Raw genomic sequence first — 72,089 nt, 5'->3', positions numbered from 1 at the left:
ACAATGTAAAGTAGTGAGTGTACAGCTTGTATAACAGTGTAAATGTGCTGTCCCCTCAAAATAACACAACACACAGCCATTAATGTCTAAACCTCTGGCAACAAAAGTGAGTACACCCCTAAGTGAAAATGTTCAAATTGGGCCCAAAGTGTCAATATTTTGTGTGGCCACCATCATTTTCCAGCACTGCCTTAACCCTCTTGGGCATGGAGTTCACCAGAGCTTCACAGGTTGCCATTGGAGTCCTCTTCCACTCCTCCATGACGACATCACAGAGCTGGTGGATGTTAGAGACCTTGCACTCCTCCACCTTCCATTTGAGGATGCCCCACAGATGCTCAATGGGGTTTAGGTCTGGAGACATGCTTGGCCAGTCCATCACCTTTACCCTCAGCTTCTTTAGCAAGGCAGTGGTCATCTTGGAGGTGTGTTTGGGGTCGTTATCATGTTGGAATACTGCCCTGCGGCCCAGTCTCCAAAGGGAGGGGATCATGCTCTGCTTCAGTATGTCACAGTGCATGTTGGCATTCATGGTTCCCTCAATGAACTGTAGCTCCCCAGTGCCGGCAGCACTCATGCAGCCCCAGACCATGACACTCCCACCACCATGCTTGACTGTAGGCAAGACACACTTGTCTTTGTACTCCTCACCTGGTTGCCGCCACACACGCTTGACACCATCTGAACCAAATAAGTTTATCTTGGTCTCATCAGACCACAGGACATGGTTCCAGTAATCCTTGTCCTTAGTCTGCTTGTCTTCAGCAAACTGTTTGCGGACTTTCTTGTGCATCATCTTTAGAAGAGGCTTCCTTCTGGGACGACAGCCATGCAGACCAATTTGATGCAGTGTGCGGCGTATGGTCTGAGCACTGACAGGCTGACCCCACACCCCTTCAACCTCTGCAGCAATGCTGGCAGCACTCATACGTCTATTTCCCAAAGACAACCTCTGGATATGACGCTGAGCACGTGCACTCATCTTCTTTGGTCGACCATGGCGAGGCCTGTTCTGAGTGGAACCTGTCCTGTTAAACCGCTGTATGGTCTTGGCCACCGTGCTGCAACTCAGTTTCAGGGTCTTGGCAATCTTCTTATAGCCCAGGCCATCTTTATGTAGAGCAACAATTCTTTTTATCAGATCCTCAGAGAGTTCTTTGCCACAAGGTGCCATGTTGAACTTCCAGTGACCAGTATGAGGGAGTGTGAGAGCGATGACACCAAATTTAACACACCTGCTCCCCATTCATACCTGAGACCTTGTAACCCTAACGAGTCACATGACACCGGGCAGGGAAAATGGCTAATTGGGCCCAATTTGGACATTTTCACTTAGGGGTGTACTCACTTTTGTTGCCAGCGGTTTAGACATTAATGGCTGTATGTTGAGTTATTTTGAGGGGACAGCAAATGTACACTGTTATACAAGCTGTACACTCACTACTTTACATTGTAGCAAAGTGTCATTTCTTCAGTGTTGTCACATGAAAAGATATACTCAAATATTTACAAAAATGTGAGGGGTGTACTCACTTTTGTGAGATACTGTATGAATACAACACATTACTGAGAATGTAATTTGCTGGGGTGTTCTTATCAATTACCATTATTTGGGCCATACAATTCATTGAACCATAATCTCCTCTGTCACATTTCCTAAAAGCCCTAGACTGGTCAATAAGGACACCATAAAGCCTTGGTTATAATGATGTCAATTCAAACAAGGCAGAGCAGAGGGCCTCACTTCATCATGGAACATGACATTACTAATCTGAACAAAGATATGCTTACTTTATCTCACCTAGACCCAACCCAGCACACAGTGTGTCAGAAATAATCTTTACTCTAAGCATTGTCAGCACTAATACACACACGCAAGCACATCGTGTTTTTTTTACTGATTGCTTCTACTCTGTGTCTTTCTTACTCAAACACCCACATGTGCAACCACACACAGCCTCGAGCGCCGCCCTCTTCCAATATAGCTGTTGGACTTTCAAATCCAAACAATGTCAGGTCTTAACCCCACAGGAATGTTTTTTTGAGAGAGTTTTGAGTTTTTTTGAGTTTTCTTGGTCCTAGTTACCTGATGTCTGCAGCCTTCCTCACTACTGTTACCATGGGTGGGAACGTTGCTCCAGGGAAGCGACATGCCCATGCCTCACCTGAGGAGGCGGGATGGGGGATTCTGCTCTCTCAACTGGTGAGAGAGAACACATGGATTCACACTAATGGTATATTAATGTTGACCGATGCATTTCAAAGTCAAACTTCGTACAAATGCTCTGTAACGTCACATTGCATTCATCACCTTTCATTTTACTGTAACCTCAGATTTAATAGAAAAACAGGATTATACAAATGCTCTCGTCATCACCATCATCAAACAGCAGACTTTAAACAGTTGGAATATGAAGCTGACATGCAGACAGGCGGACAGATGGACGGACAGACAGACCATGTCAGCCCTATCCTGATTTTCTGGTCTGTCCAACCCCAACCCTTACTCCTACAGACGTTTTGCATTTCTATTGTTATATTTACAGGGAACTAACAGTGAGGTATGACAATATACAGGGAACTAACAGTGAGGAATGCAATGGTGGAAAAACTACCCAATTGTCATACTTGAGTAAAAGTAAAGATACCTTAATAGAAAATTACTCAAGTAAAAGTGAAAGTCACCAGTAAAATACTACTTGAGTAAAAGTATTTGGTTTTAAATATACTTAAGTTTCAAAAGTAAATGTAATTGCTAAAATATACTTAAGTATTGAAAGTAAGTATAAATCATTTCAAATTCCATATATTAAACGAACCAGACGGCACCATTTTCTTTTCATTTTTTTTTCATTTACGGATAGCCAGATGCACACTCCAACACTCAGACATAATTTACAAACTAAGCATTAGTGTTTAGTGAGTCCGCCAGATCAGAGGCTATAGGGATGACCAGGGATGTTCTCTTGATAAGTGTGTGAATTGGACCATTTTCCTGTCCTGCTAGCCATGCAAAATGTAACAAGTACTTTTGGGTGTCAGGGAAAATTTATGAAGTAAAAAGTACATTATTTTCTTTAGGAATGTAGTGAAGTAAAAGTTGTCAAAAATATAAATAGTAAAGTAAAGCCCAGAAATCTACTTAAGTAGTACATACCACTGGAGGTATGACAACATACAGGGAACTAACAGTGAGGTATGACAACATACAGGGAACTAACAGTGAGGTATGACAACATACAGGGAACTAACAGTGAGGTATGATAACATACAGGGAACTAACAGTGAGGTACGAGAACATACAGGGAACAAACATTGAGGTACGATAACATACAGGGAACTAACAGTGAGGTATGACAACAAACAGGGAACTAACAGTGAGGTATGACAACATACAGGGAACTAACAGTGAGGTATGACAACATACAGGGAACTAACAGTGAGGTATGACAACATACAGGGAACTAACAGTGAGGTATGACAACATACAGGGAACTAACAGTGAGGTATGATAACATACAGGGAACTAACAGTGAGGTACGAGAACATTCAGGGAACAAACATTGAGGTACGATAACAAACAGGGAACTAACAGTGAGGTATGACAACATACAGGGAACTAACAGTGAGGTATGACAACATACAGGGAACTAACAGTGAGGTATGACAACATACAGGGAACTAACAGTGAGGTATGACAACATACAGAAAACTAACAGTGAGGTATGACAACATACAGGGAACTAACAGTGAGGTATGGCAACATACATGGAACTAACAGTGAGGTATGGCAACATACAGGGAACTAACAGTGAGGTATGACAACATACAGGGAACTAACAGTGAGGTATGACAACATACAGGGAACTAACAGTGAGGTATGACAACATACAGGGAACTAACAGTGAGGTATGACAACATACAGGGAACTAACAGTGAGGTATGATAACATACAGGGAACTAACAGTGAGGTATGACAACATACAGGGAACTAACAGTGAGGTATGACAACATACAGGGAACTAACAGTGAGGTATGACAACATACAGGGAACTAACAGTGAGGTATGATAACATACAGGGAACTAACAGTGAGGTACGAGAACATACAGGGAACAAACATTGAGGTATGACAACATACAGGGAACTAACAGTGAGGTATGACAACAAACAGGGAACTAACAGTGAGGTATAACAACATACAGGGAACTAACAGTGAGGTATGACAACATACAGGGAACTAACAGTGAGGTATGACAACATACAGGGAGGTATGACAACATACAGGGAACTAACAGTGAGGTATGACAACATACAGGGAACTAACAGTGAGGTATGGCAACATACATGGAACTTACAGTGAGGTATGACAACATACAGGGAACTAACAGTGAGGTATGACAACATACAGGGAACTAACAGTGAGGTATGACAACATACAGGGAACTAACAGTGAGGTATGATAACATATAGGGAACTAACAGTGAAGTATGACAACATACAGGGAACTAACAGTGAGGTATGACAACATACAGGGAACTAACAGTGAGGTATGACAACATACAGGGAACTAACAGTGAGGTATGACAACATACAGGGAACTAACAGTGAGGTATGACAACATACAGGGAACTAACAGTGAGGTATGACAACATACAGGGAACTAACAGTGAGGTATGATAACATACAGGGAACTAACAGTGAGGTACGAGAACATACAGGGAACAAACATTGAGGTATGATAACATACAGGGAACTAACAGTGAGGTATGACAACAAACAGGGAACTAACAGTGAGGTATAACAACATACAGGGAACTAACAGTGAGGTATGACAACATACAGGGAACTAACAGTGAGGTATGACAACATACAGGGAACTAACAGTGAGGTATGACAACATACAGGGAACTAACAGTGAGGTATGACAACATACAGGGAACTAACAGTGAGGTATGACAACATACAGGGAACTAACAGTGAGGTATGACAACATACAGCGAACTAACAGTGAGGTATGATAACATATAGGGAACTAACAGTGAAGTATGACAACATACAGGGAACTAACAGTGAGGTATGACAACATACAGGGAACTAACAGTGAGGTATGACAACATACAGGGAACTAACAGTGAGGTATGACAACATAAAGGGAACTAACGGTGAGGTGTGATAACATACAGGGAACTAACAGTGAGGTATGACAACATACAGGGAACTAACAGTGAGGTATGACAACATACAGGGAACTAAGAGTGAGGTATGACAACATACAGGGAACTAACAGTGAAGTATGACAACATACAGGGAACTAACAGTGAGGTATGACAACATACAGGGAACTAACAGTGAGGTATGACAACATAGAGGGAACTAAGAGTGAGGTATGACAACATACAGGGAACTAACAGTGAAGTATGACAACATACAGGGAACTTACAGTGAGGTATGACAACATACAGGGAACTAACAGTGAGGTATGACAACATACAGGGAACTAACAGTGAGGTATGACAACATAAAGGGAACTAACGGTGAGGTATGACAAAATACAGGGAACTAACAGTGAGGTATGAAAACATACAGGGAACTAACAGTGAGGTATGAAAACATACAGGGAACTAACAGTGAGGTATGAAAACATACAGGGAACTAACAGTGAGGTATGACAGGAGGACAGCAGGAGGAGGAGGAAGAGATGGAGTGTTTGTAAATGATGAGGAACTGAATTATGCTAACGAGGCCAGACTGGAGAGAATGGCTAGGCAAATTCATGACCAAGACAAACTAGTCCATCCATACACACTCTCACGTTTCCTGTAGAAGCAGGTCGGCTGGCCGGCTACGTTGCCATGTGGCTGATTTTCACACAATCTGAAGAACAGAGAGCAAAGTCCAACAGGCACCTGATAGGGACGCCTGTTTAATAATCCTCAAGGATCCCCATCCACAGCAGGTTATCAAAGATTCTTTAACCCCTATAGAGGAAACGTTGGTGGTTTGGGTGAGAGCGATAACTCCCATTGGATTATCTGATCCTGACATCTCAACTGACTGCTAGCAGGCTGTAAATATCTGGACTATATGAGATGATCATCAGGTGTGGTTGAAGGGCATAGGAGTGTTACAAACTCTACATCCCAAATGGTACCCGATTCCCTTCATAGTGCACTACTTTAGACCAGGGGCCATAGGGGGTGCACACACACACACACACACACACACACACACACACACACACACACACACACACACACAACCCTGAATGTACTTTTGGACAAGATAACAAATGTTTGAAAGAAAACACTCTCCCAGGGCCGGTTTCATGGACAAGGGATTTTGAGATGACTGTTAATCCGACCTACTTCTGGTTTTACTTAATCTTTGTAAAACCGATCCACAGTTTCAACCAAAATGTCAAACCTGGTCATTGTTAGTTGGCCTTGTTTGTGCTTTTGGTGTTGTACATTGAGCCAGGTTGTTTCTGCATCATTGTAGGGAAGACTCTACAATGTTACTCCATGCAGGACGTCCTCTAGAATACATCAGGGGCCTTGGCATGACACACACTGTGAACTGCATTCTGTAAATCAGGGTGGGGGTCATTTCGTAGTAATTTTGTCATTTGAAAAGTCTCATTTAATAATTGAAAAAAGACCATCTATTTTCAATGACAAACTGAATAAACTGAAAAAGAGAAACTATTTATTCAAAAAACTATTTATTGAATTGACCCCAACACTGTTGTAAATGTGCTGTAATGTGCTCCTAAATTAGCTAGCTGGCATGGTCGCATTCCCCTGTCCTTCAGAACGCGTGGCCTGGTGTGACCCTCTGTACATACTATGGCCTTAAAGTGAGCAGAGCCTCATCCCACCTCCACAGTAACACTGACGCAGTGCCTCATCCCACCTCCACAGTAACACTGACGCAGTGCCTAATCCCACCTCATTTTTACATTTACATTTTAGTCATTTAGCAGACGCTCTTATCCAGAGCGACTTACAGGAGCAATTAGGGTTAAGTGCCTTGCTTAAGGGCACATCGACAGATTTTTCACCTAGTCGGCTCGGGGATTAGAACCAGCGACCTTTCGGTTACTGGCACAACGCTCTTACCCACTAAGCTACCTGCCGCCCGCCCACCTCCACAGTAACACTGACGCAGTGCCCCATCCCATCCCACCTCCACAATAACACTGACGCAGTGCCTCATCCCACCTCCACAGTAACACTGACGCAGTGCCCCATCCCACCTCCACAGTAACACTGACGCAGTGCCTAATCCCACCTCCACAGTAACACTGACGCAGTGCCTCATCCCACCTCCACAGTAACACTGACGCAGTGCCTAATCCCACCTCCACAGTAACACTGACGCAGTGCCCCATCCCACCTCCACAGTAACAATAAGCTGGGATAGTAACATTAACACTATGCCATCTAATTGCAGTCGCTGTACTCATAATATATAGGAAAACTATCGCCTTATGGTGAGGATAGCCGTGCTGCAAGCCCAGCTTCAGATGCAATCGTTAGGCAAGGGCAATTTAAGTGTAGGAAAGTGTGAGAATGTGTTTTGAAGGAGTCAGGCGCAGGAGGGAAAATCACTGAATACAGAGTTTATTCCGTAGGACACAGTTACGCTGGATAGCGTCAACAAAATACAGGCACATGGGGAACAATATCCCCGGAAATACAAGGTACGGGTAGCTCAATCGAGCTACACTCAACTCACAAATAACAATCACCCACAAGGACAAGGGGGGCAGAGGGAACACTTATACACAGACTAATGAGGGGAATATGAACCAGGTGTGTGTAATAGACAAGACAAGACAAATGGAATGATGAGATATGGAGCGGCAGTGGCTAGTAGGCCGGTGACGACGAACGCCGAAGCCTGCCCGAACAAGGAGGGGAGGCAGCTTCGGAGGAAGTCGTGACAGAAAGGATGAAACAGCGTCTGTGCCACCAGTAAGTACAGATAGTAGTATAAATCCCCTCACACAGTCCCCGCAGCCGGACAATTTTCTCAAGGCTTCTGGAAATAAATGCTATCGGCATGCTCAGCCGGTGTCGCTCATTGCTCTCATCTTATCTACCAACATAGACAGGGCTCTAACTCCTCTAGCTCCACAATGAGACAGGCTGCAGGCCTGCCAGATTAGTGGAGTCTGCCACTAGCACAGTCAGTGTAGTCAGCTCAGCTATCCCCATTGAGACTGTGTCTGTGCCTCGATCTAGGTTTAAGCAAAACTGAACATGGCGGTGTTCACCTTAACAATCTCACTGGAATAAAGACCTCCTCCATTCCTGTCATTATTGAAAGAGATTGTGATATCTCACATGTTCATTGGACCTTATGATCACTCAGCTGCACAGCTGATGCCTGCTGGAATGTTCCTTTACACGGTACCCTGTCCTGTTTATCTGTTTAGCCTCAGCCCAAACTTTCGTCGCCATTACCAGTTGTTTTAGCTCTCTCTCGAATAACACCTGTGATTGCTTTATGCCTCTCTCCCATGTCAATATGCCTTGCCTATTGCTGTTCCGGTTAGTTCTTATTATACAATTTCACTGTAGACCCCCCAGTACCGCTCAACCAGCCTCAGAGAGCTCCTTTGTTCCACCCCCCATACACGCGGAGAACGGCTCAATCGGTGCCTCCAGTAATGTTATCTCTTTCATCGTTACCCAACGCTTAGGTTTACCTCCACTGTACTCATATCCTTCCATATCCTTGTCTGTACATAATGCCCTGAATCTATTCTACAACACCCGGAAATCTGCCCCTTTTATTCTCTGTACCCAACGCACTAGAAGACCAGTTCTTAAAGCCTTTAGCCATATCCTCATTCTACTCCTCCTCTGTTCCTCTGGTGATGTAGAGGTTAACCCAGCCCCTGTAGCACCCAGTATCACTCCTACTCCCCAGGCGCTATCATTTGTTGACTTCTGTAACCGTAAAAGCCTTGGTTTTTTGCATGTTAACATCAGAAGCCTCCTCCCTAAGTTTGAGTTATTCACTGCGTTAGCACACTCTGCCAACCCTGATGTTCTAGCAGTGTCTGAATCCTGGCTTAGGAAGAACACCAAAAACTCTGAAATTTCCATCCCCAACTACAACAGTCTAGATAGAACTGCCAAAGGGGGCGGAGTTGCAATCTACTGTAGAGATAGCCTGCAGAGCTCTATCATACTATCCAGGTCTGTGCCCAAACAGTTTGAGCTTCTACTTCTAAAAATCCACCTCTCCAGAAATAAGTCTATCACTGTTGCCGCTTGCTACAGACCCCCCTCAGCCCCCAGCTGTGCCCTGGACACCATATGTGAATTGATTGCCCCCCATCTATCCTCAGAGTTCGTACTGCTTGGTGACCTAAACTGGGATATGCTTAACACCACGGCCATCCTACAATCTAAACTAGATGCCCTCAATCTCACACAAATTATCACGGAACCTACCAGGTACAACCATAAATCCGTAAACATGGGCACCCTCATAGATATCATCCTGACTAATTTACCCTCTAAATACACCTCCGCTGTCTTCAACCAGGAGCTCAGCGATCACTGCCTCATTGCCTGCGTCCGTAATGGGTCCGCGGTCAAACGACCACCCCTCATCACTGTCAAATGCTCCCTAAAACACTTCAGGCTGGCCATGCTTTCCACCTGGCTACCCCTACCCCGGCCACCATCTCCCAGATAGCTGATGTTTTGAAAGAGATGCAAAATCTGGACCCCAACAAATCAGATGGGCTAGACAATCTGGACCCTTTCTTTCTAAAATTAGCTGCTGAAATTGTAGCAACCCCTATTACTAGCCTGTTCAACCTCTCTTTCGTATCATCTGAGATCCCCAGAGATTGGAAAGCTGCCCTGCCTTTCGAAAGTATTTGAAAGCCAAGTTAACAAACAGCTCACCGTCCATGACTGCCTCGCCTGGTTCACCAACTACTTCTCAGATAGAGTTCAATGTGTCAAATCGGAGGGCCTGTTGTCTGGACCTCTGGCAGTCTCTATGGGGTGCCACAGGGTTCAATTCTCAGGCCGACTCTATTCTCTGTGTATATCAATGATGTCGCTCTTGCTGCTGGTGACTCTCAGATCCACCTCTATGCAGATGACACCATTTTATATACATCTGGCCCTTCATTGGACACTGTGTTAACAATCCTCCAAACGAGCTTCAATGCCATACAACACTCCTTCCGTAGCCTCCAACTGCTCTTAAACGCTAGTAAAACTAAATGCATGCTCTTCAATCGAACGCTGCTTGCACCCGCCTACCCGACTAGAATCACTACTCTCGGCGGGTCTGACTTAGAATATGTGGACAACTACAAATACCTAGGTGTCTGGTTAGACCGTAAACTCTCCTTCCAGACTCACATTAAGCATCTCCAAGTTAAATCTAGAATCGGCTTCCTATTTCGCAACAAAGCCTCCTTCACTCATGCTGCCAAACATGCCCTCGTAAAACGGACTATCCTACCGATCCTTGACTTCGGCGATGTCATTTACAAAATAGCCTCCAACACTCTACTCAGCAAATTGGATGTAGTCTATCACAGTGCCATCCGTTTTGTCACCAAAGCCCCATATACTACCCACCATTGTCTACTGTACGCTCTCATTGGCTGGCCCTCACAACATATTTGTCGCCAAACCCACTGGCTCCAGGTCATCTATACATCACTGTTAGGCAAATCCCCACCTTATCTTAGCTCACTGGTCACCATAGCAACACCCACCTGTAGTATGCGCTCCAGCAGGTTTATCTCACTGGTCATCCCAAAGCCAACACCTCCTTTGGCCGCCATTCCTCCCAGTTAATGCTAATGACTGGAACGAACTGCAAAAATCTCTGAAGCTGGAGACTCTTATCTCCCTCACTAACTTTAAGCAACAGTTGTCAGAGCAGCTTACCGATCACTGCACCTGTACACAGCCCATCTGTAATTAGCCCACCCAACTATCCCCATATTGTTATTTATTTTGCTAATTTGCACCCCAGTATCTCTATTTGCACATCATCTTCTGCACATCTATCATTCCAGTGTTAATACTAAATTGTAATTATTTTGCACTATGGCCTATTTATTGCCTTACCTCCATAACTTGATTTGCACACACTGTATATATATTTTCTATTGTATTTTTGACTTTATGTTTTGTTTTTCCCATATGTAACTCTGTGTTGTTGTTTTTATCGCACTGCTTTGCTTTATCTTGGCCAGGTCGCAGTTGTAAATGAGAACTTGTTCTCAACTGGCTTACCTGGTTAAGAGTGGCGCAGTGGTCTAAGGCACTGCATCGCAGTGCTAGCTGTGCCACTAGAGATCCTGGTTCGAATCCAGGCTCTGTCGTAGCCGGCCGCGACCGGGAGACCCATGGGGCGGCGCACAATTGGCCCAGCGTCGTCCAGGGTAGGGGAGGGAATGGCCGGCAGGGGATGTAGCTCAGTTGGTAGAGCATGGCGTTTGCATCGCCAGGGTTGTGGGTTCGATAAAATAATGTGTGCGCTAACTGTAAGTCGCTCTGGATAAGAGCGTCTGCTAAATGAATAAAATGTAAATGTTAAATAAAGGTGAAATTAAAAATAGGGCTACTTAATGTTAGATCCCTCACTTCCAAGGCAGTTATGGTCAATTAACTCATCACAGATCATAATCTTGATGTGATTGGCCTGACTGAAACATGGCTTAAGCCTGATTAATTTACTGTGTTAAATGAGGCCTCTCCTCCTGGTTACACTAGTGACCATATTCCCTGCGCATCCCTCATAGGCGGAGGTGTTGCTAACATTTACGATAGCAAATTAAAATTCACCCAAAGAAAAATGACTGCGTTTTCATCTTTTGAACTTCTAGTCATGAAATCTATGCAGCCTACTCAATCACGTTTTATAGCTACTGTTTACAGGCCTCCTGGGCCGTATACAGAGTTCCTCACTGAGTTCTCTGAATCTGAGTTCCCTTGTAATCATGGCAGACAATATTCACATTTTTGGTGACTTTAATATTCACATGGAAAAGTCCACAGACCCACTCCAAAAGGCTTTCGGAGCCATCATCGACTCAGTGGGTTTTGTCCAACATGTTTCCGGACCTACTCATTGCCACAGTCATACCCTGGATCTAGTTTTGTCCCGTGGAATAAATAGTGTGGATCTAAATGTTTTTCCTCATTATCCGGACTATCGGACCACCATCTTATTACGTTTGCAATCGCAACAGATAATCTGCTCAGATCCCAACCAAGGATCATCAAAGCTGTGGTATAAACCCAAAGATTCCTAGATGCCCTTCCAGACTCCCTCCTCCTACACAAGGACGTCAGACTACAAAAATCAGTTAATGACTTAACTGAGGATCTAAATTTAACCTTGTGTTAAATGCAGTCGCACCCCTAAATACAAAAAACATTTGTCACAAGAAACTAGCTCCCTGGTATACAGAAAATACCTGAGCCCTGAAGCAAGCTTCAAGAAAATTGGAACGGAAATGGTGCTTCACCAAACTGAAAGTCTTCCTACTAGCTTGGAAAGAAAGTACAGTGCAATATCGAAGAGCCCTCAATGCTGCTCGATCATCCTATTTGTCCAACCTAATTGAGGAGAATAAGAACAATCCAAAAAGTATCCTCATCTTCTCCCTGATAATTATCAGGCAAACCCTCTATTAATGAGCTATTCATGTCAGTAAACAACAGATAAATTAACAAGTGTTGTGAAAGATGAGACAAATGCAATGACTAATTGGACAGAAACGTTTTGAATGGGTTTTGTGCTGTAAGATGTATGTAAACAACAAATAGTTTCCATATGACACCTTCTCATCCTGTTACATCATGGTATAGTATTATGGTTATTTTCTGAAGGAACATTTCATGTTAAACGTTCATTGACTTGAGCTCTGGAAAAGTTAGAGCAACAGGAAATTACTATGGTCACTTGTATGAAACACTTCCAGTGTGGAAGTGACAGAGAGGGAGAGCGAGAGAGCGAGAGAGAGACAGAGAGAAGAAAATAGAGAGAGAGAGAGAGAGAGAGAGAGAGAGAGAGAGAGAGAGAGAGAGAGAGAGAGAGAGAGCAGGATCTTGTTATTTACTGTAACTAGGAGGATTCTAAATGCAGATCTCTGACAAGAGACCTGGCAATACAGAGGCAGTGCAGTTGGAGCAGTATACAGTAACATTATATAAATACAAGCAAGGACTAACATATGACATCCGTTTCCTGGAAAGAAAACAAAAACTATTAATTTACAGGGGAAGCTGGGCACAGACGTCAATTCAACGTCTATTCCACATTGGTTCAACATAATTTGATTAAAATGACGTGGAAACAACGTTGATTCAACCAGTGGGATGCATTCTGAAAAGTGACAGACTCTTTTTTTCTATTATGTCACCTCAATGACTAGAGAACAGAAACACAAGGTAGTTTATGTCATAGTGTTCCATGCCATTCACAGTCACTTTGTAATGATCTCTTTATGCCTTTGTGGTGCCACAGCACTTAAAATGACTGCTGTCGTCAGCGTGTGTGCCATGCGTGTCATACTGTATGTATGTCACTTGTGTGTGTGTGTGTGTGTGTGTGTATGTGTTTGTATTATATGCTGTTTGAATAGGCTACCACTGTGTAAGTTGTGTGTGTGTGTATTATATGCTGTTTGAATAGGCTACCACTGTGTAAGTTGTGTGTGTGTGTATTATATGCTGTTTGAATAGGCTACCACTGTGTAAGTTGTGTGTGTGTGTATTATATGCTGTTTGAATAGGCTACCACTGTGTAAGTTGTGTGTGTGTGTATTATATGCTGTTTGAATAGGCTACCACTGTGTAAGTTGTGTGTGTGTGTGTATTATATGCTGTTTGAATAGGCTACCACTGTGTAAGTTGTGTCTGAATAGTGCACATACTGTGGCTATTTGTTGACCTTAATTGAGACCCTTTTGAGCAGCCAGTCAACTCCAGGATTCCGCCATTGCCAATTTATGCACTAACTGTAAGTCGCTCTGGAAAAGAGCGGATGCTAAATGACTAAATGTATTTGTAAACATGTTGTCCAAAAGTACGTTCAGGGTTGTGTGTGTGTGTGTGTGTGTGTGTGTGTGTGTGTGGTATGAGGTGAAAAGGAACAGATGAGGCCTGCTCTGTGTAGCGTGGAGAAGGAGAGACAGACAGAGGCTATAGTAAACACAAACCTGTTGGTTTCCAAAAGAGTATTGCTGTCAATGCACTTAACAATTACTTTCTTGGCTGGGACTGAGTTCATTTTCTGTCAGTGTGTGAAGATACATAGCACACTCCGCAAACACAGAGAGAGAGATAAGGAGAGAGAGCGAGAGAGAGAGAGAGAGAGAGGGGGGTGGGGGTTGAGAGATGACCAGACACAGTCCCATACCCATTGAGACTGTGTCTGTGCCTCGACCTAGGTTGGGCAAAACTAAACATGGTGGTGTTCACCCTAGCAATCTTATTAGGATAAAGACCTCCTCCATTCCTGCCATTATTGAAAGAGATCGTGATACCTCACATCTCAAAATAGGGTTACTTAATGTTAGATCCCTCACTTCAAAGGCAGTCATAGTCAATGAACTAATCACTGATCATAATCTTGATGTGATTGGCCTGACTGAAACATGGCTTAAGCCTGATGAATTTGCTGTGTTAAATGAGGCCTCCCCTCCTGGTTACACTAGTGACCATATTCCCCGTGCATCCCGCAAAGGCGGAGGTGTTGCTAACATTTACGATAGCAAATTTCAAAAAAAAAAAAAAAAAATGGCGTTTTCATCTTTTGAGCTTCTAGTCATGAAATCTATGCAGCCTACTCAATCACTTTTTATAGCTACTGTTTACAGGCCTCCTGGGCCATATACAGCGTTCCTCTCTGAGTTTCCTGAATTCCTATCAGACCTTGTAGTCATAGCAGATCATATTCTAATTTTTGGTGATTTTAATATTCACATGGAGAAGTCCACAGACCCACTCCAAAAGTCTTTCGGAGCCATTATCGACTCAGTGGGTTTTGTCCAACATGTCTCTGGACCTACTCACTGCCACAGTCATACTCTGGACCTAGTTTTGTCCCATGGAATAAATGTTGTAGATCTTAATGTTTTTCCACAAAATCCTGGACTATCGGACCACCATTTTATTACGTTTGCAATCGCAACAAATAATCTGCTCAGACCCCAACCAAGGAGCATCAAAAGTCGTGCTATAAATTCTCAGACAACACAAAAATTCATTGATGCCCTTCCAGACTCCTTCTGCCTACCCAAGGACGTCAGAGGACAAAAATCAGTTAACCACTTAACTGAGGAACTCAATTTAACCCTGCGCAATACCCTAGATGCAGTTGCACCCCTAAAAACGAAAGACATTTGTCATAAGAAACTAGCTCCCTGGTATACAGAAAATACCCGAGCTTTGAAGCAAGCTTCCAGGAAATTGGAACGGAAATGGCGCCACACCAAACTGGAAGTCTTCCGACTAGCTTGGAAAGACAGTACCGTGCAGTACCGAAGAGCCCTCACTGCTGCTCGATCATCCTACTTTTCCAAATTAATCGAGGAAAATAAGAACAATCCAAAATTTCTTTTTGATACTGTTGCAAAGCTAACTAAAAAGCAGCATTCCCCAAGAGAGGATGGTTTTCACTTCAGCAGTGATAAATTCATGAACTTCTTTGAGGAAAAGATCATGACCATTAGAAAGCAAATTACGGACTCCTCTTTGAATCTGCGTATTCCTCCAGGGCTTAGCTGTCCTGGATCTGCACAGATTTCTGCGAGGGCCTGGGATCGGGAGAGACACTTAAGTGTTTTAGTACTATATCTCTTGACACAATGATGAAAATAATCATGGCCTCTAAACCTTCAAGCTGCATACTGGATCCTATTCCTACTAAACTGCTGAAGGAGCTGCTTCCTGTGCTTGGCCCTCCTATGTTGAACATAATAAACAGCTCTCTATCCACCGGATGTGTACCAAACTCACTAAAAGTGGCAGTGATAAAGCCTCTCTTGAAAAAGCCAAACCTTGACCCGGAAAATATAAAAAACTATCGGCCTATATCGAATCTTCCATTCCTCTCAAAAATTTTAGAAAAAGCTGTTGCGCAGCAACTCACTGCCTTTCTGAAGACAAACAATGTATACGAAATGCTTCAGTCTGGTTTTAGACCCCATCATAGCACTGAGACTGCACTTGTGAAGGTGGTAAATGACCTTTTAATGGCGTCAGACCGAGGCTCTGCATCTGTCCTCGTGCTACTAGACCTTAGTGCTGCCTTTGACACCATCGATCACCACATTCTTTTGGAGAGACTGGAAACCCAAATTGGTCTACACGGACAAGTTCTGGCCTGGTTTAGATCCTACCTGTCGGAAAGATATCAGTTTGTCTCTGTGAATGGTCTGTCCTCCGACAAATCAACTGTACATTTCGGTGTTCCTCAAGGTTCCGTTTTAGGACCACTATTGTTTTCACTATATATTTTACCTCTTGGGGATGTTATTCGAAAACATAATGTTAACTTTCACTGCTATGCGGATGACACACAGCTGTACATTTCAATGAAGCATGGTGAAGCCCCAAAATTGCCCTCGCTAGAAGCCTGTGTTTCAGACATAAGGAAGTGGATGGCTGAAAACTTTTTACTTTTAAACTCGGACAAAACAGAGATGCTTGTTCTAGGTCCCAAGAAACAAAGAGATCTTCTGTTAAATCTGACAATTCATCTTGATGGTTGTAAAGTCGTCTCAAATAAAACTGTGAAGGACCTAGGCGTTACTCTTGACCCTGATCTCTCTTTTGACGAACATATCAAGACTGTTTCAAGGACAGCTTTTTTCCATCTACGTAACATTGCAAAAATCAGAAATTTTCTGTCCAAAAATGATGCAGAAAAATTAATCCATGCATTTGTTACTTCTAGGTTAGACTACTGCAATGCTCTATTTTCCGGCTACCCGGATAAAGCACTAAATAAACTTCAGTTAGTGCTAAATACGGCTGCTAGAATCCTGACTAGAACCAAGAAATTTGATCATATTACTCCAGTGCTAGCTTCCCTACACTGGCTTCCTGTTAAGGCAAGGGCTGATTTCAAGGTTTTACTGTTAACCTATAAAGCGTTACATGGGCTTGCTCCTACCTATCTTTCCGAGTTGGTCCTGCCGTACATACCAATACGTACGCTACGGTCACAAGACGCAGGCCTCCTAATTGTCCCTAGAATTTCTAAGCAAACAGCGGGAGGCAGGGCTTTCTCCTATAGATCTCCATTTTTATGGAACAGTCTGCCTACCCATGTGAGAGACGCAGACTCGGTCTCAACCTTTAAGTCTTTACTGAAGACTTATCTCTTCAGTAGGTCATATGATTGAGTGTAGTCTGGCCCAGGAGTGTGAAGGTGAACGGAAAGGCTGGAGCAACGAACAGCCCTTGCTGTCTCTGCCGGGCCGGTTCCCCTCTCCACTGGGGTTCTCTGCCTCTAACCCTGTTGCAGGGGCTGAGTCACTGGCCTGCTGGTGCTCTTTCATGCCGTCCCTGGGGGGTGCGTCACTTGAGTGGGGTTGAGTTACTGACGTGATCTTCCTGTCTGGGTTGGCGCCCTCCCCCCCTTGGTTTGTGCTGTGGTGGAGACCTCTGTGGGCTATACTCGGCCTTGTCTCAGGATTGTAAGTTGGTGGTTGGGGATATCCCTCTAGTGGTGCGGGGGCTGTGCTTTGGCGGAGTGGGTGGGGTTATATCCTTCCTGTTTGGCCCTGTCCGGGGTTTCTTCGGATGGGGCCACAGTGTCTCCGGACCGCTCCTGTCTCAGCCTCCAGTATTTATGCTGCAGTAGTTTATGTGTCGGGGGGCTGGGGTTAGTTGGTTATACCTGGAGTACTTCTCCTGTCTTATCCAGTGTCCTGTGTGAATTTAAGTATGCTCTCTCTAATTCTCTCGTTCTCTCTTTCTCTCTGAGAACCTGAGCCCTAGGACCATACGTCAGGACTACCGGGCATGATGACACCTTGCTGTCCCCAGTCCGCCTGGCCTTGCTGCTATTCCAGTTTCAACTGTTCTGCCTGCGGCTACGAAACCCCTACCTGTCCCAGACCTGCTGTTTTCAACTCTAAATGATCGGCTATGAAAAGCCAACTGAGAGACCTGAGCCCTAGGACCATACGTCGGGACTACCGGCCGTGGTGACTCCTTGCTGTCCCCAGTCCGCCTGGCCTTGCTGCTATTCCAGTTTAAACTGTTCTGCCTGCGGTTATGGAACCCCCTACCTGTCCCAGACCTGCTGTTTTAAACTCTAATGATCGGCTATGAAAAGCCAACTGAGATTTATTCCTGATTATTATTTGACCATGCTTGTCACTTATGAACATTTTTGAACATCTTGGCATGGTTCTGTTATAATCTCCACCCGGCACAGCCAGAAGAGGACTGGCCACCCCTCATAGCCTGGTTCCTCTCTAGGTTTCTTCCTAGGTTTTGCCTTTCTAGGGAGTTTTTCCTAGCCACCGTGCTTCTACACCTGCATTACTAGCTGTTTGGGGTTTTAGGCTGGGTTTCTGTACAGCACTTCGAGATATTAGCTGATGTAAGAAGGGCTATATAAAATAAAATTGATTGATTGATTGATGACCAAGAGTTTCGGTTGGATTGCTTCCCCTCCTCCTCCCATTGGGCCTCTGTGTCATGTCATCACCATGGTGATGGCATGCATCGCCTGCTCTATCTTGGTAGACATGCCTCCCACAGCAACGGGCCAGTTAAAGCTCAGACTTCTCCACACCGACGCTGTTTTTCTCTTTGTTTGTTTCAGCTCGTCATACATCAGACCATGGCAGCAGGGGCCACAGAGAGAACACAAAGCACACAAAACCTGATCCTGAATCAACTTTAACGATCCTCAGATGAGGGGCAGGGAGGGAGAAGGGACATGCATGCAGATCGCTGGATAACAGTCCATGGGTCTGATGGCAGTTATTTTTCAAAGTTTCTGTTAGTCGGCATCATCTCACTACTAGAGTGCGTGTTGTTTTAGCCTCGTCCCCAGCTCAATTGCTAACGCATGTAGAGAGAGCGCCGGCTGGTGGACGAGACTAGTCTTGTTTAGGGACTAGGCTATTCTACCCCTGACGATGGTACATATACCTACTATATAGTTCACAGCTGCCTGACCTGCCTCTCACAAAATGTAGCTTCAATGATCTCAGCCACTGTTGGATAACAGTTGTTGAGTGTTGAATAGAATTGTGACTGCCTTACTATTCAGCCCGTAACAATAGTACTGCCACAAAACCTTCATCTTCACTTCAGTGGAACTGGATTGGGGAATTTAATTGTATTGCATATACAGGCTGGATATGTAGCCTAGCTGGTCCCTTCTCCATTCATGTAGCCTACTCATTGTACTGTAACGATAGCGTTCCTACAGTGCGTTCAGAAAATATTCATACCCCTTGACTTATTTCCACATTTTGTTGTGTTACAGCCTGAATTCAAAATGGATTAAATTGTTGTTTTTTCCTCACCCATCTAAAACACAAAACCCCATAATGGCAAAGTCAAAACATGTTTTTAGAAATGTTAGCAAATGTATTAAAAATGAAATACAGAAATATCTCATTTACATAAGTATTCACACCCCTGAGTCAATACGTTGTAGAAGCAGCTTTGCCGGCGATTACAGCTTTGAGTCGTCTTGGGTATGTCTGTATTAGCTTTGCACATCTGGATTTTCTCATGCTCTGTTAAGTTAGATGGGGAGCAGCAGTGAACAGAAATCTTCAAGTCTTTCCACAGATTTTCAATGGGATTAAAGTCTGGGCAACTCAAGGATTTTCACATTCTTGTTCTGAAGCATTTCCAGCGTTGCTTTGGCTGTATGCTTGGGGTCATTGTCCTGCTGGAACGTAAATCTTCGCCCCAGTCTAAGGTAGTTTGCACCTTGAAGCAGGTTCTCATCTAGGATTTACCTGTATTTGGCTCCATTAATTGTTCCCTCTATCCTTACCAGTCTCCCAGTCCCTGCCGCTGAAAAGCATCCCCCATAGCATGATGCTGCCACCACCATGCTTCACCGTAGGGATGGTGTTAGACGGGTGATGAACTGTGCCTGTTTTTATTCCGGACTTAGTGTTTTGCATTCAGGCCAAAGAGTTACATTTGTCTCTTCAGACCACAGAATCTTTGCCTTATGATCTCAGTCTTTCACATGCTTTTTTGCAAACTCCAGGCATGCTATCATGTGCCTTTTTCTCAGGAGTGGCTTCCGTCTGACCACTCTCCCATAAAGCCCAGATTGGTGAAGTGCTGTAGAGACAGTTTTCTTTCTGGCAGGTTCTCCCATCTCAGCCAAGGAACTCTGTAGCTCTGTCAGAGTAGTCATTGGGCTCTTGGTCACCTCCCTGACCAAGGTCCTTCTTGCCCGGTTGCTCAGTTCGGTCGGACGGCCAGCTCTAGGCAGAGTCTGGGTAGTTTCATATTTTTAACATTTCCCAATTATGGAGACCACTGTGCTCTTGGAAATGGCCAACACACTTACACACATATATATATATACACACACACACACACACACATATACATATATATATACAGTGGGGAGAACAAGTATTTGATACACTGCCGATTTTGCAGGTTTTCCTACTTACAAAGCATGTAGAGGACTGTAATTTTTATCATAGGTACACTTCAACTGTGAGAGACGGAATCTAAAACAAAAATCCATAAAATCACATTGAAAGATTTTTAAGTAATTCATTTGCATTTTATTGCATGACATAAGTATTTGATACATCAGAAAAGCAGAACTTAATATTTGGTACAGAAACCTTTGTTTACAATTACAGAGATCATACGTTTCCTGTAGGTCTTGACCAGGTTTGCACACACTGCAGCAGGGATTTTGGCCCACTTCTCCATACAGACCTTCTCCAGATCCTTCAGGTTTCGGGGCTGTCGCTGGGCAATACGGACTTTCAGCTCCCTCCAAAGATTTTCTATTGGGTTCAGGTCTGGAGACTGGCTAGGCCACTCCAGGACCATGAGATGCTTCTTACGGAGCCACTCCTTAGTTTCCCTGGCTGTGTGTTTTGGGTCGTTGTCATGCTGGAAGACCCAGCCACGACCCATCTTCAATACTCTTACTGAGGGAAGGAGGTTGTCGGCCAAGATCTCGCGATACATGGCCCCATCCATTCTCCCCTCAATACGGTGCAGTCGTCCTGTCCCCTTTGCAGAAAAGCATCCCCAAAGAATGATGTTTCCACCTCCGTGCTTCACAGTTGGGATGGTGTTCTTGGGGTTGTACTCATCCTTTCTTCTTCCTCCAAACACGGCGAGTGGAGTTTAGAACAAAAAGCTCAATTTTTTTCTCATCAGACCACATGACCTTCTCCCATTCCTCCTCTGGATCATCCAGATGGTCATTGGCAAACTTCAGATGGGCCTGGACATGCGCTGGCTTGAGCAGGGGGACCTTGCGTGCGCTGCAGGATTTTAATCCATGACGGCGTAGTGTGTTACTAATGGTTTTCTTTGAGACTGTGGTCCCAGCTCTCTTCAGGTCATTGACCAGGTCCTGCCGTGTAGTTCTGGGCTGATCCCTCACCTTCCTCATGATCACTGATGCCCCACGAGGTGAGATCTTGCATGGAGCCCCAGACCGAGGGTGATTGACCATCATCTTGAACTTCTTCCATTTTCTAATAATTGCGCCAACAGTTGTTGCCTTCTCACCAAGCTGCTTGCCTATTGTCCTGTAGCCCATCCCAGCCTTGTGCAGGTCTACAATTTTATCCCTGATGTCCTTACACAGCTCTCTGGTCTTGGCCATTGTGGAGAGGTTGGAGTCTGTTTGATTGAGTGTGTGGACAGGTGTCTTTTATATAGGTAACGAGTTCAAACAGGTGCAGTTAATACAGGTAATGAGTGGAGAACAGGAGGGCTTCTTAAAGAAAAACTAACAGGTCTGTGAGAGCTGGAATTCTTACTGGTTGGTAGGTGATCAAATACTTATGTCATGCAATAAAATGCAAATGAATTACTTAAAAATCATACAATGTGATTTTATGGATTTTTGTTTTAGATTCCGTCTCTCACAGTTGAAGTGTACCTATGATAAAAATTACAGACCTCTACATGCTTTGTAAGTAGGAAAACCTGCAAAATCGGCAGTGTATCAAATACTTGTTCTCCCCACTGTATATATATTTCTCCAGATATATGCCTCATCACAATTCTCTCTCTGCAATCTACGGACAGTTCCTTGGACTTCGTGATATAGTTTCTGCTCTGACATGCACTTCTTCTTCTATGATATGATGGTGGTACGCAAATAAACGTTAAAGGTGCATGACTTTCACCTACTGTGCTGGAGTGTGTGGTCAATCACAGTGTCCAACATTTCTAAATCCTCCTACCTAACTCAGTACTTCTTAGAAAATAAAGAAGAACCCTACTAACTTCTAATAGACCCTCCCCCAAATCCCTTCCAAACCCCCCCAACCTCAATGACCCTACACTTCAATCTTTCCCTCTCTTTAACATACTTATGACAATATAAACACATGCTCCACCATTTCATCAAACATACACTCCAGACACAAACCATTCACATGGTTGCCAACCAAAAGTAATGACAAGCTCAATGTACAATTTCCTAGGTGCAATCACCACCTCTTCCTTCATAATCTGACCTTTGAATCTTGGTCCACCGACCTTTCTTTGTAGGGCATATTAATGCCGGCCCTTGGGCTCAGAGTCCCATCTCTTCTGCCACACATCTATCAAAATGGCTCTGATCTTACATTTGGCCTCATCTCTACCCAGTGGAACATTAATATCAATTATATCTAAGCTCTTTTGGCTAACTGGTCCACAATTTCATTCCCTTCCACACCCGAATGTGCTGGGACCCAGCAGAACCTCACTACTACACCCAGTCTCTCAATTCCCCATAATAACACGAATACCTCCAATAGTAGGTCACTCCTATTAGATTTACCAGATGATAAACTATTCAATACAGACAGAGAATCTGAGCATACTATATTTCTAACAGGATGTACGTCCTCCACCCACTGGAGGGCAACTATTATCACCAACAGTTCAACTGAGTATACTGAAAGTTCATCTGTTAGTCTTCTACATATCTGCACTTTAAATTCAGGAACGTAAACGTATGCTCCTGTACGCCCAATATCTGGGTCCTTGGATGCATACAATTTCTACCAATGTAATTGTCAACCAGTTTCCCTATATCACTGACTTCTGACCAATCTTTCCTTTTCTCTACCAAGGTTAGATCAACAACAGGGTCTGGGAGTAACCATGGAGGAACATCCCCCATCACCACAGTAGGGCCAACCTCCAACTCCCTCAAACCACTCTCATCAGCAAACATTCCAACTGTCCAACCAAAACCACTGCCTTGTCTACTAGTATATTCCCAACAGTCATCTAGAACAGTAGCAGTGGGATGCTCAACCTCACAGCCTTTCAACCTAACCCAATAAGCTAATGCCATTTTTTACACCGTATATCCAAAGGCATCTCACATGCCTCCACTAGTAAGGCACAAACAGATTATTTAAATGCACCAATACATATCCTTAAAGCTATATACTGGATTCTGTCCAGCTTCTGAAGCCAAGTCTTGGCCGCTGTTTCATAAACTATACACCCGTAACCAATTAACATCCTGATCAGAGCTCTATAAATATCCATCAACGATTGTCTGTCAACCAGAGATTGAGCGCATAAGATTCCCCACCTTCTTACACTTTGTTTCAACATTTATGACATGATCTTTCCATCTATATCGCTCATTGAACCATAGACCCACATATTTGTACTTAGAAACCCTCCCCATAGGCTGTCCATACAGAAACAACTGTATATTATCAGCAACTTTCTTCTTCGAGAATAACATACAGCAAGACTTTCTGACATGTCAACTGTGGGACTTTATATAGACAGGTGTGTTTCTTGCTGTCCAAACAATCAAATTGGCCACAGGTGTACTCCAATCAAGTTGTAGCAATGTCTCAAGGATGATTAAAGTAAATTGGATGCACCTGAGCTCAATTTGGAGTGTCATAGCAAAGGGGTGTGAATACTTATGTAAATTATGTATTGAGGCATGATGGAATGGGGAGGGATTTTTGTTATCTTTTAGTTGATAGTTGTTTTTCTTGGTGACCTCTTCTTCAACACTTCAATTACTGTTTACCTCGCAGTCACACTCAGGTTCTACTAGCTGATTTTTCAGAGGAAATGTGTTATTGAAGAAATTTGCAATGACTGTGATATGTGGTTGTTTAAACTTTTATATACGTCAGTTTAATGTAAGTCGCTCGAAGCTAATAGATAATATTTACCTAAATTAAAATGTAATTTATGCGTGGTTTGATTGATTAGAGTTTGGCGCCATCTACTCGTCAACATGTGTTTCGTCAGGTTATGTCAAAGATTTGTATAACTAAACCAAGATAGACCACAGCCTGTCGTTTCCAGAACAAGCAAGGAGGTGGCCAGAGCCAAGCACGAGCTAGCGAGATCCTATTGGCGCGTTCTAGCAGACATCTGCATATTTCCGTTAGGGAACGCCTCCTCTGTGAAGTGCGCAATAACTAAATTCGCCTTTGCACTCCTTCTAAACAACGCGATTTTAAAAAACTTTTGCAAAGGGTCAAGTTTACAAAACTTAGTCCACTCTATTCATAACAGATTATAGTTTTGGGAACAGAAAACTGTACTGAGATCAAATGTTTCATCGATGATAAAATGTGCAGAATGTCAGCCAAAATCCATCTCGTTCCATCTTCTCCCACAGTCGGCCAGATGTTTCTTCCTCTCACTAACATATTTGGTAGTGAGTGGAAACGATAGGCGAATGCCTCATATTTATACTTCCGGTGAAATATCTGTCTCAATGTTCTATCTGTGGTTTCGTGCTGACCGCTGAACGAAAACGTCAGCCTAAACGTGCGTTATGCGTCATGACGATTAGCGTCTGCTCAGGCCACTTCCGCTCCTCCCACCCTTAGTTTCCACTAGATAACACAGCCACAAAGTCAACCTTGGCTTTATCGTAAGAATTCATGAAAAAATAACATTTGCTTTTTGGTCTTAATTTAAGGTTAGGGTTAGATGTGGTTGATGTTAGGGTTAAGGTTAAGGTTACATTTGAAGAAGATAAATTGTAAAAATGGGTGGGGTTTATGACGTTGTGGCTGTGGTAACTAGTGATGACCCCATTCTCTTCTCATGTCAGTCAGAGAATGATTTTCTCTGCTGGAGAGGGTGGAGGGCCAGGAAAGAAGTAAGGTAATGTGGTGTGGGGATTTTAACGCCCACAACACGCTTTGTGGGGTGGGGATGGATGGATGGAAATGGCCAAATGATGGAACATTTGATAGAAAATAAAGATCTGGTGTGCCTGAATGATGGCCGAGGGACCAAGATTGATGTAGCCACAGGGAAAGAGTCTGCCTTGGACCTCACTCTGGTATCTAGTGCGATGGCAGGAAGCTGTGAGTGGGAGGTATGGGAGGAGTTGACAGTAGGGAGTGATCATTACCCCATTGTATGCACAGTAGGCCGGAGGGAGGAGGAGGTGTCAGTGGATGGAGTAGGCAGGTGGGTGTTTGGAAGGGCAAAGTGGGATCAGTTTCAGGAGCTGAGTGAGCAGGTGATGGCTCGGGTGGATATGACAGGGGATGTGGATAGTATGAATAACTGGGTGAGAACAGCGTTAGTGGGGGCAGCTACTGAGGCTATACCTAAGAGTTCAGGGAGGAGGAGAAGGAAAGCAGTCCAATGGTGGACGGAGGAATGTGGAGCAATGGTGAGGAGTAGGATCAGGGCATTTAGAGTACTGAAAAGGACGCATAACTTCCAACATCTGATTCAGTATAAGCAGGCCCAGGCCCTGGTGAGGAGAACTATTCGTCAGGCAAAGAGGTCATGTTGGCATCGGTTCTGTGACACCATTGGAAGGGCGACACCGGTGGGAGAAGTGTGGGGGATGATTAAGAGGATGAGTGGGGTCAGAAGAGAGTGGGATTATCCAGTGTTGACGAGTGGGGAGGATGTGGCAGTAACAGATGAGGAGAAAGCAGAGATGATGGCCAAAGCATATGTCCAAGTGCATAGCTCCGCAAATCTGTCAGAGGAGGGGCAGAGGGGGAGAGAGAACACGAGAGAGGAGCATCCTGGAGTGCTGGAAAGGAGGGAGGATGTAAATGATGCATTGAATGCAGCATTTACCAGGGCAGAGGTGAAAAGAGTAATAGGTAAGGCTGGGTTAACTTCACCTGGGAAAGATGAGGTGTGCTATGTTATGTTGGCCCATCTTAGTGATGAGGCACTGGATAAGGTATTGGTGTTGTACAACAGAGTGTGGGAGGAGGGGAAACTACCAGGCAGTTGGAAGGAGGCAGTAGTGGTACCAATCCGGAAGCCCGGGAAGGATCCAACAAAGCCAACAAGCTATCGGCCAATAGCTTTAACATCACATGTATGTAAGATTATGGAACGTATGATTACGGAGAGGGTAACTTACTTTCTGGAGAGCAGAGGGCTAGTATCGCCACATCAGAGTGGGTTCAGGAATGGTAAGGCAACTACAGATCCAGTGCTCTGCTTAGAAGCAGAGGTCAGGATGGCTTAGGTGAACAAGGAGACTGTTGTAGCTGTCTTTTTTGATGTGGAGAAGGCATATGATATGATGCGGAAGGAGGGGTTGTTAATCAAGCTTGATATTATGGGGGTAGGAGGAAGAACGTACAACTGGATAAAGGAGTTCCTGTTTGGAAGGTCTATCTAGATGAGGGTGTGGAAGTCTCTATCAGGCAGCTACTTGGTGGATAACGGTACACAGCAGGGGAGCGTGATTAGTCCTCTGTTGTTCTCAATCATGATCAATTATGTTTACTCTCAGGTACAGCCGGGTATAGGGAGGTCGTTATTTGCAGATGATGGTGCCTTATGGAAGAGGGGAAGAAATGTGCCATACATAGTCAGGAAGGTACAGGAAGCAATTGATGAGGTAGAGCGGTGGCCATTAATGTGGGGATTCAGGTTCTCTGTAGAGAAAACTCAAACAGTGTTCTTTACCAGGAGGAAGGTGGGAGATGAGGTATGCTTGAGGTTATATGGGAGAAACTTGGAGAGGGTGGGGGCCTTCAGGTTCCTTGGGGTATACTTTGCCACTAGACTGACCTGGGAAGAACACATTGAGAGAGTGGTGGGAAAGTGTAAGAAGGTGCTAAACGTGATGCGCTGTCTGACGGGGAAGGAGTGGGGGGCTGGGTGTTCCTCATTGAAGACCATGTATGTTGCATTGATCCGATCTGTAATAGACTATGGCAGTATAGCATATGGTTCGGCAGCACGGACCTCACTGGAAATGCTAGATGTCATACAGGGGCAAGGACTCAGAATATGTAGTGGGGCATTTGGGACGTCCCCAGTGGCTGCATTACAGGTGGAGATGGGGGATATGCCGTTGCAGATTAGGAGACAGCAGCTGGCAATGAAATATTGGGTCAACCTACAGGGACATGGGGTGTCTCATCCTGCGAAAGGGATTTTACAGGCATGCTGGGAACATGAGCGAATACAGAACACGAGCTTTGGGTGGATGGGTAATACCCAGGTGAAGGAGATGGGACTGTATGGAAGGGAGTTTAGTCCAACAGTAGTTATTCCTGTAAATCCACCATGGCAACTCCCGCCTCCAGTAGTTGATCTAGAAGTGTTGGAGAGACTACAGAAAGATAGGGAGGGGTTGATCCAGCTGATTTCTTTAAGAGACGTCTGAAAACTGTGTATCAGGATTTTGTGGCCATTTACACAGATGGTTCAAAGATCCAAGGACAGGACGTACTGGGTCAGCATTTGTAGCGCAGGAATGTGGAGTGGAAGTCAGGAAACGTATTACAGATCATCTGGCTGTATATACGGCGGAGCTGATGGCCATACTGTTGGCCTTGCAGTGGGTGGAGGAAGTCAAACAAGACAGAGTAGTTATTTGCTTTGATTCATGTGCAGTGTTAATGAGTCTCCAGTCCTTCAACTCACGTAGCAGACAAGACCTGCTTTATGAGGTGCTACAAACCCATGGCAGGATTAAACAGATGGGTATTCAGATAAGATTTACTTGGGTCCCAGCCCATGTGGGGGTGGAGGGGAGGGGTGGAGGGGAACGAGGCATTAGATGAACATGCTAAACAAGCACTTAGTAGTGGGGATGTTGAAGTTTCAATGAGCAAGGCAGAGACAAAAAGACTGATATATACAGTGATGGTGCAGAGATGGCGGGAGCAGTGGAATGGAGATAATAAGGGAAGGCATTTCAAATCAAATCAAATCAAGTACAGAGGAAAGGGAGGGGAGGGGAGGACGGCAGGAAGGGACAGAAGAGAGGAGGCTATTTTTACAAGATTAAGGGTGGTACACAGCCAGTTGAATAATACATTAAATGTGATAGGAAAGCATCCATCAGGAAAGTGTGATTATTGTCAGGAAATAGAGACCGTGGAGCATGTATTGCTACAGTGTGGGCAGTATCAGAGGGAAAGAGAGAGGATGGGATCTCTGAGGGAGAAGGGGATATAGGAAATTAGTTTAAATAGTGTATTGAGTAGAACGTCATTAGATATAGTCTCAAATATTTTGTTATATTTTTTAAGAGAAACGGGGTTGGCAGGTAGGATTTAGTTTCTCCCTGTCTCAGGCCCACACTCCAGTACGGAAGGTGGCAGTAATGCACCATAACGTTGGATGCCAACCGCCGATAAACCCCACTGAAGAAGAAGAAGAAGACGATTTTCTCTGCTCCGAAATTTGCAGAATAGAAAGCTTATGTTGTCGGTCAGCCTTGAAGAAAACTAAACGAGCATAACTTGTCATGAGTGTTTTCTGTCGCTTTCTCTCGAGAGGACTTCTCTGCGGACAGGCAACATGTCGGTTTGTAACCGGACAGCAGGATTTCAGCGGTGGCATGCTGCGGATGGCTCGGGCTGTTGGCTCGACAAGGTAATGCCCTCTACTTGCTCCAGGCTAATAAATTGACGGCGAGTTAACATTCTAGCTAGCTACCTTCTTTAGCTACGTAATGTAAATGCACCGAATAAAAACATTACAGGAGAAATTGGATAGGAAGTTATTCAAGCAATCATCGACCTTTATTTGTGGATGTTTGTGTTATTGAGGGATAGCTAGGGTATTTTATTTAGATGTATAGCTAACGTTAGTTAGCCAGCTAGCTGTACACTTGGCTGTGCCTGTGGGCTAAATTCATATATTAAAACATTTTATGTTGTATGACAAGCAGTGTGTGCCCATCAGATGTTGCTTGCATTGATGTCTGTATTGTGTGTTGTCAAATCTCTAAAGCCCGACATTTGAATAGTATTTTAGCTAGCTAGCTAACCAGTTAGGCCAGCATTCCAACAATGACCCCGACCCTACCTACTCAGTATTTTTTAACTGCCCTAGGCTAGCAATCTAACGTTATGGTAAATCAGTTACTTCGTTGAATGAAAACATAATGTGGACAGACAGTCAGTTACTTGTTTTGTTCACTACATTTCTTAGCCGAATTCATTACCAAGGATATGTTAATGTTAACAATTAATTCACGTCATTCTCACCTCTATTGTACCCCTGTGAAGATAGCAGCTAATGTGTTATCAAATAAACGACATGACTAAAAGATGTGGACACCTGCTCGTCGAACATCTCATTCCAAAATCATGACCATTAATATGGAGTTGGTCCCCCCTTAGCTGCTACAACAGCCTCCAATCTTCAGTCGCTCTGGATAAGAGGGTCTGCTAAATTATGTAAATGTGGGGTGTTGGAACATTGTTGCAGGGACTTGCTTCCATTCAGCCATGAGCATTAGTGAGGTCGGGCACTGATGTTGGGCGATTAGGCCTGGCTCGCAGTCAGCGTTCCAATTCATCCCAAAGGTGTTCGATGGGGTTGAATTCAGGGCTCTGTGCAGGCTAGTCAAGTTCTTCCATACAAGTGGGAAATATAAAGATCCAGTCCATAAAAAAAATTGGAGGGCCCTTACACTTCAGTGTTGTGATGCAAAAATTCTAACAAAATGTATAGCGCATAGAATTAGAAAGGTATTGTCGGACATTATTCATCCTAATCAGACAGGTTTTTTTTTTACATGGACGATACATTGGAGATAATATAAGGCAATTACTGGAAACAATAGAACACTATGAAAAATCTGGGAAACCAGGCCTGCTTTTGATAAAGTACTACTGGAGTTTATATATAAATGCCTGGAACATTTCAATTTTGGACAATCTCTTATAAAATGGGTTAAAATCATGTATAGTAACCCTAGGTGTAAATAATGGCTATTTCTCAGAAAGTTTTAAACTGTCAAGAGGAGTAAAACAAGGTTGTCCATATCAGCATATCTATCTATTATGGCCATCGAAATGTTAGCTATTAAAATCAGATCCAACAATAATATCAAGGGATTAGAAATTTTCCAGGGCTTAAAAACAAAGATGTCATTGTACGTTGATGATTCATGTTTTCTCTTAAATCCAAAACTTGGATCCCTCCACAGCCTCATAGAGGATCTAGATAAATGTTCTAGCCTCCCTGGATTACAACCAAATTTATGGTAAATGTACTATATTATGTATTGGATCACTAAAAAAATACAACTTTTACATTACTGTGTAGTTTACCAATAAAATGGTCTGATGGTGGTGTGGATATACTTGGTATACATATCGCGAAATAAATAAATGATCTCACTCCAATACATTTTAATAGAAAGTTAGCAAAAATAGATAAGGTCTTGCTACCATGGAAAGGTAAATACTTGTCTATTTGTGGAAAAATCACAGTGATTAACTCTTTAGTAATATCCCCGTTTTTTAAATTATGAGAAAAGATTCAATTTTATTTGGAATGGTAAGCCAGACAAAATTAAACGGGCCTATTTATATAATAAATATGAATTTGGAGGGCAGAAATGATTAAATATTAAAGCATTAGACCTCTCACTAAAGCCTTCAGTCATACAAAAGTTATACTTAAATCCGAACTGGTTCTCTAGCAAATTAGGGTGAGACATTCTTACTATATTCAAGAATGGCCTTTTTCCCTTTATTCAGATTATAATTTCTCACTTTCAGTTATTTGAAAAGGAAATAATCTCCCAAATATCACTATTCCTAAAACAAGTCATAGAAAGTTGGTTGCAATTTCTTTTTTCATCCACCAGAAACGACAACAAATAATACAACAAATATTGTGGTTGAACTCAAAAATACAAATTGATAATAAACCATTATTTTTAGAAGAAAAAAAAAAGGTATAATCTTCGTAAATGATATCATAGGTAGGACTGGTGGAGTTATGTCGCACATGCAGCTAACAAAAACATATGGAAATGTCTGCTCTACCCAAATTACAACAAACTAATTGCAGCATTACTGCAAAAAATTGAAGAGGAAAGTGGAAGGGGAACTGGGTCTGTCGGCCCTGCATTAAAGACCATAATTGCTTAAAGAAAATTGTGATTAATAAAAAAGTATACCAGTTTTATTTAAGGACCAAAAAATTGATAGCCGTCCCATATAGATTACATAATAGTTGGGAAGAGATTTTTGACGTACCGATTCCATGGCACAGGGTTTATGAACGGATACGCAAAACGACACCGGATTCAAAACGTATAATTTTTCTATGTAAATTATTATACAAAATTCTTCCAACCAATAAAATGTTATTTACATGGGGGATACAACCTTCCCAGCTCTGCAGATTTTGCTGCGAAGAGACAGAATCATTAGATCATTTGTTTTGGTACTGTCCATATAAAGCTTGTTTTTGGTCACAGTCCAGGAATGGCTGAAGAATTGCAATATTTACCTGGAGCTAACCCTGCAGATAGCACTACTGGGTGATCTGAAAAGTCATAGTCAATCAATCAATAATATAATAATACTTTTAGCAAAAATGTTTATTTTCAATTTACAATCTGTAGAAACAATGAGAATAGAAAGGTTCAGAACTTTTGTGAAACATCACAGTACAGTTGAAAAATATATGGCCAATAGAAATCCAATATGGATGGTGTTAAGAGATAGATGGGTGGTGTTGAATAGAGCTGAAGGTTGGGACTAATAACAACAAGATAACAAATGTAAAACATTCTGTGTCCGTAAAACCTATAGAGGTTATAGGTTAAGAACTTTTGTGAAAGAGCACAGTTTGAAAGACATGGCAAATAGAAATCAAACCGGATGGCCATCAGAAATAGATGGGAGAGGTTGAGGGTAGAGGAAGGACAGGAGTAAAAACAAACCAAATGGAACTATTGTAAAATGGACTGTCCATAAAATGTATAAAGTATGTATAAGCTGGAAGTAGAGGCCTAAGCGTTGTTGTTCACTAGTTTACTCAAATTACAGGAGGGGTGGTAGGGTTAGAAAGTAATAAAGGAAAATATATATATATTTTTAAGGGTGTGTGTGTGTGTGTGTGTATATATAGAGTTGTGGTCAAACGTTTTGAGAATGACACAAATATTAATTTTCACAAAGTCTGCTGCCTCAGTTTTAATGATGCCAATTTGCATATATTCCAGAATGTTATGAAGAGTGATCAGATGAATTGCAATTAATTGCAAAGTCCCTCTTTGCCATGAAAATGAACTTAATCCCCAAAAAACATTTCCACTGCATTTCAGCCCTGCCACAAAAGGACCAGCTGACATTATGTCAGTAATTCTCTCGTTAACACAGGTGAGTGTTGACGAGGACAAGGTTGGAGATCACTCTGTCATGCTGATTGAGTTAGAATAACAGACTGGAAGCTTTAAAAGGAGGGTGGCGCTTGAAATCTGTGTTCTTCCTCTGTTAACCATGGTTACCTGCAAGGAAACACGTGCCGTCATCATTGCTTTGCACAAAAAGGGCTTCACAGGCAAGGATATTGCTGCTAGTAAGATTGCACCTAAATCAACCATGTATCGGATCATCAAGAACTTCAAGGAGAGAGGTTCAATTGTTGTGAAGAAGGTATCAGGGCGCCCAAGAAAGTCCAGCAAAGCGCCAGGACCGTCTCCTAAAGTTGATTCAGCTGCGGGATCGGGGCACCACCAGTGCAGAGCTTGCTCAGGAATGGCAGCAGGCAGGTGTGAGTGCATCTGCACGCACAGTGAGGCGAAGACTTTTGGAGGATGGCCTGGTGTCAAGAAGGGCAGCGAGGAAGCCACTTCTCTCCAGGAAAAACATCAGGGACAGACTGATATTCTGCAAAAGGTACAGGGATTGGACTGCTGAGGACTGGGGTAAAGTCATTTTCTCTGATGAATCCCCTTTCCGATTGTTTGGGGCATCCGGAAAAAAGCTTGTCCGGAGAAGACAAGGTGAGCGCTACCATCAGTCCTGTGTCATGCCAACAGTAAAGCATCCTGAGACCTTTCATGTGTGGGGTTGCTTCTCAGCCAAGGGAGTGGGCTCACTCACAATTTTGCCTAAGAACAAAGCCATGAATAAAGAATGGTACCAACACATCCTCCGAGAGCAACTTCTCCCTACCATCCAAGAACAGGTTGGTGACGAACAATGCCTTTTCCAGCATGATGGAAAAGCACCTTGCCATAAGGCAAAAGTGATAACTAAGTGGCTCGGGGAACAAAACATCGACATTTTGGGTCCATGGCCAGGAAACTCCCCAGACCTTAATCCCATTGAGAACTTGTGATCAATCCTCAAGAGGCGGGTGGACAAACAAAAACCCACAAATTCTGACAAACTCCAAGCATTGATTATGCAAGAATGGGCTGCCGTCAGTCAGGATGTGGCCCAGAAGTTAATTGACAGCATGCCAGGGCGGATTGCAGACGTCTTGAAAAAAAAGGGTCAACACTGCAAATATTGACTCTTTGCATAAACTTAATGTAATTGTCAATATAAGCCTTTGACACTTATGGAATGCTTGTAATTATTATTCAGTATACCATAACAACATCTGACAGAAATATCTAAAAACACTGAAGCAGCAAACTTTGTGAAGACCAATACTTGTGTCATTCTCAACTTTTGACCACGACTGTGTGTGTTATTTATTTATATATATATATATTATAATATATAATATATATATATATATATATATAATATATATATATAATATATATTAGTACCAGTCAAAAGTTTGGACACACCTACTCATTCCAGGGTTTTTCTTTATTTTTACTATTTTCTACATTGTAGAATAATATTGAAGATATCAAAACTATGAAATAAAACATATGGAATCATGTGGTAACCAAAAAAGTTTTAAATCAAAATATATTTTATATTTGAGATTCTTCAAAGTAGCCACCCTTTGCCTTGATGACAGCTTTGCAGACTCTTGGCATTCTCTCAACCAGCTTCATGAGGTAACCTGGAATGCATTTCAATTAACAGGTGTGCCTTGTTAATTTGTGGAATTTCTTTCCTTCTTAATGTGTTTGAGCCTATCAGTTGTGTTGTGACAAGGTAGGGTTGGTATACAGAAGATAGCCCTATTTGGTAAAAGACAAGTCCATATTATGGAAGAACAGCTCAAATAAGCAAAGAGAAATGACAGTCCATTACTTTAAGACATTAAGGTCAGTCAATACGGAACATTTCAATAACTTTGAACGTTTCTTCAAGTGCAGTCGCAAAAACCATCAACCGCTATGATGAAACTGGCTCTCATTAGGACCGCCACATGAAAGGAAGACCCAGAGTTACCTCTGCTGCAGAGGATAAGTTCATAAGAGTTATCAGCCATTTATTGCGGCCCAAATAAATGCTTCACAGAGTGGAAGTAACAGACGCATCTCAACATCAACTGTTCAGAGGAGACTGTGAAAATCAGGCCTCCATGGTCAAATTGCTGCAAAGAAACCAGTACTAAAGGACACCAATAAGAAGAGACTTGCTTGGGCCAAGAAACACGAACAATGGACATTAGACTGGTGGAAATTAGTCCTTTGGTCTGGAATCAAAATTGTAGATTTTTGGTTCCAACCGCCGTGTCTTTGTAAATGTCTTTGTGAGACGCGGTGTGGGTGAACGGATGATCTCTGCATGTGTAGTTCCCGCCATAAAACATGGAGGAGGAGGTGTTATGGTGTGGGGGTGCTTTGCTGGTGACACTGTCTGTGATTTATTTAGAATTCAAGGCACACTTAACCAGCATGGCTACCACAGCATTCTGTAGCGATACGCCATCCCATCTGGTTTGGGCTTAGTGGGAATATAATTTGTTTTTCAACAGGACAATGACCCAGCACACCTCTAGGCTGTGTAAGGGCTATTCTACCAAGAAGGAGAGGGGTGGAGTGCTGCATCAGATGACATGGCCTCCACAATCCCCCGACCTCAACCCAATTGAGATGGTTTGGGATGAGTCGGACCGCAGAGTGAAGGAAAAGCAGCCAACAAGTACTCAGCATATGTGGGAACTCCTTCAAGACTGTTGGAAAAGCATTCCAGGTGAAGCTGGTTGAGAGAATGCCAAGAGTGTGCAAAGCTGTCATCAAGGCAAAGGGTGGCTATCTGAGCTCTTCAGTAAGGCCATTCTACTGCCGATGTTTGTCTATGGAGATTGCATGGCTGTGTGCTCGATTTTATACACCTGTCAGCAACAGGTGTTGCTGAAATTGCCGAATCCACTCATTTGAAGGGGTGTCCACATACTTTTGTATATATGATGTGTATGTTAACTCTAACAATGTATTATTCTATTGTCTGTTGCAGCCCTGTGAACCTGACCTATGACGTGTTTGACGGGACAGGGGACAGCACCCCCCTGGTATTCCTCCATGGGCTGTTCGGCAGCAAGTCCAACTTCCACTCTATAGCCAAGTCCCTGGTGCAGAGGACAGGCCGAAAGGTAACGCATAGTCTCACAAGGCAGACAACTCTTTCAGATATATTACATGGGCGGCAGGTAGCCGAGCGATTTAAAGAGTGTTGGGCCAGTTACTGAGAGGTTGCTAGTTCGAATCCTTGAGCCGACTAGGTGAAAAATCTGTCTGTGCCCTTGAGCAAGGCACTTAACCCAAATTGCTATGCTAAATGACTAAAATGTAAATATACAGTTATTTACCACAAAGAGCAACACAAATGTTAATGTTAAAGACTGGAAATCAAGGATGGGTAACACACAAGAGGAGGGAGGGATACACTAGGCTATGTATGCTTTGGTCAAGTGTTATCTTTCTCTCTAAACGACCGGTTATATAATAGTTAGTGTATAGATTTTATCTGAAGCCATGCTGATAAGGTTCAGTTATTCTCTCACATACAGCCAGGTGTGCACAACTCTGTTCCTCGCGGGTGGCTGTTTTATTCATGCTTTCTAATTGGTGAGTGTTGTGAAACCAGATATGTGCACTTTGGCCAATCAGTGACATTAATACATTCAAGTGCCAGTGATAAATGAATACATTTACATTTTAGTCACCAGCAGGATTGTGGCCTGTACCCTACTCCCCCCTCCCACGTACTCCCCCTCTTTACTAATGAATCCCTAGTGTCTTTCCTATCTGAGTGGTCACGCAGGAATGGACTGGACTGTAGTCTTCCATCTAGCCAATATCCCCTCCCTCTCCCCCCTCTCCACCCCCCCTAGTGTCTTAACTGTTCTTTGTCCAGTCAGGTGCTGACGGTCGACGCCCGTAACCACGGTACCAGCACGCACAGCGCCGACCTGACCTACGAGGCGATGACCAATGACTTGACACACCTGCTCGCCCAGCTGCACATCGGGAAGTGCGTCCTGATTGGCCACAGCATGGGGGGCAAGGTCGCCATGACGACGGCCCTATCGCAGGTAAACGAACGAACGCCCCCAGAACATCAATATGAATCATTACCGCACCGTGGTTTCTGTTCAGCTTGAAGCTGCACTAATTACATTAGAAACCTGCGTTGATTACTGCTGCACTGTACCATGGGAAAGTGACTGCCCATCTCGCCTTACTTCCTGGATCCAGTCCCATACTTTTTCTGAATGCGCTTCAAGATTATATCATCAAAATCACAAAACCGCAGTCATTTAGCATATATACGGTATATAAAATGATATTCATATTCATGGGTTAATTTACTTCTACTCGATGCCTGTTAATGAAGTTTTTAGAAACGGAAGTGGTCACACTTTCCCATCGTATAGAGGTGGCAGAACTTTGTTCTTTCCGGTTCTCATTTCTTCCTCTCTCTTCTCCCTCTTCCTTCTCTCTCCCTCCTTCTACCTGTCTCTTCATCTATCACCCCCATTCCCCTTCCTTTCCCCGTATCTCTCCCTGTAGCCTGGCCTGGTGGAGAGGTTGGTGGTGGTGGACATCAGTCCAGCCCAGACCACCACCCGCACCAACTTCCACTCCTATATCCAGGCCATGAAGGATGTGAAGATCTCTAGTGACCTCCCTCGCTCGACCGCCCGCCGCATGGCCGAGGACCAGCTACGCAAACTGGTCAAGGTTAGGGCAAGCTCCTCTCACTGGCTATCACTACCAGGGTTCACACTACTGTTATTACAACCAGAGCTGTGTTCGAATAACTATACTAACATACTGTATACTACATACTTAATGAGTATATACTATTAGTTCCTTTTAGTATACTGTAAACTAAAGGTATCCTTTCAGTTGAGCGAACTAGCGCTACACCTGTCTACCGGAAGTTGATGCTGTTGCTATGCAACCTCTTGCTAGCTTGTTAGCGTAACAAATTACTAGCTAGACATCTTATGACTTCATGTGTGCACTCTGGGCGTTCGTAAATTCAGAACGTTGTCAGATTTTCCTTTAGTAAATTCAGAGTGTTTCGCTCTCTGAGCGTTCAGAGAGCACACTGGACGCTCTGGCCGAGGAGTATGGTTGATCTGAGTGTTCTGACCTCACAACGGCAGTCAAGCACCCAAGCTAACTGGCTAACGTTGGCTAGCTACTTCCTGACACAAATGAGAGAACACCTCACTGACCATTTTACTCACCTTAGCAAAGCTGGTTAGGCTGTTTTCATATTATCCTGAGTGTTGGTGACTGTAACTGTGCTGCTGGCAACAATTTAATAATGTTTTGTTGTTGACGTTTACTGACACCTGCCGTATTCAATGGGTGTTGAGTGTTTCGTAAACTATCCCACTTAGCTAAGAATGACGTGAATAATCCAGTCAATAAACGTTGGGTAGTTAGTTAGATACCATATAGTTAATATACTGGCAAGTTCGATGTATTAGTAGCCAACTAACGTTAGGTAACTAGCTAACATACCGGTACATACTGCTGTAATGATATGCTATGCGGTTCGTAAGGATAGCCTAGCTAACAAATTGTCAGCCAACATAACGTGTAACGTATTTGAAAAGTCATTACTTTATTACATTGCTCAACATTTTTCTTAACATTTGTTATAATTAGTTAAAGCAATGAATTTGTATCCGCTCTCGTCAAACTTCGGCTGCATATTTTCAGCCATTTTCTTCAAATCTGAAAACGTTGTGAAGCCACGCCCATTTTCGGAGGAATTGCATTATGGTCCCTAAAAGCACAAAAATAGTGTCCACTGCTTGTATAATTTGTATTTTGGCGAATGTAGTACGACATCCAGGAACTTTTGGCATACTAACTATATCCATACTATGACCAATAAGCATACTACATACTCAATTTACGTCACAAATAGTATGATTAGTGCGGTTAGTATGAGTGTTCATACACAGCTCAGGGTTCACACTACTGTTATTACCACCAGGGTTCACACTACCAGTCACCACTGTTGATACCACCAGGGTTCACACTACTGTTATTACCACCAGGGTTCACACTACTGTTATTACCACCAGGGTTCACACTACCAGTCACCACTGTTGATACCACCAGGGTTCACACTACTGTTGATACCACCAGGGTTCACACTACCAGTCACTACTGTTATTACCACCAGGGTTCACACTACTGTTATTACCACCAGGGTTCACACTACTGTTATTACCACCAGGGTTCACACTACCAGTCACCACTGTTGATACCACCAGGGTTCACACTACTGTTGATGCCACCAGGGTTCACACTACTGTTGATACCACCAGGGTTCACACTACTGTTGATACCACCAGGGTTCACACTACTGTTGATGCCACCAGGGTTCACACTACTGTTGATGCCACCAGGGTTCACACTACCAGTCACTACTGTTATTACCACCAGGGTTCACACTACTGTTGATGCCACCAGGGTTCACACTACTGTTGATGCCACCAGGGTTCACACTACTGTTGATGCCACCAGGGTTCACACTACCAGTCACTACTGTTATTACCACCAGGGTTCACACTACCAGTCACTACTGTTATTACCACCAGGGTTCACACTACCAGTCACCACTGTTGATACCACCAGGGTTCACACTACTGTTGATGCCACCAGGGTTCACACTACTGTTGATACCACCAGGGTTCACACTACTGTTATTACCACCAGGGTTCACACTACTGTTGATGCCACCAGGGTTCACACTACTGTTGATGCCACCAGGGTTCACACTACCAGTCACTACTGTTATTACCACCAGGGTTCACACTACCAGTCACTACTGTTATTACCACCAGGGTTCACACTACCAGTCACCACTGTTGATACCACCAGGGTTCACACTACTGTTGATGCCACCAGGGTTCACACTACTGTTGATACCACCAGGGTTCACACTACTGTTGATGCCACCAGGGTTCACACTACTGTTGATGCCACCAGGGTTCACACTACTGTTGATGCCACCAGGGTTCACACTACTGTTATTACCACCAGGGTTCACACTACTGTTATTACCACCAGGGTTCACACTACCAGTCACTACTGTTATTACCACCAGGGTTCACACTACTGTTATTACCACCAGGGTTCACACTACTGTTGATGCCACCAGGGTTCACACTACTGTTATTACCACCAGGGTTCACACTACTGTTATTACCACCAGGGTTCACACTACTGTTATTACCACCAGGGTTCACACTACTGTTGATGCCACCAGGGTTCACACTACCAGTCACTACTGTTATTACCACCAGGGTTCACACTACTGTTGATGCCACCAGGGTTCACACTACTGTTATTACCACCAGGGTTCACACTACTGTTATTACCACCAGGGTTCACACTACTGTTGATACCACCAGGGTTCACACTACCAGTCACTACTGTTGATACCACCAGGGTTCACACTACCAGTCACTACTCGGATACCTCCTGCACCTCGACCTGTTGTTTCGGCCTGTTGTTACCAACGTTTTATTTTGTTCATAAGTGTTTGTGTCAAAACCTGCTGGTTTGGACGGGATATTTACCAACTAGCCAGATAGCTAGCTAGGTTGCAATGGAGCCCGCTTCGCCTGGAATAGCTAACGAACGTTTCCAGCGCTGTAGAAGCTGTGTTTATTACACTCTTGTCCTGGACAGTAATAACAATCCGGAGTTCCAATGCGGCAATTGTTTGCTTGTGGAGGATTACAGGAATGAGGTGGCTATCGTTAGAAAGCAATTTTCTATTCTGTGCAAACTTATGGAGGAAATGTAAATTTGAACTTTATCGTTCTCAACTCCTGTGGCTGGACGCCGCTCTGGCTTGATGGATGGACGTGTAGCCATCCATAACTGGCTACGTGACTATTGCAGCTCTGTGGTTGTAACATTTATTGACAATTTTTTTATACCTTCTGGAAACAAAGCTTGTTTTTATAAGGAGGATGGGATCCACCCAAATCATTTGGGTTCCTGGATCCTTTCACAGCATTATAAGGCTGCGTTGAGACAATGACCTAAGCCCAGCTCAGTTAATCCCTACCATTGTGTTGCTATGTTGTCATAATGCTTCAGCAAATGTACATTATCCCATGGGCGTTGGTAGACACAATGTAAGTAACCTAATTTACAGTGCATTTGGAAAGTATTCAGACCATTCACTTTTTCTACATTTTGTTACGTTACAGCCTTATTCTAAAATAGATTTTATTTAAAAAATCCCTCACCAATCTACACACACTACCCCATGATGACAAAGCGAAAACAGGTTTTTAGTTATTTTTTTCAGATTCATATATTTTTTTAACAGAAACCTTATTTACATACGTATTCAGACCCTTTGCGATGAGACTCGAAATTGAGCTCCGGTGCGTCATGTTTCCATTGCTCATCCTTGAGATGTTTCTACAACTTAATTGGAGTCCATCTGTGGTAAATTCAATTGATTGGACATGATTTGGAAAAGCACACACCTGTCTATATAAGGTCCAACAGTTGACGGTGCATGTCAGAGCAAAAACCAAGCCATGAGGTCGAAGGAATTGTCCGTAGAGCTCCGAGACAGCAGTGTGTCGAGGCACAGATCTGGGGAAGGGTACCCAGAAATGTCTGCAGCGTTGACGGTCCCCAAGGACACAGTGGCCTCTATCATTCTTAAATGGAAGAAGTTTGGAACCACCAAGACTCTTCCTAGAGCTGGCCGCCCAGCCAAACTGAGCAATCGGTGGAGAAGGGCCTTGATCAGGGAGGTGACCAAGAACCCGATGGTCACTGACAGAGCTCCAGAGTTCCTCTGTGGATATGGGGGAACCTTCTAAAAGGACTACCATCTCTGTAGCACTCCACCATTCAGGCCTTTATAGTAGAGTGGCCAGACGGAAGACACTCCTCCGTAAAAGGCACATGACAGCCCGCTTGGAGTTTGCCAAAAGGCACCTAAAGGATTCTCAGACCATGAGAAACAAGATTCTCTGGTCTGATGAAACCAAGATTGATCTCTTTGGCCTGAATGCCAAGCATCACGTCCGGAGGAAAGCAGGCACCGCTCATCACCTGGCCAATACCATCCCTACAGTGAAGCATGGTGGTGGCAGCATCATGCTGTGGGGATGTTTTTCAGTGGCAGGGACTGGGAGTCTAGTCAGGATTGAGGGAAAGATGAACGGAGAGATCCTTGATGAAAACCTGCTCAGTACCTCAGACTGGGGCAAAGGTTCACCTTCCAACAGGACAATGACCCTAAGCACACAGCCAAGACAATGCAGGAGTGGCTCCGGGACAAGTCTCTGAATGTCCTTGAGTGGCCCAGCCAGAGCCCAGAGTTGAACCCGATCGAACATCTCTGGAGAGACCTGAAAATAGCTGTGCAGCGACGCTCCCCATCGAACATGACAGAGCTTGAGAGGATCTGCAGAGAAGAATGGGAGAAGCTCCCCAAATACAGGTGTGCTAAGCTTGTATTGTCATACCCAAGAACACTCAAGGCTGTAATCGCTGCCAAATATGCTTCAACAAAGTACTGAGTAAAGGGTCTGAATACTTATGTAAATGTGATTTCAGTTTTATATTTGTAATACATTTGCAAACATTTCTAAAAACCTGTTTTTGCTTTGTCATTATGGGTATTTTGTATAGATTGGGGGGGGGACAATTTAATCAATTTTAAAATAAGGCTGTATTGTAACAAAATATGGAAAAAGTGAAGGGGTCTGAATACTTTCCGAATGCACTGTATGTCCCTCTAATAATAGTAATAAATAATATGCCATTTAGCAGACGCTTTTATCCAAAGCGACCTACAGTCATGCGTGCATACATTTTTTGTGTATGGGTGGTCCCGGGGATCGAACCCACTACCTTGGCGTTACAAGCGCCGTGCTCTACCAGCTGAGCTACATAGGACCTCTAACTGCCATGAATGCCTCTGCTGATCCTACAGCTATTGTATGCATAAATCATGTGCCTATGGACAAGAGTTATACTGTTAGCACTGAGGCGGTGTGCCCTAGTAGGAAGTCCGCTGTGTGCAGCTCACCCTGCACTAACATAAATAACATGAGCATGTCTACTTCTGCTAATCTTCCCAGTAAAGCAATGAAAACAATCAAGCATCCCAGAAAAGTGCTAAAATTAGCCCACGTTAACATATAAAGCTTAAGAAATCAATAATTTGCTAGAAACAGATGACGTTCATATTCTGACAATCTCTGAAAACTCACTTTGATAATACCTTTGATACAGTGGTAGTAATACATGGTTATAACATCTACAGAAATGCCAATGGTGGAGGTGTTGCTGTTTATTCAGAACCACATTCCTGTAAAGCTTAGAGAGGATCTCATGTTAAATACTGTTGAAGTAATATGACTACAGGTTCATCTGCCTCACCTAAAGCCCATTCTGCTGGGAAGCTGATATAGAACACCAAGTGCTAACAGTCAGTATCTGGATAACGTGTGAAATGCTTGATAATGTATGTGATATCAACAGTGTATTCTGGATGATTTAAATATTGATTGGCTTTCATCAAGCTGCCACTCAAGAGAAAGCTTCAAACTTTAACCAGTACCTGCAACCTGGTTCAGGTTATCAGTCAACCTACCAGGGTAGTTACAAACAGCACAGGAATGAAATCATCAATGTATTGATCACATCTTTACTAATGCTGCAGAAATGTGCTTTAAAGCAGTATACAAATCCATCGGATGTAGTGATCACAATATAGTAGCCATATCCAGGAAAACCGAAGTTCCAAAGGCTGGGCCTAATATAGTGTATAAGGTCATACAATAAGTTTTGTAGTAATTCCTATGTTGATGTAAAGAATATTTGTTGGTGTGTAATGAGGAGCAGCCAGACGCTGCACTTGACACATTTATGAAATTCCTTATTCCAGTTACTAATAAGCATGCACCCATTTTAAGAAAATGACTGTAAAAACGGTAAAATCCCTGTGGATTGATGAGGAATTGAAACATTTTATGTTTGAGAGGGATGAGGCAAAAGGAATGGGAAATAAGTCTGGCTGCACAAACGATTGGCAAACGTACTGCAAACTTAACAAATCATGTGACTAAACTGAATAAAAAGAAGAAACATACAATGAAACAAAGATGAATGATAGTTAAAAGCTTTGGAACACAGTGAAATTTTGGGCAAAAAGGCAAACTCCGCTCCATCATTCATTGAATCAGATGGCGCATTCATCACAAAACCCACTGATATTGCTAATTACTTGGCAAGATTAGCTCATTTAGGCATGACAGCAACAAAAGCTGACACTACACATCCAAGTATAACTGATCAAATTATGAAAGACAAGCTTTGTAATTTTTTATTCTGTAAAGTGAGTGTGGAAGAGGGGAAAAAATGGTCTGTCAATATAATAAGCCACCGGGGTCTGACAACTTGGATGATAGCGGACGATATTGCCACTCCTATTTGCCATACAGTGGGGAGAACAAGTATTTGATACACTGCCGATTTTGCAGGTTTTCCTACTTACAAAGCATGTAGAGGTCTGTAATTTATATCGTAGGTACACTTCAACTGTGAGAGACGGAATCTAAAACAAAAATCCAGAAAATCACATTGTATGATTTTTAAGTAATTAATTTGCATTTTATTGCATGACATAAGTATTTGATCACCTACCAACCAGTAAGAATTCCGGCTCTCACAGACCTGTTAGTTTTTCTTTAAGAAGCCCTCCTGTTCTCCACTCATTACCTGTATTAACTGCACCTGTTTGAACTCGTTACCTGTATAAAAGACACCTGTCCACACACTCAATCAAACAGACTCCAACCTCTCCACAATGGCCAAGACCAGAGAGCTGTGTAAGGACATCAGGGATACAATTGTAGACCTGCACAAGGCTGGGATGGGCTACAGGACAATAGGCAAGCAGCTTGGTGAGAAGGCAACAACTGTTGGAGCAATTCTTAGAAAATGGAAGAAGTTCAAGATGACGGTCAATCACCCTCGGTCTGGGGCTCCATGCAAGATCTCACCTCGTGGGGCATCAATGATCATGAGGAAGGTGAGGGATCAGCCCAGAACTACACGGCAGGACCTGGTCAATGACCTGAAGAGAGCTGGGACCACAGTCTCAAAGAAAACCATTAGTAACACACTACGCCATCATGGATTAAAATCCTGCAGCGCATGCAAGGTCCCCCTGCTCAAGCCAGCGCATGTCCAGGCCTGTCTGAAGTTTGCCAATGATCATCTGGATGATCCAGAGGAGGAATGGGAGAAGGTCATGTGGTCTGATGAGACAAAAATAGAGCTTTTTGGTCTAAACTCCACTCGCCGTGTTTGGAGGAAGAAGAAGGATGAGTACAACCCCAAGAACACCATCCCAACCGTGAAGCATGGAGGTGGAAACATCATTCTTTGGGGATGCTTTTCTGCAAAGGGGACAGGACGACTGCACCGTATTGAGGGGAGGATGGATGGGGCCATGTATCGCGAGATCTTGGCCAACAACCTCCTTCCCTCAGTAAGAGCATTGAAGATGGGTCGTGGCTGGGTCTTCCAGCATGACAACGACCCGAAACACACAGCCAGGGCAACTAAGGAGTGGCTCCGTAAGAAGCATCTCAAGGTCCTGGAGTGGCCTAGCCAGTCTCCAGACCTGAACCCAATAGAAAATCTTTGGAGGGAGCTGAAAGTCCGTATTGCCCAGCGACAGCCCCGAAACCTGAAGGATCTGGAGAAGATCTGTATGGAGGAGTGGCCAAAATGCCTGCTGCAGTGTGTGCAAACCTTGGTCAAGACCTACAGGAAACATATGATCTCTATAATTGCAAACAACGGTTTCTGTACCAAATATTAAGTTCTGCTTTTCTGATGTATCAAATACTTATGTCATGCAATAAAATGCAAATTAGTTATTTCAAAATCATACAATGTCATTTTCTGGATTTTTGTTTTACATTCCGTCTCTCACAGTTGAAGTGTACCTATGATAAAAACTACAGACCTCTACATGCTTTGTAAGTAGGAAAACCTGCAAAATCGGCAGTGTATCAAATACTTGTTCTCCCCACTGTATCTTCAATTTTAAGCCTACTAGAAAGTGTGTGCGCTCAGGCCTGGAGGGAAGCAAAAGTAATTCCGCTACGCATGAATAGTAAAGCCCCCTTTACTGGCTCAAATAGCCGACCAATCAGCCCGTTACCAACCCATAGTAAACTTTGGGGAAAAGTTGTGTTTGAGCAATGCTATTTTACTGTAAAAAAATTGACAACAGAATTTCAGCATGCTTATAGGGAAGGACATTCAACAAGCACAGCACTTACACAAATGACTGATGATTGGCTGAGAGAAATTGATGATAAAAAGATTGTGGGCGCTGTTTTGTTAGACTTCAGTGCAGCTTTTGACATTATCGATCATGGTCTGCTGATGGAAAAACTTAAGTGTTATGGCTTTACACCCCTTGCTATATTGTGGATAAAGAGTTACCTGTCCAACAGAACACAGAGGGTGTTCTTTAATGGAAGCCTCTCCAACATAACCCAGGTAGAATCAGGAATTCCCCAGGGCAGCTGTCTAGGCCCCTTAATTATTTCAATCTTTACTAATGACATGCACTGGCTTTGAGTAAAGTCAGTGTGTCTATGTATGCGGATGACTCCACACGTTACAGCTACTGCAGCGAGTGAAATCACTGCTGTTTCAGAATGGGTGGCAAGGATTAAGTTTGTCCTAAATATTTCAAAAACTAAAAGCATTGTATTTTGGAGAAATCATTAACTAAACCTCAACTAAATCTTGTAATAATTTGGAAATTGGAAGTTGAGGTGACTAAATTGCTTGGAGTAATCCTGGATTGTAAACTGTCATGGTCAAAACATATTGATACAACAATAGCTAAGATGGGGCGAAGTCTGTCCATAATACAGCGCTGCTCTGCCTTCGTAACAACACTATCAACAAGGCAGGTCCTATAGGCCCTAGTTTTGTCGCACCTGGACTACTGTTCAGTCTTGTGGTCAGGTGCCACAAAGAGAGACCTCTGAAAATTTAAATTGGCTCAGAACAGGGCAGCACGGCTGGCCCTTAAATGTACACAGAGAGCTAACATTAATCTCTCATGGCTCAAAGTGGAGGAGAGATTGACTTCATCACTACTTGTTTTTGTAAGAAGTGTTGACATGCTGAATCCCCCGAGGTGTCTGTTTTTAAACTACTAGCACACAGCTCGGACACCCATGCATACCCCACAAGACATGCCACCAAAGGTCTCTTCACAATCCCCAAGTCAAGAACGGACTATGGGAGGCGTACAGTACTACATGGAGCCATAGCTACATGGAACTCTATTCCACATCAGGTAACTGATGCAAGCAGTAGAATCAGATTTTTTTAAACAGATAAAAATACACCTTATGGAACAGCGAGGACTGTGAAGAGACACACAGGCACAGACACATCTTTTTGCAGCTAACCGATTAACGGTTAACATCCCTAGTCCTTGGAGAATGAATGAATGCGTTGTGAAACCAAATGGATATAAAGCCCTCTTCAATTGGTTGACTAATCCCACGTACCATCTAAAGGGCTTTGGAATTGAGTGAAAAGCACTATTATATACAGTAGATGCAGTCCATTATCAGGCTGTGTTATGAAACCAAAGAGAAGGCATTTGGAGGACATACCCTGTGATAGTTTGTGTCTAGTAATGGTGTTATGTTCCTTCCTGTGTTCAGGAGCGCTCAGTGCGCCAGTTCCTGCTGACTAACTTGGTGGAGCAGAACGGACACTACGCCTGGAGGGTCAACCTGGACGCCATCGCCGCGCACCTTGATGACATCATGAGCTTCCCTACCTTCGAAACCACATACGAGGGCCCCACCCTCTTCCTGGGCGGAGCCAGTTCTGCCTACATCAGGTAGAAGATGTAATCTGCTATACAGTTTTAATAGCTGTCATTGGTGTAAGACTGCTTTGGGACCTAGAACAGCGCCGGAGAAGATGGCTGCCGTTTTACAGCCCTCTAACCAATTGTACTATTATGTGTGTTTTTCCACGTTATTTGTAATTTATTTTGTACATAATGTTTCTGCCATCGTCTCTTATAACCAAAAAGAGCTTCTGGATATCAGGACAGCGATTACTCACCTCGTATTGGACGAATATTTTTTCTTCAACGTGGCGGCCGCGAAGGATATCCTACAGACACCCGACAAGGCCCAAATCCCCGTCATTCGCACGAGGAAGAGACGGAGATATCGTGGACGTAGGTCGGGGTGCCTTGTAAGGATCCGACGGCGAGCGAGTACACTGCCGCTCCCATCAATCCTATTAGCCAATCTTCAATCATTGGAGAACAAATTGGATGACCTAAGATTACTGTTATCCTACCAACGGGACATTAAAAACTGTAATATCTTATGTTTCACCGAGTCGTGGCTGAATGACGACATGGATAACATACAGCTAGCGGGCTATACGCTACATCGGCAGGATAGAACGGCTGACTCCGGTAAGACAAGGGGTGGCGGTCTGTGTATATTTGTAAACAACAGCTGGTGCACAAAATCAGATACTAAGGAAGTCTCGAGGTTTTGCTCGCCTGAGGTAGAGTATCTTATGATAAGCTGTAGACCACACTATTTACCAAGAGTTTTCATCTATATTTTTCATAGCTGTCTATTTACCACCACAAACCAATGCTGGCATTAAGATTGCACTGAATGAGCTGTATAAGGCCATAAATCAACAGGAAAACGCTCATCCAGATGCAGCGCTCCTAGTGGCCGGGGACTTTAATGCAGGGAAACTTAAATCTGTTCTACCTAATTTCTACCAGCATGTTAAATGTGCAACCAGAGGGGAAAAAAACTCTAGACCACCTTTACTCCACACACAGAGACGCATACAAAGCTCTCCCTCGCCCTCCATTTGGCAAATCTGACCATAACTCTATCCTCCTGATTCCTGCTTATAAGCAAAAACTAAAGCAGGAAGCACCAGTGACTCGGTTAATAAAAAAAGTGGTCAGATGACGCAGATGCTAAGCTACAGGACTGTTTTGCTAGCACAGACTGGAACATGTTCCGGGATTCTTCAGATAGCATTGAGGAGTACACCACATCAGTCACTGGCTTCATCAATAAGTGCATCGATGATGTCGTCCCCACAGTGACCGTACGTACATACCCCAACCAGAAGCCATGGATTACAGGAAACATCCGCACTGAGCTAAAGGGTAGAGCTGCCGCTTTCAAGGAGCGGGACTCTAACCCGGACGCTTATAAGAAATCCCGCTATGCCCTCCGACGAACCATCAAACAGGCAAAGAGTCAATACAGGACTAAGATTGAATCGTACTACACTGGCTCTGACGCTCGTCGGATGTGGCAGGGCTTGAAAACTATTACAGACTACAAAGGGAAGCACAGCCGCGAGCTGCCCAGTGACACAAGCCTACCAGACGACCTAAACCACTTCTATGCTCGCTTCGAGGCAAGCGACACTGAAGCATGCATGTGAGCACCAGCTGTTCCGGATGACTATGTGATCACGCTCTCCGTAGCCGATGTGAGTAAGACTTTTAAGCAGGTCAACATTCACAAGGCCGCAGGGCCAGACGGATTACCAGGACGTGTACTCCGAGCATGTGCTGACCAACTGGCAAGTGTCTTCACTGACATTTTCAACATGTCCCTGACTGAGTCTGTAATACCAACATGTTTCAAGCAGACCACCATAGTCCCCGTGCCCAAGGACTCTAAGATAACCTATCTAAATGACTACCGACCCGTAGCACTGACATCTGTAGCCATGAAGTGCTTTGAAAGGCTGGTCATGGCTCACATCAACAGCATTATCCCAGAAACCCTAGACCCACTCCAATTTGCATACCGCCCCAACAGATCCACAGATGATGCAATCTATATTGCACTCCACACTGCCCTTTCCCACCTGGACAAGAGGAACACCTACGTGAGAATGCTATTCATTGACTACAGCTCAGCATTCAACACCATAGTGCCCTCAAAGCTCATCGCTAAGCTAAGGACCCTGGGACTAAACACCTCCCTCTATAACTGGATCCTGGACTTCCAGACGGGCCGCCCCCAGGTGGTAAGGGTAGGTAACAACACATCTGCCACACTGATCCTCAACATGGGGGCCCCTCAGGGGTGCGTGCTCAGTCCCCTCCTGTACTCCCTGTTCACCCACGACTGCATGGCCAGGCACGACTCCAACACCATCATTAAGTTTGCCGACGACATAACAGTGGTAGGCCTGATCACCGACAACGATGAGACAGCCTATAGGGAGGAGGTCAGAGACCTGGCCGTGTGGTGCCAGGACAACAACCTCTCCCTCAACGTGACCAAGACAAAGGAGATGATTGTGGACTACAGGAACAAAAAGAGGACTGAGCACGCCCCCATTCTCATCGACGGGGCTGTAGTGGAACAGGTTGAGAGCTTCAAGTTCCTTGGTGTCCACATCACCAACTAACTATCATGGTCCAAACACACCAAGACAGTCGTGAAGAGGGCACGACAAAGCCTATTCCCCCTCAGGAGAGGTTTGGCATGGGTCCTCAGATCCTCAAAAAATTATACAGCTGCACCATCGAGAGCATCCTGACTGGTTGCATCACCGCCTGGTATGGCAACTGCTTGGCCTCCGACCGCAAGGCACTACAGAGGGTAGTGCGTACGGCCCAGTACATCACTGGGGCCAAGCTTCCTGCCATCCAGGACCTCTATACCAGGCGGTGTCAGAGGAAGGCCCTCAAAATTGTCAAAGACTCCAGCCACCCTAGTCATAGACTGTTCTCTCTGCTACCGCACGGCAAGCGGTACCGGAGTGCCAAGTCTAGGTCCAAAATACTTCTCAACAGCTTCTACCCCCAAGCCATAAGACTCCTGAACAGCTAATCATGGCTACCCGGACTATTTGCACTGCCCCCCCACCCCATCCTTTTACGCTGCTGCTACTCTGTTAATTATTTATGCATAGTCACTTTAACTCTAACCACATGTACATATTACTTCAACTACCTCAACTAGCCGGTGCCCCTGCACATTGACTCTGCACCGGTACCCCCCTGTATATATAGCCTCCCTACTGTTATTTTATTTTACTTCTGCTCTTTTTTTCTCAACACTTTTTTTGTTTGTTTTATTTTTACTTTTTTGTTAAAAATAAATGCACTGTTGGTTAAGGGCTGTAAGTAAGCATTTCACTGTAATGTCTGCACCTGTTGTATTCGGCGCATGTGGTCAATAAAATTGATTTGATTTAATATTTCAACTATGATTGATTTGGTGTCTTCTGTTTACTTACTTTGACTCTCTCTCTGCTTTCTCTCTCTGCTTTCTCTCTCTTTTTTCTCTCTCAGTTCTGAGGACTATCCAGAGATCCAGCGGTTGTTCCCCTGTGCAGACATTCAATACATCCCAGACGCCAGCCACTGGATCCACGCAGACAAACCCCTGGACTTCATCAGCTCCATCAGCTCCTTCCTGCAGCCCTAACCGTACTCTGCTCCAACCCTCTCCACCCACCACCACCTAATTACTAACCCTACCCTGCTCCAACCCTCTCCACCCACCACCACCTAATTACTAACCCTACTCTGCTCGAACCCTCTCCACCCACCACCACCTAATTACTAACCCTACCCTGCTCCAACCCTCTCCACCCACCACCACCTAATTACTAACCCTACTCTGCTCCAACCCTCTCCACCCACCACCACCTAATTACTAACCCTACCCTGCTCCAACCCTCTCCACCCACCACCACCTAATTACTAACCCTACTCTGCTCAAACCCTCTCCACCCACCACCACCTAATTACTAACCCTACTCTGCTCCAACCCTCTCCACTCACCACCACCTAATTACTAACCATACTCTGCTCCAACCCTCTCCACCCACCACCACCTAATTACTAACCCTACTCTGCTCCAACCCTCTCCACCCACCACCACCTAATTACTAACCCTACCCTGCTCCAACCCTCTCCACCCACCACCACCTAATTACTAACCCTACTCTGCTCAAACCCTCTCCACCCACCACCACCTAATTACTAACCCTACTCTGCTCCAACCCTCTCCACTCACCACCACCTAATTACTAACCATACTCTGCTCCAACCCTCTCCACCCACCACCACCTAATTACTAACCCCTACTCTGCTCCAACCCTCTCCACCCACCACCACCTAATTACTAACCCTACCCTGCTCCAACCCTCTCCACTCACCACCACCTAATTACTAACCCCTAATCTGCTCCAACCCTCTCCACCCACCACCACCTAATTACTAACCCCTACTCTGCTCCAACCCTCTCCACCCACCACCACCTAATTACTAACCCTACCCTGCTCCAACCCTCTCCACCCACCACCACCTAATTACAGGACAACCACTGGCCTTTAACATTATTCACGCTACTATGGCACAGCACAAAGCCACTGTTATCCAATGGAGTAGAAGCACAAGCTCGGAAGGGCATGCTATGCTGCGAAGGCTCTGAGGGTGTCTGTCACCGCTGTTGCCTGCACTCATCAAAGTTCAAATCATTTTTGGACCTTTCCAATGTCTGTGCGTGGTGTTGTTAGGCTCCGCCCACTCACACTGGGGTCCACCTCTTAAAACAGCCAGTAGGTAGAGCTTCAAACCAGAGGAGGCGCAGCCATCTTAGTAGACAATCCTAATATTGCTAACCCTGGACCAAACTCACTCTTTCTTTCCATGCTGACTGTCTTACCCTTAAAGGAGCTGTATGTAATGTTTTGGCATTTGTAATTTCAGAAAATGTCTTTAATATATCTACAGTAATAGCGGAATGATAGTTTCATATTTTTTCCCCAAAAAAGATTGGGCCCACACAAAATTGCATTCTAATGGTGCAGCCTTCTTATTGGTCAACAAAAGACAGACAATCTCTTGTTGTGAAATTGACTGGGGCCAGCAAATCTCTTGTTGTCAAATTGACAACAAGAGTTACATATAGCTCCTTTAACCGCCATCTTGTAATACACTCAAGGATTTATTGTGTAAATGTATATTACCCTACTTAATAGATATGTAAATAGTAAGAAAAGTAGGTAGTTGGGTTGTCAGTAGGTAGTTGGGTAGTCAGAGCGGTTGAGATTAGATTTAAAGTAGATAGATTGACAGTTTGTTTTTAAATGAGGGAGTTGTTTTAGAGGTGAGTTACTAATCCAAAGATCCTCTGGTCATTGTTGCACAGTACCATTCTACTCTATCAGGTTGATGTAAATCAGCGTTGAAGAAAGGCTTCGAGCCAGGTCTTATATAGTCTAGTCTGGAGATGTTCTGTATGTATCTGGCTACGTCTCAAATGGCATCCTATATCCCATATAGTGCACTAGTTAAAGATGCACTATGCTGAAATCGCTCCGCCATTTCCTGGTTGCTAAAATTCTAATAGTTTGCCTAATTTCAGTTTATGTGACAAAACAAGAAAGTATAGTGTAGAGAATCATTGTACCATCTAAACTGCTGTGAAATATATTTTCCATAACCAAAAATAATTTTAGTTTGAAGCTGGTGTACAAAAACGAAAGTCAGAGGCAAAAACGAAACTTAAGCATGGGACGCATAGAAATAGTGCACATAGAACAGATCTACCGCTTCTTAGACTTGCTTTCAATGAGAACGACAGATCTATAACTCACATTTCTATGTGAATTCAGTTGGGTCGGCCAAAAATGTACATATTGCAGTATTAAAAGCAGTGCACTATGTAGGGGATGGGGTGTCATAACATCCTTAATATAGTGCACTTTATGTAGTCCAGGGGTGTCAAACTCATTCCACTGAGTGTCAAATCAAATGTTTGGTTTTTCCTTTCAATTAAGACCTAGACAACCAGGTGAGGGGAGTTCTTTACTAATTAGTGACCTTAATTCATCAATCAAGTACAAGGGTGGAGCAAAAACCTGCATACACTCATCCCTCTGTGGAATGAGTTTGACATGTGTGACGTAGTGCATCAAGGAAATGGGGTGTTTCATTTGAGACAATGCCTCAGATACATCGCAGCTCTAACCCTATGGGGAATATGGTATGATTTGTAAAGCAGCCAGCCTGTGTGTCGCTGGGATGGGTAGACTAGAGGGGAGATTCAGAAGGGAACTTGGCAGAACAGGAGGGTTGGAGATGTAGAAATAGAATCTCATTTTAGTTCTGTGGTTGGAGCCCTGATTCTTAATACTGACTGAGAAGTGAAGCCTGTCCTGAAGACAAGCCAAGCAGAGGGAATGTAAAGCACAGCTATAACATTATTTACTAAGCATCTCAGAGTAGGAGTACTGATCTAGGATCAGTGCGCCCCTGTCTTTGCCTGAAGACTCAAACTGAATTCTTCCGCTGCTCTATCGTTCGCTACATACTAAAGTCTGAGACTGCCATCATTAACCAGGCACGCGTCCATCCAACCTTTTTATGCGAGTAAAGTACATGTCGGATAAAGAATGCCACGATAGCCTTGATGGAAACAACTAATTTGTCGGTGAACGTTCCAAATGTAGACAAAACCAAATATGCTAGACCAGGTGGGATCTTTTTGTGTCGGTAACATTTTATTATGTGAGACCTGGTGATCCTCCCACTATGACTCGGGAAAGCATGCCGTTTATTAGGCTACATATTAAATAAGTTATGAACTTCACAGGGTGGTGAAAGTGCACGGTGATGAGCTTGATGCTCCTTTCCAATAAAATGTTGAGGGTCTTATTCTGGTGACATGATCGATGCTTGGTTGCCGTTTGACAAATATAAATAATCTAGCTCTTTAGTCCATAATAATTGAATCATGCAGGCCAATTGTCACCAACCGCTTTCTCTTCAAGGCATTCCTAGTCGATCACCAAACGTTTCTGTAGAAAAGCCAGCGATAAAGACTGTGGTAAAGGCTGTGGTAAAGCCAACGATAAAGGCTGTGGTAAAGCCAACGATAAAGGCTGTGGTAAAGCCAACGATAAAGGCTGTGATAAAGCCAACGGTAAAGGCTGTGATAAAGGCTGTGATAAAGCCTTGCGCTCCTTTAAAAAAATATATATATTATGTGGCGGTTGGTGCACTTGATTGAGAAGCCCTGCACACCGGGTAGGCAAAGTGTTCCCATTTTTAACCATTTCATTTGTCTGAAAAAACAAACTCTGCCTACCCAGTGGACCGGGAGATCTGTGGCTAAATCGAGTGCGCCTACTGGGCTGGCCAATGGGATAGCTCAAATCGCTGCGCCTACAGCGCTTCCACGACCCCAGGTCATAGCAAAGTTTGATACTAGCCTAATTTCGATGTAATAACTTTTAAAACCATGACCACAGAGAGACTGTCAAAGAATACAGCAAAGAGCTGCTGTTTTTATGAGCGAGTTCCATGTTAAAAATATGTATTCAGCACTGTCAACACTGTTTTTATTCAACACTATTACAAAACATAAAGCGCGCTTCTCTAGTACTTCCACTCGCGCTGCAAGGAAAGAGTGGCCAAGTGTCTCGATAGCCCTGCGCTTTTGTTATTGCTAGCAGCTCGTCTTGTCTTTTAATATCGAGGAATATTTCACTTTCTCTGGTCATAGGAACAACGTGAATTTGTGCATTAGGCAGATGAGGTGCGACTCGAGTTTCTTCATTAGGTGGAAGACTGTCCCCTCTCACTGGTTAGTCTCACCGGTAAAAAAAATGGAGAGAGCAGGGAGGCAGTCTTTCCCCTACCTCGCTGAGACTAATGCAGTGTTCAAAACAACTGGGAACTCAGAAACCTCCGACTTCAGTGCGTTCAAGACAACTGTGAACTCGGGGGGGAACGACATCCTACTGGGAAAAATAGTTTTGAACGGTCTTCCATCTCGGAATTCCAAGTCTCGGCATTTCGGGCATCTTTCGAGACCTCCGCCTTTACGATCTGAAGATCACTGACGTCATGATTTGACCTCGTTTTTTTTTTTTTTAAGAGTTCCCAGTTGTCTTGAAAGCACAATGACCATCAGATGCAGGTACCATCAGTCCAGTAAAATAAAAAAGCCAATTATTTCAATGTATGCTCAGCTGTGCCTTGCAAGTGCTACACCAACTGATCTATTTTGTAATCAAATCTCGAAGTATTTAAATATTGGCAGGCCAGGCATATAGCCAATATGCTGTGATAATGAATTAGGCATACTGCACGAACCTCATTCTTACAGAACTGTTTTTATTGGGTTAATGTAAAAAAAAAAACGCTATATCTCGGCTTGCAGTTTGATTGCGTTTTGACTGCGGAAGTGATCTTGACTCAGAAAAGGTTGGTGACCACTGATGTAGGCTTTACCCGCACTGCATCTGTGAGCTGTTGACTAGAGCGCACATGCCAATACCAGAGTGGGCACATTAGCTAGATAACGCAATTTTTTTGGTGACAAAACCATCCGTAGGCCTAGCGTTGAAAATGCCATGGAAACCCATTTAACGTGTATTTTTTATTCGGTACATGGGAATCTGTAAAAGGTATTTTTATGTGCACTACGTCATCAAGTACAGCCTTTTATCCGCAACAGGTCCATTTGATGGAAACACATCTCTGGTGGAAAAATGCGCGTATTGTTTTTATGCAGATTCTTGAATATTCACATGAAAATCTGTCACCAATTGGATGGAAACCTAGCTATTGAAGTAGTTTGCAGTGATATCAAAATGAGGGGTGTTGTACAAAACAAAGTAATCAGCGATTGGATCATCTAACTAATCAGAGTAGCAAAGTCAATGACGTATTTTCAAACTTCCGCTTTACCCACGTGTGTTCTGGCTCTGGCCCAACCCATCGGTTTCTGGGACCAATCAGAACGGTTAGAATGTTTTTCCGTTCTAGAAATCGTCTTGGAGGTACTCAGATCCACACTCATTGTGGAGAAGAAATTAACACCCGTTGGCGTGGCGTAGCGTTTGGCTGGTGTAAGGAGCTTGGGTAGCCAGGCAACCCCTAAACATCTTTTTTTTTTTTAAGGATCCTATATCAGCACTCCTAATCCTAAAAAATCTTTAACAATACGTGCCCTAATTTATAATGCTGGAAGTCTGGACTAAAGACAGGACCACCCAAGTGGAAGGAATGTAAAGTACAACTGCAGCTCTGGGCCAGAGATTAGGGTGCTGATTTAGGATCAGTTGAGCCTTTTTAGATCATAATGAATAACATATGGACAAGGGTGAACCTGATCCTTAGATCACCACTCCTAGTCTTAGAAGCTGTACACGTGCTCTGGTTCTGTCTGACCTGACATGTGGATTTAGCACCTAATGTCAAGGACTCTAGGGCTCCCCAGAGAGATTGGGGCTGTTGTTGCTGTGTGCAATCGCTTTTATACATGGTGTTAATTGTATGTTTTGTGTGCGGTGTGTTACTTAAGCCTGTGGGAATTAGCCAGAAAGGAGAACAAAAGGGTAAAATGATTGTTACCGAATGGAATAAGACGTTAAGTTTAAGTGAAAGCACACAGTGTAAGCCTAATATTAAAGTTTTGTTTTTTGGTATCTTATCCTCAGCTGGGGAAAAAAGGTGTTAAGTGTCTTTGCAATTGATGCAAACGCTTAGTAAATCTGACCCTTAGACTTTTGATTTTTTATTTTATTTTTATCTGACGATGTGTATAGGTAGTTTTTGTGTCGTACTACTAGATTACATGTAGTGTAACACGTTGTGTTGAAACGTTTTATAGTGTTATGTCATTCAGATGGCTAGCTAGCTACCTTTCTATGCCATTAAGCGCTATTAAAGCTTTCCAGGTACTGTATTATCTCCTGTATCTCCCAGGTTAGACTCTACACCAGGTGGGGTCCTACTCTGGTCCTGGGGAACCTACTGGAAATGCAGGGTTTTGTTCCAGCCCTACACTAACACACTCTGGAGATCCCTAGGACGGTGGGGCCTGACTCCCAACACTAACACACCTTATTCAACTAATCAAGGTCCAGACTGAAGACCATGAATAGTTGATTACTTGAAACTGGTGTGTTAGTGCAGGGTTGGAACAAAAGCCTGCACTCTCTAGGACTTGAGTTGGAAAACCCCATGCTCTACTCTATACTCTGGTAATATTATCTACTCTTCTGTGTTGTGAGTGGCCATTTTGTAAAAAATAACCGTGTACTCTGTTGTTTGTGATAATCTACTAGTCTGTGTTTCAATGGTCATTTATTCAAGTATATGAATCACTTTAACTCTGCAGACTAAGGCTGACACAGGCAGCCCAATTCTGATATTATGCTGCTAATTGGTCTTTTGACCAATCCGATCAGATCTTTTGCTAATAATTGTGCAAAAGGTCAGAATTGGGCTGCCATGTTTTAGTGTTCATGGGTATGTCAGATATGCTGCAAAAATATCTCAAACTCATATTGTTCTTAATCTTATCAGATTTCCTCTACTGTGGTCGGGTTTGTTCTTCAGTGAAATGTGTGGGTGCTTGTGTGTGTGTGTGTGTGTGTGTGTGTGGGGGGAGTACAATCGAAAAGTCATACTGTAATATAGTAAGTCTGTGTATGGGGAAAAGTACAATGGAATAGTGATACTGCAGCACAGGAAGTGTGTGTGTGTGTGTGCCTCTGAGGCTGTTTTTGTTTTGAGCTCTTTTTCATCTCTGTAAAACTTTGTAACAAGGTTTACTCAGTTAGCCAGCAGCTCTGAGACTGGTCTCTGTGTTGCCAGTTTTGTATATTTTATCACAGGGACTCATTGCCCCAAAAGGGTTTTAGTATGTGTTGACTAGGTTTGTTTATCATTTTGTTTTATGAAAGTATTTTTGATCAGTTGAAAGTTATACAAAGTCTACACTTTTGGATGCCAGGTTTAACTAACTAAATATATCAGAATGGTTTGTGTTGAACTAGCTTACCCTTGTTTTAACTAAAATATGTTGAGGGTTGAGTAGCTAGACAATCCCCTACCAATCATACTCACTTACCTCAGGGTTTATATTGCCTTGCTGTTGGTCAAGAATGTGTCGAGGGGAAAGATTTTGTGATTGTAGGGATATCAGGCCTGGGTTGACGGGGTTTGCACTTTTGGCACTATTCCATTGGTTCCATTAACACTGTACAAGCTCAATCAAGCGCACACCTAAAGTATTTGAAAGAAAACAAATACCATTTCAACCCAGGTATGAGGTGAAATGTTAATTTATTTAGCCATGTTTAAATTGACAAACAGTAATTTAGAGGTGTATAGTGTATTTTACTCTGAGCATGCCTTTTCATCCTCTCCTTCAGGTGTCAGTTGTCGATAGGCCTATGCATTTGAACTCTTTGTTTTTAAAACATTGCCACAGTAACGTTGTTCGTTCTAAAAAATGGCAAGACATGAATTTAAAGATGTTATTTAGTTGTGTGAGATGTATAGTATATTGAAAATTGTATGTATTACTGATGTATATTACAATGGAAAAATAAAAACTAATTTGTCTTGACTTCCTTGTCATCTTCCTCCCTTAGATAACCCATAATAGTTGCAGACTAACCGGTACTAAGAGGAGAATGGGATGTGAGTAGTGATATCCTTGGGAAACTGGCTGTTTTATCCCTCAATTTTAGCTGTGAATTTGTCTCCTCGACTACAATGAACAGCACGCTCAGCATTGGAAGGACATTTACATTACTTTAATCAGAGACGTGTTAGTCAACATGACTGCTTCTCATTACAGTTACAAATTAATGATTACAGTTGGAGGGAAAATCTACAACCCAAATGTAGTATGCAGGCAATCAAGACAGAATGCTCCTAGTATGAAGGCAACCATTACCACTGAAGAATGTTTTCCTCAAGTAGAGAATGAATCTCCCGGTGACTGTGTATAACTCACGTCAACTATCAGCTCAATCCATGTATCTCTCCCAGTAAGAATCCACAGTTTGAAAAAAGTATAAAGTAGCTATGATTTGTGTCCCTCCCATGGTATGAAGTATTATAAGTCTATGGTATGAAACCCCTCCTCCGGTCTGCTGCTGCTACTGCTCGACGACCGCGACATCGGTGAAGCCTGCGCTGCATCCTGGTCACCATGACGACCCATCTTCCCCATTTTCAGCCTATCCCTCCAGGTGACGGGGTTGCGTTGGGGGGCAGGGGAGGGAACAGGGTTACGGACGACCTGTCCAGGATTGTAGGTAGAGGTGGTATGGGTAGGGGTAGAGGCTGGCTTCTGGTGTGTGGGTCCTTTGGTCCTCCTCATCAGCCCCAGACGGGAGGGCTTCCTCTGGGCTTGTTCTGCTGCCTGCTGGCTCTGGAGCTGCTGCTGCAGGATCCTCTGGACATCGTCCTGACACACAGAAATAGACAGATTATTCGTTTTTTTTGTTTATCTTTTTATTGCCTAATAGTAAAAAACGCAGACAACGATATTGATGGATTATTTCTCATTATGGCATTTCAGTATTGCAGTTGTATTTATGTTGATTTTTTTTCTGCCCACTGCTGCAACTTCTACCTCTGAAGCCTCAGCGTCATTGCACAAAATGGCACGCAGCATCATCTGGATATGTGTGCAACAAAAGTTCAACATTCACCTTCTGCTACCATTTCTGTCAAGCCGTCTACACATACAGTTTGACACACACGTTGGATAAATCCTACGTATGCACCACACAGAACGCACTGCAAAGCAATGCCGCAAGGCAAACGCAGCTTCCATTGGAAATGAATGTACTTCTGGTACCAAAATACAAAAACGATGTCGGTGTGATCGAGGCGTTAGACACCAAACCTATTCTGACCAGTGATGTAGTGGTAAAAATAAAATAGGTGGGTAAACTCTGTTTGCTGGTCGCGGTGAAAAAAGTAAAGCTACCTATCCTTTCAATGCATTTTTCTGCATAAGGTGGATAAACTGTTGGGCAAAATCGAAAGGTGGGTAAACTGTTTTTACTTGTTTTTACCGCCACTGCCTGCTCTATTGTCTCTCTAGTTCAGTCTGACCTAGGATCAGATCTGTCTTCTCATTCACACTTAGGATCAGATCTGTCTTCTCATTCACACCTAGGATCAGATCTGTCTTCTCATTCACACCTAGGATCAGCTCTTTTCATTGAAATAGCCGAAACAACTAATTTGAATGGGTGTCCACATACTTTTGTATATATAGTGTACATTATCCTCTTGGTGACAGTAGACATGACTGATCTAACGGCTATATATACACACTGTATTTATGTATGTCTATGTCTGATGATCATACCAAGGTATGAATGAGAAGACAGAGCTGATCCTAGGTGTGACACTATATATACACACAGAAGTATGTGGACACCCCTTAAAATTAGTGGATTCGGCAATTTCAGCCACACCCGCTACTGACAGGTGTATAAAAACAAATATTGGCAGTATAATGGCCTTACTGAAGAGCTGAGTGACTTTCAACGTGGCACCGTCATAGGATGCCACCTTTCCAACAAGTCAGTTCGTACAATTTCTGCCCTGCTAGAGCTGCCCCGGTCAACTGTAAGTGCAGTTATTGTGAAGTGGAAACTTCTAGGAGCAACAACGGCTCAGCCGCAAAGTAGTAGGCCGCACAAGCTCACAGAACGGGACCACCGACTGCTGAAGCGCGTAGCGCATAAAAATAGTCTGTCCTCTGTGGCAACACTCATTACCGAGTTCCAAACTGCCTCTGGAAGCAACGTCAGCACAAGAACTGTTCGTCAGGAGCTTCATGAAATGGGTTTCTTATTTTATTAGGATTATTCACCCCCTTTTTCTCCCCAATTTCATGATTACGATCTTGTCTCATCGCTGCAACTCCCCAACGGGCTCGGGAGAGGCGAAGGTCGAATCATGCGTCCTCCGAAACATGACCCGCCAAATCGCGCTTCTTATCACCCGCTCTCTTAACCCGGAAGCCAGCTGCACCAACGTGTCAGAGGAAACACCTTTCAAATGACGACAGAAGTCAGCCTGCAGGCGCCCGGCCTGCCACAAGGAGTCGCAAGAGCGCGATGAGCCAAGCAAAGCACCCCCGGCCAAACCCTCCCCTAACCCGGACGACGCTGGGCCAATTGTGCGCCGCCCAATGGGACTCTCGGCCGGTAATGACAACCTGTGATCGAACCCCAGGCTGTAGTGACGCCGCAACACTGCAATGCAGTGCCTTAGACCGCTGCACCACTCGGGAGGCCATGAAATGGGTTTCTATGGCCGAGCAGCCACACACAAGCCTAAGATCACCATGCGTAATGCCAAGCGTCGGGTGGAGTGGTGTAAAGCTCGCCACCATTGGACTCTAGAGCAGTGGAAACGCATTCTCTGAAGTGATGAATCACGCTTCACCATCTGGCAGGTCGACGGACAAATCTGGGTTTGGCAGATGCCAGGAGAACGCTACCTGCCCGAATGCATAGTGCCAACTGTAAAGTTTGGTGGAGGAGAAATAATGGTCTGGGGCTGTTTTTCATAGTTCGGGCTGTTAGTTCCAGTGAAGGGAAATCTTAACTTGGTGGCAACAGTTTGGGGAAGGCTCTTTCTTGTTTCAGCATGACAATGCCCAAGTGCAAAAAGCGAGGTCCATACAGAAATGGTTTATTGAGATTGGTGAGGAAGAACCTGACTGGCCTGCACAGAGCCCTGACCTCAACCCCATCAAACACCTTTGGGATGAATTGGAACGCTGACTGCGAGCCAGGCCTAATCGCCCAACATCAGTGCCCGACCTCACTAATGCTCTTGTGGAAGCAGGTCCCCACAGCAATGTTCCAACATTGAGTGGAAAGCCTTCCCAGATGAGTGGAGGCTATTATAGCAGCAAAGGGGGGACCAACTCCATATTAATTCCCAGGACTTTGGAATGAGATGTTCGACGAGCAGGTGTCCACATCTTTGGCGATGTAGTGCATGTCATGTCATGTCATATTGCACCATTAGAGGGAGCTGGTCCCTCACCACCAGATGGCCCCAGGCTCTATTATTCCAGTATCACGCTAGGACACCAGCTGGTGACATGTACCGGCTGGATACACTATACCGTGTGTGTGTGAGTGCACGTGTGTGCTAAACCATGGGTAATTTGCTATTGGCTCTCATTAGTGAGAGCTTGTTTTCCACTGTACCACCTCTTCCCAGCTGAGTCCATATGTTCCATAATGTAGGTCTCAGACATATCTATCTTTTCTCTCTCTCTCCTCCCACCATCTCTTAGTACCTTCCAGGCCTCTAGTTCCAGCGAGAGCTCCAGTCGTTTCTGCACAGCCTCCAGCAGCTGGTTGTTCAGTAACATCATCTCTGTCTTACTACGGAGAAGCTCCGCCTCCATGGCCTTCTTCCTGTTCAACAGGAAGTGGGAGAAAAAAAACTAAACAAAACATCAATGTGTCATTTTTTTTACAGGAACAATGCTTTTCCCTCTTTTAGATGAGGCATTGACACTTCTCTTTGCCGTGAAGTGTGTGTGTGTGTGTGTACTCACTTCTCCATGGCATCGTCTCTGTCCCGTAGTGCCTGTTGTAGAATAGCGCTGTCATCTACACCATTCCCTTTCTGAACCCAGGACTTGGAATCCTGGGGGAAACAAAACAAGAGCAAGTGGTTGGGGGAAAAAAGGGAGGTTTGTTTTATTGATATTCTTACAGTTATGGAATGCATTGACATAAAATTGTTTCTTACTATTGATGATGTACATTTATCAGTACTTCTGCTAGTTGGAATAAAATGTATGCTGATATATTCTGGCCTTCCGTGTATGTGGTGATGCACCATGACTCAGTAACACTAGGAGTAATTTAAATGCCACCAAGTAACTAAAATTCCACTGAAACAAGGTTGAGCTAACTGAACCCATCAGGACACGTACATGAACTGAACCAGTCTGGGCTCACCTCACTGGCAGGGTTAAGGCTCACCCGAGGGGCGGGGTCTAAATTCACCTGACATGAACCCTTAGCCTCTGAGCTACTGTTGGATCTGCATAGATTTACTCATCTTTGTATTGTATGGGTTTGCCTGTGGGGGTGGGATCTAATGCAAATAGTCTGGGTAGCCATTTGATTAGATGTTCAGGAGTCTTATGGCTTGGGGGTAGAATCTGTTTAGAAGCCTCTTGGACCTAGACTTGGCACTCCGGTACAGGTTCACCTGTGCTGTGTTGCTGAGAGCTAGTTTAGGTTCACCTGTGCTGTGTTGCTGAGATCTAGTTTATGTTCACCTGTGCTGTGTGGCTGAGAGCTAGTTTGCGTGCTACGTTCTGCAGCAGGACCAGGGCTGTATCCAGACTGTTCTCCTGACCAGATGGTTCTACTGAGCTGGACTCTGCTTCTGTCAGAGGAAGCAACAACCTCAGAATGGACTGAACCTCCTCTGTAACCTAGAGAGAGAGAGAGAAACAGTCAATGCAGTCATGCAGAACAACAGCTCCTGACTTTTTTATAACTTCTTGGTTGTTAGGAGTGAGATGAACACGATGAAAAATGGCAGAAAAATATAAGTAATCAAATTGTACAACTGAAGATCATCACAAGAGGAAAAGATTGACAGAGTATGAGTTAAAAGAGCGATCTTAATCGTGCTAGCTAGCTAAGTTCAAATTTGTCAGTTAGCTTACTAGCTAGCGCCAACTGGCGGTAACCATAGCAACATGACCACTGAGGCAGCAGCAGCACCAGCAGAGAGACTTTCCCCGTCTTTGTTTTTAAATTTGCAGCAGAAATAAAATTAGAGAAGGGAAGACTCAATTTTAAACACAGAATTCAGAGGAAGAACCCGGAGACTTTGTTTGCCGACTGCTCACACAACAGGACTGTTACAAACCTGTTATTTTACACAGACCACACTACTGCCTGGCATACAGCTGTAACCAGGCATTTCAGCTATACAACAAACAATAGGCATCTGCAAGGGAAGGCAAATACAACAAAAATACCACAGTGAAAACAGGTTTCTGATGGTAAACGGACCAGAGCGGCACTGTCATGGTCCAGGGCAGTGAGGCTGCACTCAGCTCTTTTGTGCAGGACTTCCCTGGGGAAGATAGCGGAAACCAAAAAGGACAGCACCCCGACCTCTCCCCTCATCTCAGGCACTCCAACAGCAGGAGCCCAGGCCCAGATCCACACAACAGGTCTATCCTCCCCCCTGCCTGCCTACGACCACCAGAGCCAAGACCACACCACCATCAGCCTGCTGAGAGACAGGCCGGCTCTGTTAGAGGTATGGGTTACTGAGCTAAAGGAGCAGCGCCCCCCAGCTACACCAACTCCAGCCCTGACAGAGCTTCCACAGGACCAGATCAACCAGTCCAGGAGCTGAGAGATAGCCTCACCACAGCTCTTGAGGAGGTAAAGGAGATGGCAAAGGAGCTGTCTGTCATCAAGATGGTGCTGCACCACAGATACCAGCCTGTAGAGACTCCTAGAGAGAAGCTGCAGCACAACTTCATATGGGCCTGTATATGTGCTTTCTTGAGCAGGGGGACCTTGCGGGCGCTGCAGGATTTCAGTCCTTCACGGCGTAGTGTGTTACCAATTGTTTTCTTGGTGACTATGGTCCCAGCTGCCTTGAGATCATTGACAAGATCCTCCCGTGTAGTTCTGGGCTGATTCCTCACCGTTCTCATTATCATTGCAACTCCACGAGGTGAGATCTTGCATGGAGCTCCAGGCCGAGGGAGATTGACAGTTCTTTTGTGTTTCTTCCATTTGCGAATAATTGCACCAGCTGTTGTCACCTTCTCACCAAGCTGGTTGGCGATGGTCTTGTAGCCCATTCCAGCCTTGTGTAGGTCTACAATCTTGTCCCTGACATCCTTGGAGAGCTCTTTGGTCTTGGCCATGGTGGAGAGTTTGGAATCTGATTGATTGATTGCTTCTGTGGACAGGTGTTTTTATACAGGGAACAAACTGAGATTAGGAGCACTCCCTTTAAGAGTGTGCTCCTAATCTCAGCTCGTTACCTGTATAAAAGACACCTGGGAGCCAGAAATCTTTCTGATTGAGAGGGGGTCAAATACTTATTTCCCTCATTATAATGCAAATCAATTTATAACATTTTTGACATGGTTTTTCTGGATATTTTTGTTGTTATTCTGTCTCTCACTGTTCAAATAAACCTACCATTAAAATTATAGACTGATCATTTCTTTGTCAGTGGGCAAACATACAAAATCAGCAGGGGATCAAATACTTTTTTCCCTCACTGTATATGTAAGAGTTCTAAACTTCCTTAATGAGCACTGTCTTGAGTAAAAGCCAGATTGGATTTATACCAAAACATCGCACGACGTGTGACAATTTAATCCGTGGCAATAAATGGAGCATCAAAATTGGCAAGACAATTCTTTAACCAGGGGCCTGGCCTTTACCAGGGTTGCAATCTCAGCCCCGCGCTTTTGGCCACTATTCTAGAAAAATCCTCAGCCCATGGTGTTAGTCTCCAAAATACAGAGGTTAAATGCCTGCTCTTCACAGATGACCTGTGCCTGCTGTCACGCACAGCACATGGCCTACAGCAGAGCCTGGACCTGCTAGAGCAGTACTGCCAGACCTGGGCCCTGGCAGTAAATCCCCAAAAGACTAAAACAATGATTTTCCAGAGAAGACCCCGATCTCAGGGAATTAGACCAAAGTTCTCAATTTCTACAAAATATATATAGAGTACTACACACACTACAATTACTTAGATTTCAAAATAAGCTCAACTGGACACCTACATGAGGCAGTGAATTAATTGAGAGAGCACGCAGGGCATTCTACACCACAAAAAAACACATTCAAATACTACAGTGAAAACTTGGGCTCCCAAGTCACGCAGCGGTCTAAGGCACTGCATCTCAGTGCTTGAGGAGTCACTACACACCCCCTGGTTTGATTCCAGGTTGTATCACAACCGGCCGTGATTGGGAGTCCCATAGGGCGGCACACAATTGGCCCAGCGTCGTCCGGGTTTGGCCGGTGTAGGCCGTCATTGTAAATAAGAATTTGTTCTTAACTGACTTGCCTAGTTAAATAAAGGTAAAATAAATAATAAAATAGAAAGACCTAGTCAAATTTGGCTCAAACGAATTGAATGTGTCATTGTATCAATTGTACTTTAAGGCAGTGAGGTGTGGAGTCCACTTGCGAAACAAGATTTCACCCAATGGTACAAACACCTACAGTACATGTCCAGAGGAAAACTACAACAATGCATGCAGGGCAGAATTAGGCCAATAACCACTAATAATAAAAATAGCAATTAAGTTTAGAAAACATCTCAAATAGTGACCCACTCTCATAACATTTACCCTGCAGTGCCAAGAGCTGAGAAAATAAAATATTTCCCCTCATCCAGCTGGTCCTGAGTTCACAAACCTGTTCTACTAACACACTGAAGCCTCAGGACCAGAACATCCAATCAATCAGAATAAACCAAATTACACAGTCAAAACCAAAACGACATTACCTATTGGGAAAAACAAGCACAAAGCAAAATGCAGTGCTATCTGGCTCTAAAACGACAGTACACCCTGGCAAGCTATTTGACCAAGTTACTGATCAAAACCTTTGAAAAGTTTGAAAAAGTACAGGCTCAGTGAGCACAGCCTTGCCATTGAGAAAGGTAGAAACAGGAAAACCTGGCTCCCTATAGAGGAAAGGCTGTGCAACCACTGCACCACAGCAGAACCTGAGACAGAGCTGCATTTCCTGAGGGAGGGGGTGAGAGGGGGAGAGAGAGGAGAGGGGGAGAGAGGAAGGGGGTAGGGGTGAGAGCGGGAGGGGGAGAGGGAGGGAAAGAGAGAAAGAAAGAGGGGAAGAGTTCATCATACACACAGACTTCTAAACGTGATGTGCTTCACAGAAACCGAAAGGATTCTCTCCTTGTGCGCAGTTAGCCTACTCCCAGAAACTCCATTCAAGCCCTGTTGTCATGTGATACATGTTGTTATTCAACCTCTTATACATTTACATTTTAGTCATTTAGCAGACGCTCTTATCCAGAGCGACTTACAGTTAGTATACATCACACAGTTCTTGTTTCTGTATGTTTCAATGATTGTATGACCTTTGAAATGACCTTTGAAATATATGGTTATGCTTGAATTCTTGACTGTATTTGAAGTGTGTGTGTGTGTGTGTGTGTGTGTGTTACCTTCTCCCTGTGTTGGCTCCATTCTGGTTCGTCTCTGTTCTCCTGTAGTTTGTCCACCTGAGCCTTCAGCCTCAGACTGCGTCTCAGAGACAGCGCCACCTCCCGACGCACCTCCTTCAACTACACACACACACACACACACACACACACACACATACACAAGCACGTTTGTAAAGAAGCATGTTTATCAAATTCCTACAGGAGTTGCTGAATTTTCTCTTCACTTCAACTAGACACACACACACACAGTGTTACATACAAACACACTCACACAAACACCATCTCCCAAGGCACTACCTTTAACCACGCATGCACACACACACACACAAACACACACACAACCTTCCACTAAGAATAGATGGTGTCATGAAAAACTCAGGCACAGTGGTAAACAGTGCTAATCCAGATTCCTGCAAGATGAGAGCAGCAGAGACAAATCCTGTTGTACTGGATACGCATGTGACAGCTCATATTACTCACGCACAGATACACACACACCAGGCCCCTCACTGATAAGGGCCCAAAGAGAGACAACAATATATTATCCACAAATCAAACCTGTCTCCATTGGCTGATAACATTCCATAGCAGAGTATGACACACTAGTACTGAATGAGGTGAAAGATCTGTTCTGGTCCAAGATCGTCGAATAGCATAACAAGTACAGCGTCAATGACATTCAATATACTTTCTTGGCCGCACAGCACACACATTTTATTTTTGTCCGTCTTCACTCTCTCTCTCACCGTGTCTGAGACTGGTCCTAGTGTTCTGCGTCTGCTGAGCGGTCGTCCATTCCTGATGAGGTCCGGTAAGGTTCTGTCTACGTAGCTCCGTCTGAAAGGGCTCTTATCCTCACTGACCTCATCAGAACCATCTCCCTCACTGACCTCATCAGAACCATCTCCATCTCCCTCACTGACCATGGTCAAACCACCTAGACCGCCATTCTCTATGGTCAAACTCTCCCTGACCACGGTCAGCTCACCAGAATCATCAGGACTAGCATCTTCTACGGTCAAAGACGGCATCAAGCAGTTACTGATCATGCTCATGGTCAACAGTTCATGACAGTCGTCACCCTCTTCGGTCAGAGACGTCAACCCTTCTGTGACCACATCCTCTTTCTCTGGGTCATCCTCTGGTTCGGTCGTGGTCGAGCTTGAATCGTCCTGTGTTTGTATTTCATCTCTCAGTATTGTAGACCGTGTGTTTGAACCGCCCCTGACCGTGCCAGGCCGCTGTGGTCCATCTTCCAGGGTGTCCAGGGAGTAGCAGAGGCGTTCCATGGCAGTGAACTGTGGTCTCAGTCTCTCGTTCAGGACGGAGAAAGGCACAGGGTCTCCCATGGTATAACAGGGGGGTCACAACCACCAAAAATAGCAAACCAACAAGAGGAGAGTTCGAGAGAAAGAATGGAAGAGAGGAGCTCACAATCTCACTGGGACAAAAAAAAATGACTGGCAGTGAGAAGAGGCGATGACAGAGTGAAAAGTAGAGGAAGAGCAAAGGGGAGGGAACGAAACCCAGAATGTCTACCAACTAGTTTTTCCTGACTAACAAGAATACGACCTACATATCTTATGTTTGATGATGTCATCGTCTGGCTGCACCCTCACCTTTTTTTTCTTCAACTTCTGTTTCTATTGCTTCGGTGATGGTAACCTGGATACGGACACGTCAACATGTCAGGGCTTGAGGGAAGTGGCCCTTTGAAGCCCTGACACAATCAGAGACAGATTACAGACATGACGTACGACATCTATCTGTTTATACTGCCCTGTTATCATATAACAACGCCAAGCTACACAGACATCCATTCAGAAGGGAGGAGGAGCAAGTGTGTGAGAGAGAGAAGAGAAAAGACATGGGAGGGAGAGTACAAAAGAGAGAGGTCGTTCCACCAATTCAGTGCCATTTTAAAAAATACAAAAAATACAAAAAAAATGATTTCACCTCATTTTCATTTTAACATTTGTCATAAAGAGCACATGTTCAGCTTCATAAAAAACGTTTTCCCACCTCAAGAGGTTTTAAAGAGCGACGGCCCCTAAAAAGCAACTTCTCGTTTTGATAACGGCCTGTGACATCGATATGAGTCAGAAACATTTATTATAGTGTTAAAATTGACTACAGTGTAAATAGGATAATTTTAGTCATAAAGTCTGTCTCGTCCAAAACGGAGATTTGCGAGATGATAGGAAAAAATTGTATGTCATGGAACGTAACCTAACAGTTTTCCTTGGGCTGGGTTTATTTCAATCCTGCCCACAGCTGGCAGCTCTCAAGTAATCTTCAATTAGGAAATTAGGAAAGCAGCTGCACAGGACCCGATCATAATGCCCATGGTCAATTTGGTTTGACATTCGACATTCGGTAGTTAGGGACCATCAGTAAATTACACAATGTACATAATACAATAATTTAAAATGTCAATAGCTCCATATTTCTATGACTTAAAAACTCCTAACAAACTATAAATTGTAAAAATTCATATAGAAATATTGAAAGCATTTAAAGAAACAACTAAAAAAAATAGTCACATTTACATTGTGTAATTTATTGATGGTCACGTAACTAGTCCCAGAGATAAGTTATCCAATGTCAAACCAACTTTGCCACGTTCCCACACCAGCCAGCTGAAGCTAATTGTAGAAAGAAGTTGGCCTTGGCAACTTCAAGACAAGACCTGGTTAGACTGTTTCAAGTTATCTAGTAACTGTGTACTGTTTTGGCAGAGTGAATGTACAAACACACACAAGAGACACCCACATTAACCAAGACAACTCACGTTTGGCTTCAGTCATGGACACTGCAATTCTTAATGAGCAAGCTGGAAGTTCAGCCCCCCTTTAATCCTCTTGAGTTAATTTCCGCAGCACCACAGAAATGTAATTAACATTTACATTTTAGTCATTTAGCAGACGATCCGATCCAGAGCGACTTACATTTAGCGCATACATTATTATTTTATTTTTTCATACTGGCCGCCCATGGGAATCGAACCCACAACCCTGGCGTTGCAAACGCCATGCTCTACCAACTGAGCTACATCCCTGCCGGCCATTCCCTCCCCTATCCTGGACGACGCTGGGCCAATTGTGCGCCGCCCCATGGGTCTCCCGGTCGCGGCCGGCTACGACAGAGCCTGCATTCTAACCAGGATCTCTAGTGGCACAGCTAGCACTGCGATGCAGTGCCTTAGACCACTGCGCCACTCGGGAGACATAATAAAAGATCCCCATAAAAATCTGTTGCATTGGCTGAGTCTCAATTCAACGCATTGATGGCAGATCTGCATTGGTGGCAGAGCTACAGCGGAGTTTGTCTTCTCACAAAAACGTCTGTAGCGTCTGAATGTTTTGGCCTACAAACTATTAAAGGGGAGACTCTCACGAACATGTACATGTCGGTGGTGTTGCTCTACGACCCCCACAACAGTCACTTATTAACCACCAAATAAAGTAACGATTTAATCTTAAATCAGCCGTAAATCCATAAATCCAAATGCTTCACAAAAAGCATTTCTAACCTGTCTATGTATGTATAGGTAACAGGGTTGACGTGTTATGACCGCTCAGTTTTCCGCCAAAAAGTGAAGAACCAGCTCACCTATTTTCTATTTTCAAGTGCAATTGTCAATCGCACGCTCGTTTGCAATTTCAACCTGTTAAAGCCAGTGCTCTTCTATTTTAGCGCCATGATTGGTCATTTACCTGTCTTATATGTGACCTACCACCTCTTTTCGGTCTTACGTTCCAAAATTAGAATGTTTTTGTTTTACATTTTTACAAAAGTACAGACTTCAAAATGGTGTATCATACATTGTAATTGGAGAAAAAATGGGAAGGTAATGCTGCTTTAAAAGTTGATAAAAGTATAATACCATTTAGGAGAAAAGGGCATTCAAATTTTTGCCGTGATTTTCAGACTTGCTCTACATTAATCCTTTATCCAACATATTTAGAAAAGGAATACTTTCACCAAATTGCCTAAATGGATTCTCTGAACATTATCTCACCAATTTCCCCATTAGACAAACCATTAACAGTATTAAATAGCCTGTTGTTGTATAATAAAGATAGCCTTTCACATTGCATAGCTAGTGTTTACGCCCA

General features: G+C 43.8%; 2 protein-coding genes across 2 annotated transcripts; one reads left to right on the top strand and one right to left on the bottom strand.

The window, feature by feature from the left end:
• The first annotated feature begins 28,841 nt into the window (after positions 1-28,841).
• On the top strand, positions 28,842-53,295 carry abhd11 (abhydrolase domain containing 11). The gene is made up of 6 exons (XM_041851399.1): positions 28,842-29,071; positions 35,824-35,959; positions 36,728-36,901; positions 37,380-37,550; positions 47,594-47,775; positions 51,250-53,295. Exons 1-6 carry the CDS (start codon positions 28,944-28,946, stop codon positions 51,383-51,385), a joined length of 927 nt encoding a protein of 308 aa, XP_041707333.1. The 5' UTR covers positions 28,842-28,943; the 3' UTR covers positions 51,386-53,295.
• Positions 53,296-59,510: 6,215 nt separating this feature from the next.
• On the bottom strand, positions 59,511-69,556 carry LOC121541980. Its single transcript, XM_041851397.2, has 6 exons — positions 68,718-69,556; positions 67,972-68,091; positions 64,055-64,213; positions 63,320-63,411; positions 63,056-63,176; positions 59,511-60,184 (listed from the first exon to the last, which is right to left on the bottom strand). The coding sequence occupies exons 1-6, from the start codon at positions 69,318-69,320 to the stop codon at positions 59,831-59,833; spliced, it is 1,449 nt and encodes a 482-aa protein (XP_041707331.2). The 5' UTR covers positions 69,321-69,556; the 3' UTR covers positions 59,511-59,830.
• Positions 69,557-72,089: the final 2,533 nt, after the last annotated feature.

The sequence above is a fragment of the Coregonus clupeaformis genome, chromosome 27, assembly GCF_020615455.1.
Source record: "Coregonus clupeaformis isolate EN_2021a chromosome 27, ASM2061545v1, whole genome shotgun sequence".
Lineage (NCBI taxonomy): Eukaryota > Metazoa > Chordata > Actinopteri > Salmoniformes > Salmonidae > Coregonus > Coregonus clupeaformis.
This window is presented reverse-complemented; position numbering and strand designations above follow the sequence as displayed.

Excerpts from the sequence above, each read along its gene's own strand:
- abhd11 (XM_041851399.1), top strand. The coding sequence starts at position 28,944 with ATGAGTGTTTTCTGTCGCTTTCTCTCGAGAGGACTTCTCTGCGGACAG. Across the intron at positions 29,072-35,823 it reads CGGGCTGTTGGCTCGACAAG|CCCTGTGAACCTGACCTATG; the intron begins GTAATGCCCTCT and ends TGTCTGTTGCAG. Across the intron at positions 37,551-47,593 it reads AGCTACGCAAACTGGTCAAG|GAGCGCTCAGTGCGCCAGTT; the intron begins GTTAGGGCAAGC and ends TCCTGTGTTCAG.
- LOC121541980 (XM_041851397.2), bottom strand. The coding sequence starts at position 69,320 with ATGGGAGACCCTGTGCCTTTCTCCGTCCTGAACGAGAGACTGAGACCA. Across the intron at positions 68,092-68,717 it reads TAGGACCAGTCTCAGACACG|TTGAAGGAGGTGCGTCGGGA; the intron begins GTGAGAGAGAGA and ends GTGTGTGTGTAG. Across the intron at positions 63,177-63,319 it reads AGAGACGATGCCATGGAGAA|GAAGAAGGCCATGGAGGCGG; the intron begins GTGAGTACACAC and ends CCTGTTGAACAG.